This window comes from Cinclus cinclus, chromosome Z (assembly GCF_963662255.1).
Source record: "Cinclus cinclus chromosome Z, bCinCin1.1, whole genome shotgun sequence".
Classification (NCBI taxonomy): Eukaryota; Metazoa; Chordata; class Aves; order Passeriformes; family Cinclidae; genus Cinclus; species Cinclus cinclus.
The window spans coordinates 26,890,344-26,951,291 of NC_085084.1; the positions used below are offsets into that span (position 1 = coordinate 26,890,344).

General features: G+C 41.1%; 2 protein-coding genes across 2 annotated transcripts; both read left to right on the top strand.

Moving 5' to 3' along the window:
• The first annotated feature begins 6,859 nt into the window (after window positions 1-6,859).
• LVRN (laeverin) lies at window positions 6,860-40,776 on the top strand. Its single transcript, XM_062513417.1, has 20 exons — window positions 6,860-7,452; window positions 12,449-12,591; window positions 13,806-13,945; window positions 16,008-16,134; window positions 18,629-18,783; window positions 20,134-20,247; window positions 22,294-22,434; window positions 23,095-23,160; window positions 23,293-23,358; window positions 24,408-24,577; window positions 26,000-26,076; window positions 27,873-28,012; window positions 30,157-30,212; window positions 31,458-31,611; window positions 32,479-32,573; window positions 33,195-33,302; window positions 37,018-37,188; window positions 38,692-38,832; window positions 39,885-39,960; window positions 40,630-40,776. The coding sequence occupies exons 1-20, from the start codon at window positions 6,860-6,862 to the stop codon at window positions 40,774-40,776; spliced, it is 2,880 nt and encodes a 959-aa protein (XP_062369401.1).
• Window positions 40,777-48,538: 7,762 nt separating this feature from the next.
• Window positions 48,539-50,744, top strand: ARL14EPL (ADP ribosylation factor like GTPase 14 effector protein like). The gene is made up of 3 exons (XM_062512952.1): window positions 48,539-48,649; window positions 50,030-50,169; window positions 50,522-50,744. The coding sequence occupies exons 1-3, from the start codon at window positions 48,539-48,541 to the stop codon at window positions 50,742-50,744; spliced, it is 474 nt and encodes a 157-aa protein (XP_062368936.1).
• The last annotated feature ends 10,204 nt before the right edge of the window (window positions 50,745-60,948 follow it).

Here is a 60,948-nt window from a genome sequence, read left to right on the forward strand (position 1 = left end):
CCACACCTACACAGTTTGATATTCCAGTGAATCAAAGGGCAGAAAGATTCACTCTTAATCATAGAGTGGGTCTTCCTCTCCCATCAAAGATCCAAGACTATCGCAAAGCACAAGAACTGATAGCTCAGATGATTCAAAAAGCAAGGGTAAGACTGCGTGAGCTGGCTGGTTGTGACTTTGCATGTATTCACCTCCCAGTCAGACTTTCAAAGAGGGGAAAGAACTCTCCCTAGAAACAGACCAAAGAAATGTTTGAGCTCCTGCTCCAGAGCAGTGCCAACCTGCAGTTATCTCTGGACAGCTACAGTGGACGAGTATCAGTCCGCACTCCATCTCACAGACTGTTTAATGAGGAATTCCACCTCATTCCTTGTGAGAAAAGGATCTGTAGGCTGCTCAAAACTCTCACAGTGTTCACTGATGCATCTAGAACATCCCACAAGTTGTTGATGACTTGGAGAAATCTACAAACTCAAAATTGGGAAGCTGATGTTGAATTTGTGGAAGAGTCACCCCAGATAGCTGAACTGGCCACAGTTGTGAGAGCTTTTGAGAAATTCTTGGAGCCAATTAACTTGGTAACCAACTCAGCCAATGTAGCTGGGGTGGTATCCAGAGCAGAGCAGGCAGTTCTCAAGGACATCAAGAACGAGCAGCTCTTCAGGTTGCTCTCCAGACTAATCTATTTAGTTTTGCATAGAGAACACCCGTTCTATGTGATGCATGTAAGGTCACACACTGATCTACCAGGCGAAATCGCAGAAGGGAATCATAAGGCAGACTCCCTTGCAGCCCCAGCTGAAAAAGCACGCCTCCCTGACATCTTCCAACAGGCAAAGCTGAGCCACCAGCAATTCCATCAAAACGTGCCAGGTCTGATCCATCAGTTCCAGGTAACACGTAGCCAGGCTCGAGCCATTGTGGCCACCTGTCCCAGCTGCCAGCTCCAGGCAATGCCATCACTGGGTATGGGGGTTAACCCCCGAGGTCTTGGCAGCTGTGAGGGGTGGCAGGCAGACATCACACACATTCCCAGTTTTGGTCGCCTCAAATATGTACATGTGAGCATTGACACATATTTGGGTGCAGTTTATGCCTCTGCCCATGCAGGAGAAAGGGCTGTGCATGCCAAACAACACCTAGTGCAAGCCTTTTCAGTGCTGGGAACCCCTAGGGAAATCAAAACAGATAATGGCCCAGCGTACACATCCAAGGAGTTCCTAGAGTTTGTTCAGCAGTGGGGAGTGGAACATAGAACTGGCATCCCCCACTCCTCCACAGGCCAAGGTGTGATCAAATGTGCCCACCAGACACTCAAACAGGTCCTGGCTAGACAGAGCAATTCAACTGTGTGGATGTTTCCACAGCAGAAGATCTGTAAAGCCATGTTTACTACCAATTTTCTGAATTGTTCCTTTGAAAATATGAGTCCACCTGTGGTTCGTCACTTTAACAGTGGCAGTCAATTCAAACTGTCCCAGCATCCACCAGTCTTGATTAGGGACCCAGAAACTTGGGAAACCAAAGGTCCCTATGATCTTGTTACCTGGGGTCATGGCTATGTATGTGTATCCACCCCCTTGGGCCCTTGGTGGATTCCCCAGAAGTGAAACCTTTTGTCCCCAAACATCCAGCTCCAGCAGAAGGAGACAAGAAGCAAGTTTCAGTCACTTCAAAAAAAAGATGCTGCCGGGAAGAAAACATCTTGAAATTTGGTTTACCTCTGGCAGACACACTAACTTTTAATATGCTTTAATTTTTTTTCCTTTTAGAGAAAACCTACCTCCCACTCATCCCAGTGATGAACCTCATCCAATATTGCCATATTCTGAACCAAAATTAACCCGATGCCTTTGTTTTAACTTATTAAACAAAAAAGGGGTAGATGTTGTAATGCACCTTCACGGTTTACATTGCACTGGAAATGGTTTGTTCTGTTTCCCCCCCCTCGGTTTGTAACGTGGTTCTTCCCTCCCCTTAGCCCCGCCCCTTCCCCCCCTGGCCAGCCCTGATTGGCTGTGACCCGGGGTTCCTCCGCCCCTCACCGAGGTTTGGAAATGTCCCGCGTTTCCCACGATAGCTCTCTCTATCCCTGGAACCCTTCAGGATAATAAACTTGGAAAATCCCAGGAAGGAGAGCCTCCTCTGGTCTTTTGCCTTTGTCCGTGACAGAAAACCCCTGTTCTCTGACCCAGACCTAGCCGAGGCAGGTCAGAAAGACCTGGGGGATTCTGTCACTTCCCTGCATACAAGTTTTTAAATAGATATATAACTTGTGGTAGAAGAACTGGATTTGCTCATAATAGTGACCAGTGCACAAGAACACCTCACTCAAAATCATTAACCTGAATTTTCAATTTCATGCTTTTTGATGACATTGCAATGCTTGGTCAAATTGTCGCCCTTTTAAATTTGAAATCTCCACGTTGCCTTTCTGTATTGCCCTGTACTGGCCAATTAAGACAGTCTTGTCAACACAAATACAGATCTCTGTTCAGTTGCTACTGTGACTACTGCTGTGACAACTTTTAAACTTTATATCCGCTGACAGTTCTGTACCAGGAGTGTACAATATCTCTTGAGGGCAGACATAGTGAAACAGAGTCTGATGATAAGTTTTGTTTCTGCTTGTTTGGATTGCTTGCTTGTTTGCTTTTTTTTTTGTGTTTGTGTGTTTTTGTTGACTTGGTTAGGGTTTTTGTTTTTCTTATTAGGGAAAGAAGCATCATTATTTTAAGTCTAGTTATTCTAGTTATTTGGTAACAAGTTTCACCTTGATACTGAAGATACATAGTCCATACAGAATGACATAAAGTGTTCATCCTGAGTCCATAGAAAAGCTGAGAACTTCTTACGTGTCCAGAAGAAGATAAAGTCCTCACCTGCTCATGCTTTATTCATCTGTATAAAACTTATTTGCAGCTATGATAACTGTACATGGTCAGCTGTAGCTCACACTTCCTGCTTCAGGTGATTGTGAAACTTCCTGAAGTATCCACTTATCTGGACCTTCAGAGCAATGGTAAAAGTGCAACTTTTGCATGGCAGCTTCAGCATCTTCCATGGCATAGTTCCTGCAACAGATGCTCCCAGGCATTACAACGTTTTTGGCTGTGATACATTATTGTTAAAGAAGGACAATAACTGATGCAGAGCAAATTACACTTTGTGAAATGAGCAGACCAAGTTTTAAAAAGGGATGAGAGGGGAATTTTACTGTGTACATGGACTCCTCATGCCTAGAAGTTCTGATCTTGTAAATACAGAAGAAATCAGACATTTCCCCAAAGCCTGAAGAAGAAACAGGATCAGATCTATTAAAAAAAAAGTTTCAGGAGTGCTGATCACCCTCAACTAAATGCTGAAATTGCCATATAAGCGATCACTCATTCTCAAATTAGAATGAACAAACCACTAAGAATGTGATTGAGGGGATCATCTTTCAGCATAAAATTATTTCACGTTGCTTAAACATGTGTTTGTCCTTTTTCTTGGCTTTCAATAGATGTGATTTATGATGACATTACAATATTTCTCATGAAAGCAGTACTATTAACCTTAAAATCTTGAAAAACTTTAGGAGAGGGTCACTGTAACACTTTGCTACTTGAAATACATCAAATTTCCTGGCCAGCTGCCACAGGAAGTGTTGTTTACCTTACTGCACCTTAATAGACAGTAGATCCCATGCTGTCAGATGTGACCTTTCTCTGTTGTTCAAAATTTAGGAGACACCAATAGTACTTTGAACAACTGGTGAGCATGGCACAGACCCATAATCTGAAACAAGATAGTGAAGTTTGTCAGATGCTTTGGTGCTCTTCAAAGCAACAGAACTGTCTGACTTCTGCTATAACAGGTGATTTGTTTCTACCTTCAGATATGTATTAAAAGTTTCTTCTGATTTAAATATAAGCTTCCTGTTTCTGTCCAAGTTCAGGATTTGATCCATTCTACGACCTGAATAAAAAAACTCTACCTTGCTTGCCAGGTCAGAGTGCATGGGTCAGAGTGTCTAGGACCTCCTGCATCTTCAGCACCAGGAGTATGTCATTCAAATGGCTTAACTTCGCAGAAGGGATAAACTGTAATATTTGCACCAAAAGCTCCTCACATGTTTTGTACTGCATGCAAACTATTTTCCCACTTCTAACGTTCCCTGGTATGTGTTCCCAGCAGGAGGGGAATGTCAAGTTGTGGCCTTCACCCATCAGTCACTTTGTGAGATTATAAATTATTTGAGAGGAAATGGTAGTTAAACAACACTTTTCAAAACATTTATTCAAAGTCATAACTATTGTGGGTTTATTATGTGTTAATAGAGGAAAGTAGTATGTTTGAATTCTCCATTGAAAATAAGAGAAAATAGTGTTTCACAGACATGAACTATAAGCTTTGAAACATAGCTCCACACTGTTAATAAGGGCAACCTTCCCGTGGGGTCTGCACTACTTATCACTTAGAAGTTCTGCTTCTTTTCACAGATGTGGAATTAAAGGCCTTGGTTTTAATTTTGCCTGTGCATTGTTTTGAGGCATTGAGTGGATGAGAATGGCTTTACTAAACAGTGTTGAGGATGAATAAAAAAAAATTTTGGAAAATAGGATGTGGAAATCCTCCTTAATTTTCTACATCTGTGCTCCACTTCTCATTATGTCCTTCTCTACAGTGCTGTCTTTTCTATTCTGATCTTTCTGGGAGCACATTCTCCTTACCTAGTCTACCTAGTGTGTCAGCACTTCTTCTGTGGGATGGACCAGCTCTTTGGACTGGCACAACAAAGCTGTCCAAAGCTTTGGCTGTTTCCCAAGCTTACAATCTCAACAAGAAAGAAAAGATACTTCCCTAAACACTTGAATACATTTTTGGTGAAATATTTAAGTGACATGCAGCAGGTCATACTTGTTGGAGGGCAGTTAGTTCAGGGCTGCAGATCTGGCAACCTCCAAGTAGATGGCTGGAGATTATTGTAAAGTTTAATAGGAGAGCAATAAGATGCATGTTGCAAAATATGCCAGGAGAAAAGGGAGAGGCTGCCGATGTGCAAGATGAAAAGTAAAATTGTGTGAGGCATGTGCAAGGATGGTGGGTTAAGTGGAAGGAGTGCAAAGGCCTGAACTAGGGAAACAGAAAAAGTCACAGGGTGTGGGTGGGGAGCACTAGGGTAAATGAAAACCAAATAAGAAAAGAAGCATGGAAGCAGAAACATACAAGTCAAACTGTGTGAAAAATAAAAGGGAGGGGGTGAGACAGCACCAGAAGAAAACTTGTGAACCTAATGGGCAACAGCAGCAAAGCCATTGGCTCAGGCAGCAGATGAGGCAAGGAGAGTGGGAGAGATGCAACCAGTGGAGCAGGCTATCAGAGGGTATTCCCCCATCCCTAAAGCAACAGGAAAACAGATTATAGTCTTCTGCTGGAATATGAAATTTTCACAGTACAGTGGCTCATAGCTGTTACCTAGATTTGGAGTCCAGCTGTACCCAGCATGAGGAAAGCAATACCTGTATTCTGTATAGGACAACAGGAAAAATTACTTTTCTCAATTAACAACTAAACTAGAAGGCGATACAACCTTTAGAGTGGGGACATTGAGGTGAATTTGCTTTAACTCTGGTGACCAAACAGACTGTAATACCTAATCCAGTGCCTCAGTTTTGCGAAGAGATGTTTGGTGTTGGAGGTGGCTCATGTGCAAACTTCAAGCCCAGGAAACTATCTCGAGTTCAAGACAATGGGGTGGGGGGGCCGGGGGCTGGAGGGATTTACAAAGTGTCCGAGGCAATGGCACCCAAGAGCCACTGTTCCTGTCTTCTGCTCCTGTTAACGCACGGCTCGTCATGATTTTAAAAAGGAGCTGCAAGTGGGAAAAAACACCAGGAAATTTAACAAGGTTTCATTTTTCAATCTTGCTGGCAATCCAGTCCCAACTGGCAAAGCCTGGAAGTATGTGTTTAAATGGGAACACGGGATTAATCCTATTGATTGTAATGGGGTTAACTATGTATGGAAGCACAATGATGCCTATAGCCTCAACCAAACCACGCAGGAAATTAGACTCTAAACTATTTATTAAAAACTCACTTTGGTTGCGCCTTTATGTACCAGAGATTTTTCAGACTCGATCATCTAACATGTACATTTCCCTTGAGAACAGGTAACGCTCCAACCACAGCACTTGCGCTCCTCAAATGGTGACCGTCCCATTTTCTCATCTTTTCTCCTGCCAGTGTGGTAAAAGACGTAGGAATATTTGTCCGGTATTGGTTATATTGTTTGTTTTTTGTTTTTTGATTGTTTGCTTTTTCTTTCCCACACCCCCACACCCCCCCCCCCTTTTTCTGGCCCGTGCATGGGGAGCCCCCATCACCGGGCCGACGGTCGCCTCTGGTACCAGAGTTTTCTGCAGCCCCGAGCCGCCGCCCTGCGCTGAGACACGGCGGGACCACCGGGGTCCGTTCCGTCTGTCCGAGCAGCGTCGTTATCCCTCATTCCCGGGGGCTCCTCGGCATCCAGCATCTCCCGCCCACCCCCGCCGCCCTACGGCCACCCTCACGGACATAAGGAGCCGCTGCTCGGCGATTCCCCTGCAGGCTGACGAGGCGGACGGGACGGAGGCAGCACACACCTTCCCCCGACTAAGGCTGACGCTCCTCCTCTGCCCGCCGCGCCCCGCTCCCCGCACGGAGCCGGCGTCCCCGGGCCTCCCGCCCCGCCGGAGCAGCCCTGGCCGGACAGGCTTCCCTGGGACGGGGGGTAACACGACTCCCGTGGCCCGGCCGGGCCCGCCCTCGGGCGCCCTTACTCCCCCGCCCCGTAAGTAGCGGCGGCCGCGGCGTCGGGGCTCAGAGCGGCGGGGATGGGGCCCCGCGGCGGGGGGCTCTACTTGGGGCGGCGGGCGGCGACGGCCGGGGCCGCGCTGCTGCTGGCGCTGCTGGCCGCGCTCCTGGCGCTCGCCGCTCTCTACGGGCGCTGCCTGCAGGAGGCGGCGCCACCGCCGTCCTTGCCTCGCGCCCCCGGCCCCGCCGCGCCTCCGCCGCCCGCTCCAGCTGCCGGCTCCGTTCGCCGTCTGCCCCGCCACCTCCTGCCGCTCCACTACGACCTGGAGCTGTGGCCGCGGGTGCGGCCGAGCCAGGCGGGGCCCTTCGTCTTCACCGGGCAGGTGAACATCACGGTGCGCTGCCTGCGGGATACGAGCGCGGTGGTGCTGCACAGCGCGGGGCTGCGGAGCCTCGCGGCCGCCGCCGTGCGCGGTCCCCTGTCCGAGCCGGGCGCCGCCGTGGAGGTGGCGGGGCTGCGGCAGGAGAAGGCGGGAGAGGTGGCGGTGCTGGAGCTCCGCGGGCGGCTCCGGGCCGGGAGCCGCTACGTGTTGCAGCTGGGCTTCCAGGGCCGGCTGGAGGAGGACCTCGACGGACTCTTTCTCACTCGCTACACCGACCGGGGACAGAGCAGGTAGGCGGCGGCGACCGCCGCGGGATCCCGAGCTCCTGCGCCGGCGGCAGCGGGGCGGCCGCGGGAGCTGGAGCCGCGCCGGGCGCGGGAGAGGAGGCGGCTCCGCACGGCGTGAGCTCTTCCCAGTGACTGCACCTAGAGGGAGAGAACTCCGGGCTGTGCCCGGGCCGGCCGCTCTGCTCTCCGGAGAGCATCGGCCGGCCTGCCCTGGCTCCCCGGCGGCAGGTGAGTTCACCTGCAGCACCGGCTGGACAAGTCCAGTCTCTCAGTGCCTTTGACTGCAGCGAGGGCGTCAGACAGTGCCTGTGCCCAGTGCCTGGGAGATTCAGCCCATCTCGGAATCTTCATCCCGGCCCCACGCGTGTCCGTGTAGCGCTGACAACTCCCCACTTCCTCAACCTGCATCTGTTGGGAGCGTGTCTTTATCAGGAACGCGGGATTCCGGCTGTGTGTTTGAGCATGAGTTTAGAGACGCTGACAACGTGCAGTTTCAGAAGCGTGGTGGAATAGGATGGGTGGCTGCTTTAAACAGCTATGCCTTGTAGATGCTATTGCACATGAACTTGTTCAGCCGTCGTCGGACAACCCGTGATTTGCATTGTGGGTGCTGTTAGGATGCTTTCCTTCTCTTTTGAACTGCAAAACCAGTGCTGGGGCAGTGTGAACTTATCAAGTAGTCAGTCATCCAAAACATTTTCAAATATAATATTTTCAAAATAATCTTTTACTTTCCCTCTTTAACTTTTCCTCCTTTCCTTTTCCCCTTTCCCCCTTTTTCTGGATGTGGAACTTTTCTAAAGAGAAGTGAAATTTAATATTAGAATTTAAGTACTTCCACTGGAAGACAAGTTTCTCAAAATACGGGTTTGAAGAAGAGGCAGATTAATTGCTTGCTTTAAAGTTACTGCTTTAAAGATGCTGTGATTTGCTGAGCAAACACCAAGTCAAAAGGAAACCTGGATTTAAAATTCAAGTATTCCTGGCTCTTGTCTATCAATGACCTCATTAAAATAAATTCTATCTCAGCAGTTCATAATCTTCCTGTTTGAGCAGGTAAAATGCAGTCACAAGACCCAGACATTCAAGCCTCTGTAGCAGTCGCATAAAATCACAAAATGAAGTTAATAGTTTTGGTTTTTTTTAATAGGGGAGGATTGTGTGGCTCTTCTAAACAAGCTAGACGTTCAGCTGCCTGCTCTTGTCTGTATCTTGATGCCATTGTCTGCCTTACACACCTGAAGATTTTTACTTTTTAAGTATTTTTCATATATTTGTAGCTTTTTAGACCATTTATACATGGTTATACAGATACTGGTATTTTTCCTACCCTTTCTCTTACATTATAGATGAATAAGCTAACCTTCTAACACATTTCTGAAATACTGTTCAATCTTATTTTCAAGTAGTGGACCTACAAGAAGAACATTTTTTATTTTGCAATCAGAATCTGAGAAGATGTAACAAGAAGTGGGCAAAGAAGCCCTGGACCAATTCCGATGGGACAGTACCCAGGGGAAAAATCACCTAATCAACTGCTCTTCTAATTGGACAATGTTTGTTAGACATGATAATCAGATAAATTTATAAAAATCATAGAAATCCATTACAGCCTGTAACTGTGGAGGCACCTGGAAGCTTCCAGTACAGAGCTGTTTTTCTTTATCATACCATTTTAATGCTGTTGTAAGGGATTTGTCTTTTGATATCAGGCAATGTAAGAAACACTGAATTAGATGCTGACTTTTTTTTATTCAGACTGTATAAAATTCAGAGTGTCTGGGGGAAAAAAATTGTCATCAGCCTTGCTGCAGCAGTAGAAAATAAGAAAAAAAAGTTTAAAAATCATTCAAATAATGTGTATAACTGAATATTTAGTTGTTTAGAGGGTTTATGACAAATGTTCCTTTTCATTCGTAGCTCATCACAAAGTACTAATGAAATTTGAGATTGCAGGGTGGTTAGAAAGATGACAGTAGTATTTAGACAATGGAATAAATCCAAGAAAATTCACTGAGTGCAGATGTTATGTGTTGTTTTCTTATTTGTTCCTGCACACATAACTGATACTAGTGAATGATTTTGCATATTTTTTCTGCTTTAAAAAAGTTTTTTTCTGAATCAAGAGTATGTAATAGTATCTTGTTATTTTTCCTTCACTAAGATTTAGGTCATCACTTTACCAGCCATTTCCTATCCTGATGGGTTCCCATAATACTGAAAGGGTTTTGCATTCTTTTTTTGGTGGAGATAAATTTTGAATGATTTTTGAGGTCTTTCAAGGTATTAATGATGGAAAAGGTTGAATTCTAATGGATTACATAGATGAGAAGTGATAGAAAAACTTTAAGTGCCCTTCAGCTGTCAGTACAAAGCCAGTTACTGTTCTGCAAGGAAAGTTCCACCTCCAGCAGACTGTCCTGTAATTTTTCTAAAGTGGCTCAATACAAGTCTTCAGCACACTCTTGGGTCAATGTCCTGCAGAGGCTTTCTGACCTCAGCACCTGACTGAAACCAGCAGCCGTAGTAGACCATGTGACATCTATCTATGGTCATGCAGTCCTGTATTTCTTGCATGTGCTAGAAGCCTTAGTGGTTCTTGTGATTTCTGCTTGAGGAGCCACTGAAGACCTCTAATTTCAGAAGAATCTGAGCAAGGCAAGCTTTGAGAAGTGAAGTGCCTGAAATGTTTGTTCCATCTGGATTTTCTGTTCTATTGGTCATGTTTCTTGGTTAGCTAACATCACTGCTGTTGCACTGGGTAGGAAAGCTGTTCAGAGTGACAGGTATTTACAGAAGTCATAACCTTACCTCTGTGAAAAAAGAATAAACCAAAACTCCAACTTCACTGAATATTCAACACGGAAATGTTTCATTATCAGCTTGACCATTGATGACTGTATGTGCCTTTACTGTTGCTGACAATTCCTACTACCCACCTGATCACGTCTTAGACATAAAAACAAACACTGAAAAATGGTAGTGCTTGTTATGGACCAAGGATAGCCCATGTCTGCAGTGCTTGCAGGAGCAAAAGAAGTGAAAGGGAATAAGCTCACACTTCTCCATCTTTAAGTGTCTCAAGGGTTTCATCTTGAAATGGGGAATCAATATTCTGCACGTAGCTGTGGTGCTCCATACCAGGACCTGGGCAAGCAGAAAGATACAGAAACCAGTTTTGCTCCTTTCCTCTAGCACTGCTGGCTCAAATATATACATGGCAGGAGTTTTGTTGTCCATCATTCTGCACAGAGATCTTCTCGCACTGCCATGAATGAGCTCGTGTATGCCGCTTCAGGGTTAGAGGATCTGTTCTATGAAGTGCAGGGTTTATCGTGTCACTGTTCCCATCAATATTTCAAAATCCTTTTGGAATTTTGCTTGGAAGCCTCTCCGTACATAAAATACTTGACTGGATAGGGCTGAACAGGCATTCCAGAATGTAACTGAACACAGTATTTGCACTGATTTTTATTAGTTGCTTCTGCACTAACTACTAGAACGTAGTGCAAATCTGAGTTGTTACACACTGGAGGTATGGATACTGATGGCTTCTGGCTTCTTTGGGATGCCTCAGTGCTAAGAATAAGTGTTTCTGACCCTGGTGTGAATAGACTGTTGGGGAACACCTCAACTACAACAGAAAAAATATTTGTCCTGTAGTAGTGAGGTCACAGAAGCAGAAGATTATGCTGTTCTTGTGTGCCCAGATGGTGATACTGCTTGGCTGACAGGTATGGAGCTTTGAGGAGCATTGTTTGTGTATTTTTTGTAATTCTTGGGACAGATGCCCTCATGTGAACAGCTCAGATGTAGAGCTTTTTGAGAGTTCTGCCACAAGGCATTGATTTACCTTTTGCTTCCAGCAAGTGTGTGTTGCAGGAGAAGAGTCAGTGATCAATCCAACAGTAAATTTAGGTATTTAATATGTATTAAGTACAAATAGATATTTTAGTATTTGGTAAGTACAGATGGGTTAGAAGTCAATGCTCCACAGTTAAAATTATGATGGGATATAAGGATTATTGACGAAGTTTCCTATAAAAAATTCTTAAGGGTTGCGTGCAGGTAAAATTGTCACCAGCTCATCCATGTCTGGTGCCAGGTAAACAACTTCAAGGGCTACCTTGAGAGGTGTACCTCCTTGAGGGGAGATCACTGCCCTGCAGCCAACTGCTGTGGAGAGAGAGCTCAACAGACTGATAGCTGCAGATATTAAGGTGTAAAGTGATTAATTTGTAGTCAGCTTTGCTGCTATTAATGCAGGTCTTGCCATTTACCAGTCCAGTCTCCAGTCTTGGTTTGCTGCTGAATTCTCACTGACAGTCTCACACAGTAGGATTAACCTTGGCTGGACCTGCTTGCTGAGCATCTGAGTGGAGTAAAGCTCACTTGGAACAGGAGTGCAGTGTGCCACAGAGATCTGGCTCAAGTGAAGTGTAGCTCCTTGGCATAAAGGATGCTTTTGAATATTATTTTGGGCTTGCCAGTGCCCTGTATTCCAAGGTGTTGTATGGTGCTGTATTCCCAGGGGGTCTTCTCTATGGCATTTGTCAGAGTTGTGCAAGTGCATGCATATGCAGCTAGTTAACAGCTATCACAATGTTTTATTAAAATGTATGATTAATTAAGAAGCGTGCATGCATTAGAGAGACGAGCAGGTGTAAAGAGATATGGCCTGCTGTGTGCAAAACTTTAATTGACTCTGTTTTAGCAAACAAAATACAAATGCCCAAATATTTAGTCTGGAGAAAGCCCGTGAGGAAAAACTACAAATGCAATTTAAAAAGTCTGCTTTTCTCTACAAACTTTCAAACTGAACTTGCTATCGGGTATGGGGATTTGGTCATGACTTTAAATAATAGCTGAATCTTTTCCAAATCTGCATATCTACATGCTTCACTTGCTGTTTTTTCTTATTTGTTGTGTCTATGTATTATATATGGATTTTGATCAGCTGTAGCATGCTGGATTAATGTTATTTGCATTTTTAACACAGTATGCTCATTGCCTCCCAAATGGAACCAACGTATGCCAGGAGAGTTTACCCATGTTTTGATGAACCTGCCATGAAGGCCACATTTAATATCAGAATTATCCATGACCCAAGCTATGTGGCTCTTTCCAACATGCCTGCTATTGGTAGGTAAACAACAAGCTGATGTATGTTTTTTCTCCCCCTGCAATACATTTAAAGAGGGTGCAATTCGTCTGAGAAGTTTATGTCATCCAAAAAAGTGTTCTGTTGTCCATCTGCTAATGTCTTCAAAAGGCACAGAAAATCTGTGTCTATGAGCTTAAAAACTTTGGCATTGTTATTCATAATTAACATCTCTGATGGTAACCATTGTAACCATTCTGTCAAACAATTTTATGAGTTGTGGTGTGCTCTCCTCTGCCTGCTGGAGGCTGCACAGAGTTTGATTTCTTGTATTTGCTGCTTAGTTAGTGTGTCTGTCTTACTGTGTAACATAATTTTAAAGCAAAAGGGCAGTCCCAAGAATGCAAAGCCTGCATTTGTGACATCACCTTTAATTCTCAATAGATGTTAAGATATTTCCACAAACAAACGTTTGTTTTTTTTCCAGGCAGAGACATTCTAGCCTCCTCTGTATGTGCAGAATAAGAACAGAAGGACTTTAAGGCTCTGGAGATGCTCCTTCTGTCCCTTGATGGGATCTCATGTGGGGCATTTGTGGGGTATAAGATCCCTAACAAATTTTTAAATTAATAATCCTAGGGAAATCCACTGGGTCTCTTGCCTCCTTAAAAAATCTTTTTTTGCAGTTCAATGCCATGAATCTTTATTTTTCAACTAAATAATTGTCAGCCAAAAAAAGTAAGTTTTATGAGATTTGCATGGAAACTAAGTCACTTGGGAATTAAAGTAAGTGGGATTGCTATGAGAATCCCTGGAAGCATTTTCTACCCCAAAGAATCTTGCCTATGTCCTCCTTACTTAGAGGGAAGGTATCTGATTAAGTGTTTAACAATTCTTAAGCAGACCTGACCAATATTTTGATCATAACAGGTTGTATGTTTTGGATAGGTAGCATGGGATAAATTGTGCTCAGCTTGGCCACAACTTAAAACTGATGGAGTTTGACATCCTTCCAAGACTTCAGTTAAGAAGCTCAAGAGTGAATTTTTGCTGTTTGCATGGAAGGTCACGACTCTGATATGTGTCAGTAGCAACAAATCTGGCTGCTTTTCTTCTACCAGAAATAGAGTTAGTGCAGGAATACACCATATTGAAGAAAGGCTTAAAAAAAACCCCAAAACATGCAAAAAGCACAAAATTCATTGCTTATTATGGAAGAGCTTTGGTTTGAATATTTCTTTGACTTTTTTTCTAGATGTATCTGAAGTGAAGGATGAAAATGGAAGCCTGTGGACAGTTACCACATTTAACACTTCACTGAAAATGTCAACTTACTTGACTGCTTTTGTGATTTGTGATTTCGATTATGTCACCAGAACTGAGCGGGGAAATGAGGTAGATACGAGGCTGCCTAGCACATTACAGGAATTTACAACAGAACTTGGCCCTCTGGTGCATCATGTGGTTTGAAGACATCACAGACATTAACTGTGCTAAATACCGTTCCCAAACTATCTGCTTATGTTGCAAAGCTGCTAACATTTGTCCCATAGATATTTCTGCAGAAAGCTTTCCTTTGGGACAATTAGTTTATTGTCTCATCCTGTTAATTTCATACAACTGCACAAGTAGATGTGGCCTATGCATGTTAAAATCTAGGAGCAGCTACTCTGCAGAAAGTACTGGTTTTAATTCACAGTCTTCTTACTTTCTTAGGTGACTTAGTTGGAAAACATACCCATTTCCACTGCTGTGACAAACCAGTGATGTTCAGTGCCTTGTTCCTCAAGGTCCTTTGAGGAGCCACATGGTGACATCAGTAGGAGTAACACAGCTCCAAACATTTTGTATACTAGTATATTTATCTTCTATTCTACAGCGTGCACAGTTTTTAGCCTCCAAAAGTGACTGTTTTGGGTTTGAAGTTTCTTAATCTGTGAGTACTGCTTTGCTCTTAGACTCAGATGGTCAAGGCTTGTTGAGAGAATGCATGGGCAGCAGCTGCTTCACTTTCTTGCCTTTGCTCAAAGTCAGAAGGGAAAAGATGTATTGAATTTTTCCAAAATAAATAGTAAGTTCAAGCATACAGCTATTAAAGATAGAATTTACTTTATTTCCTTATTAAATGAGAGCACTTCATAGTTAGTTCACTCTCACCCTACTGGGGAAAGGTGGGACAGTGTAAGTGAGCAGTGCAGAGATTGTCTCAGAAGCAGAGTATTGGATCTTTTTTAAAGGGAAGATTGGATTTGGTATGTCAGACCTGCCATCTCCTATGTTGAACTTGTTGGTTACTTACAGCTGTGGCTGTGGTGGCTTCTTCCTGTGTCTAGTTCTTGGACTGACAGAACTCAGCAGAGCTGAGTATTCAAATGAGCTGTTTTTCAGAGGAGAAAGGCACCACCTGTGTTTGTGAGATTGAGTGGGGAGCATATTTCACCCCTTGGTTTTGGACAGAGATGGTCAGTTTATGCCTCCACAGTATTTGTGTGAGCATGCTATTGTGCCTGTTTTGATGTTTCTGGTAACCTGTAACACTTGAATCTTATATTAGGATTAGGATTTTAAGATGGTAGTTGTGTTTAGGTTTTGCAAAATGAAGTGATCAAGTCTTTGAATCCCTTCTGAAGCCTTGGGTGAAAAGAGGGCCTCTGATGACTGAATATGCTTAAGTTTGTTCTTTTTTTCATTGTGAATTAAATACTGATGCCTCCCAATTATGCACTTAGGGTTGGTGCTGCAGTTCTTTGTGAGATCATGCATTGCAAGAAATGTGAATGTTTTGAGCTGCTGGGGTTTCTTGTTCAGAGATACATGATGGAAATATAAACCTTTTCTCAGGCTACTCCATCACTTTTGGGCAAGCAGCTGCTCTTTTCAGTAGTGGGACAAAGTTAATGGGCACAGGAGAGGAAAGATTTCTTGCTGCTGTGGCTTTCATTACTCAGAGGTATAGATGTCATCTGCTCAGATGTCAGCTTCACTCTCCAGCAAAGGGGAGTCCTGTGGTCTAGGAGAAAGTTCAGAGGAGAGATGTGCATGTTGGGCCTGCAAAAGCTCTCTGGACATCCATTTTTCTCTCTTCAGGTGGGCTAAATGCAAGCTTGCCACTCAGACACACTCATGGAATACACTGGTTTAAGAGATGTAATTATAAATGGTTTTACAACGTTTTTCACTTAAGAAAATAAAAGCCATGAATTCATTTGCTCCTGCAATGTATAGTTGTATTCAAATCTTTGTCCTTTTGAATTACTGGAACTCACCTAGATTTTAGCAGGATCAGGGCCTGTGCCACATTTGTTAGTAAAACTTCTGGACTTTTTTTAAATTAAAGACTTCATTGCATGGTCTGGTGTGGAAAGACAGCATTTTCCCAACAATGACTCACAGAGAAAAAGCAAAGAAAATGAAATGTGAAGGTTGTTTAAAATAACTCTTCCTTCTTTTATTGCAGATACGTATTTGGGCCCGGAAAGAGGCAATTAAAAATGGGTATGTTGACTATGCTTTAAATATCACGGGCCCAATATTTTCATTTCTGGAAGACATACTGAATGTCAGCTACCCTCTGCCAAAGACAGGTGAGATGACCTGCTTTCTGAAATGGATTAGAAATGGCTGCTGATGGTGTAATGTTCATAGAAGCTATGTTTTTTTTCCCCTAGGATTCCCCTTCTGCAACTTATCACATTCATGGAATAAAATCTCTAAACTTTAAATCACTGAATTCTCCTTTCTGTCTTGTGGCTTTTATTAACCTGTAATTCCACACTCTTACCTTCACATTCCACTCATTCTTTTAAAGCCTATTTTCCTAATAAAAGGAGCAGGTGTGACAAAAACGTGGATAGAAAGGATGAGTTCAGTCATGTGGCTATCTTTGGGATCATAGACCACAACATGCAAGGATGTTACAGCTCCTGTATCCTCCTAGTAAATCCATGCTGCCTGTATGTAGCCTGTGTCCCCGCAAAACATTCCTTGCTTTCTTCGGCATCGTCCTATCTTGCCTTGGGTGTATTTTCCTGCACATTCCTCCCCAGAAAAACAGGGAGGGCTGCCCTGCAAGAAAACATTATTTCTACTTCAAATGGGCCTTAGGTAAGTTGGTTCAGTCGAACTTCAGTTAAGAAAAATGATAACACCATGTATTTTCACTGTACAGTTTTTTGCTACTTGTACTTGTATTCCCAAGGGCATGAATATTATGGGAAGATGGGTAGAATACTGAGAAGACAGAAAGCAGTTCTTATCTATGATTAATTTTGGAGCTGCCAATGATTTTAGCAGATTGCAGGACTGAGGGAAAGGAATTTTCCTCTTTTCTTGACTGTATAGTTTGTTGATTTGTCAAATCTGTAATTTGGCACTTGAAAGAAATGTTAATCTGTATAAATTTATTATCTCCTAGTATATTTCTAGTAACTTGCAGAATTACTCATTAGACTTCTTTTGGAAAATGCAATATATGCGGTCTTCACTCTTCAAATTTTCTTGTCTTAGAAACCTTACAAGCTAGTCAAGGGCTGTAGATTATTCATGCTTGTGTTCTTCTGTTTAGCAGCAATGTCAATACACTTGTTCATTAACATAAAATTATTGCACAACAGAAGTAGAGGAATGGTGTTGCAGACTTCCTGTTAGGTAGGATTTCAGTTTCAGAGAAGGCTGTAATACCATTACAATCCCCCCTGTAATGCAGTACCTACTGGATTTCCCAGTGTCTTTCTTTGAAGTTTCACTTCAAAAATAGTAAAATTAGACCAGTCAAGAGTGCCTCCTTGTAAATGCAAGAGATTTCTATTGCAAACTCAAAATATTTAATTCAGAATAAACACATTGAAACCCAGGGATCTTAAAGCATTTGTCTACACCTGATTTTAATACAGTTGTAAGTGAGGTCTCTTCCCCCAAGGCTGGATAAGGGCTACCTCACCAAAAGTGAAATGCCTCTGCTGTAAGATGGAGACAATAGTACCAGTTGAGATGCAGCCTGCCTGTGCTGGGATTCAGCACCATGCTTGCATTAATTGCCTTGCTTTTGGACTGCAGCTTTCTTGTGGTCAACTGCTTCTAAATGTTCTGCATATCTTTTCCAAATTTTGATCTTTTCTGCTGAGTTTAAACAGTGTATCTTTCCTTGAGACCCTCATGTTTTGTCCAGCTCTCATGTTTGAACTGGAAAACTAATGCCTGTGCATAAGGCAGAAGGGGCAGCACAGAGGTAACAGTCTTAGTGTGTAAATAAAGAGATAATCTTTCTAAGGCATCTTTCAAACAGGAGTGGAAAAGATACCTCTGTGTTGCATCTGTTTGTTGTTTGGGGTGATAGCAATAAAGGAAGCAGGAAGAGCCTTTTGCATGGGTTTTACAGAGATGTTTATTTTAGTCACGCGTGTGCACCACCCATGGTTCAGAGAACTAAAGGCAAAGAGGGGCTGAGAGGGTCCAGGTTAAGAAGCTTTACAGACCAATTACCAGGGGACATGGGGGTGTCACAAGGGTGGGATTAGAGCAAGGACCAACAGGAAAACTGGGTGGGAGTGACCAAAAGGCTGACAGGGAGAGGGCACAGGGCTGGGGTCCTCTCATTTTCCTTAATTGGGAATGCCTTTCTGGGTCTGTACACCTCTACTCATGCAGCTGAAAGAGGAAGAGTTGCTTTTTAGCAGTTGCTAGGCTGAAGAAAGAGGTAATTATTATCTTAACCTAAACATAGGAGAAGCTCACAGAGGAAGATTTCTGACAGACAGCAGTGAATATATAATGTTCTAACCTCTTTTCATTCAGAACATTTGTATGTAGAAGATGCAGTACAGATCTGGGCTTTGTGGGAATTAATTCTGTGTCTTCCTGAAAGAATGGTGTCTTGGGAGGAAAGCTTGACAAGCAATGATCATTTGCATTCAGTGATCATTTGCAAGTGTTGATATAATACCATAAAGAAGCACTACAATATAGTATCCTTCAAAGGGGTGCTGAGCCAGTGTGAGCGTTAAAATCATCTGAGCATTTTATTTACGAAAATGTTTAAGATAACTTTGTGTGTTTGTGTGTCTGTTTGAATCAATTTAGATCTGGTTGCACTGCCTGATTTTGGAGCAGGTGGTATGGAAAACTGGGGGCTAATGATTTTCCAAGAAGCATCATTGATGAGCCTCCCAAGTGATGAATTCACAAGCAGGAAGGCAATGATTGCCTTAATTGTGTCACATGAACTAGGACACCAGGCATGTGGTAAAAATTCTGAACATGTATTTGCCTATGACATGGTTTCCTCACGGTTGCTGATGATGCAGTTACTGATTAGTACGAGCAAAATAATCACAAGTAGAGGGTGTGAGAACTAGAGCACTGAGAGCCTATTTGATCATATGTTCTGTTGATAAAGCAATGTTAAAAGTAGGTTCTATCATCTTACAGACTGCATACTGATTGTACAGGACTCATTAATACAAAACTGTTAATGGGATACTAGTTTTTTTTTTCACACACAGTACTTGGATGCCATGAAGAAAGATACTCTAGGGATGTAGGGATGACAGTACTCTCTATACAATAAACTTAGTACTTTGTTAGGACACTCATACTGATTTAATCAGGATTCTTTCGTAGTGGCAGTGCATTTACATAGTGCCAAAGGTATTTGCTTTTCTGTACACGCAGTACAATGGAACAAAATTAACGTGAACATACTTTGTGCTATAATGGATCTTTCCCCAGCTTTTATAGAGATTTCTGAATTCTTTCTTACTTGATTTGGAATGATAATACAGTTGCACTTCCTTGTTGACAATGTTTAATTTTCTGTTACTCACCAGGGCAACAACTATTTGCACTTAGTAAAGTTAGCATAAAAGCTTAACTTGGCTAGTGCATTTTTATTCCTTTCTGACAAGGTCTGTAACTTCACAGACCTTCAGATGAGCAGAGTGCTTTTACTGCAGGCCAGTGAAATAAATGTGAGTGGTTAACTAAAATCTATTTTAAAATAAACTTGCAGTTCTGTTTTATAATAATTAGCAAATAAAATATAAATCCAGAAATGATCAGTATTTTGTTAAGTATTAAATGCCAGATATGAGTGTGCAGCAGCTGTTCTGGAAGGGATTTGCCACAAAAGGGATTTGCTGGTTTTGGAAATGGTTATTTCCCCAGTTTTGTGTATCATTCCTCTGACAATCTCACTTTGTTAAGAGCATGGAAAGATGAATTCTTAATTTTTTTATAAATGCCCCACTTTTTAGCCTTGTAGGATATTTTAGAAATTTAACTTATACTGGGAAATGTTTTAAATTAACTATTCTCTAAAAATGACATAATACACTGAGATTGACACTCATGGTATGAAATTCTAGATGAAGCAATTTAAAAATTACTGCCCAGAACCTCTGACTTTTTCTAAAGTATGTATTTTTCTACTGACTTTTCTCTATCTGAAGGAGCATTCAGCATTTTATCTGATTTACACGTGGATGTTAAGTAAAGTTACTTCAGCCTGTGTATGTGTGTTTCACCTGCAAAAAATGTGAAAACAGCACTCCAAGGAGATTTTGAGATATTTTTTCTTTCAATTTAAGTGGTTTGGAAATCTGGTTACAATGAACTGGTGGAATGATCTGTGGCTTAACGAGGGCCTGGCATCTTACTTTGAATACCTGGGAGCTACCTTTGTGGAGCCCAAGCTTTCACTGGTAAGTACCAACCCTTACTAGCAAAGTTCCATCATGTACAAGGGAAAGGAAGATGCAGGAGATGGAAGTTAATTAAGCATTGCTGTTACAAACTTCACTCCTGGGAGAAAGATCTGTAGGTCTTGGTTCTTTTCTTGTAGGCCTCCATTTGGGGGGTACTGTGATCATATCCAGCTCTCTCTACAGCTGGGATTCTGCAGTGGCAAGGAGTGGATGTTTTGTCCTAGATTTGTCATGTAGCAAACCTAGATTTCTGTCCTGGATCCTGTTCAGCTGATGGTTTTCCTCTTCACCTGCCAAGCTCTTTTCTAATTATCCCAGTCCTCAGGTATCTTTACCAGGCAGAGTTTAGGTCATTTTGAGTCTGCTTACCCCACTGTGTCCCTGGATATCTGGTGTACATAAGACAAATATGCACATAACTAATTCAGCAGCAGGGTAAAATTCCTTCCCATTCTGCCCAAATGGGAATAAGCATAAACCCTTCAGCATATCAGAAGACTCCATCCATTGTTAAACTCAGAGACAGGTGGATAGTTGCAGCCTTGAGATGAGGTGCACTTGCCTTTTGCAGTCTTAAGTATCTGTTTGTGGTGCCATCGGTTTCTGAAGGAAGGAAAGGCCTTAAGTCTGGGCAGTGCTTTTTATTTGGCTAAGCTGAAACACCATTTGTCAATTTCCTTTTCACTTTCACCAAAGATCTTAATTACATGTTTGAATGGAAACGAATAAAGGCATGCCAAACAAATTCTGTCAGGAGGATTTTTGGGTCATGGGATATGATTACTTTTGTCTTTGAACTTCAACAACAGCTCACTTAATTCTCTGCAATGCAGCATCTTAATACCCCTGGAAAGTGTAAAGGCCTCCAAATTTTAAATTGGAAATAAATTATTGAGTTCTTTCTAATTTAAAAAATTAATTTAGAAGCTTACCTTTCTGAAAAACAGCAGCTGTCATTTGTGTCCATAAAGCAAATTTTAATACTGGGCAATAATTCTGTTTGATACATTGCAGTTAGGTAATGTGCCTTGGGAATTCAGATATTTGATGACACAGGTGTAATATAGGTCTTTCTTGCACAGTTTTGTGGGTCATAAATGTTAACAGCATCACAAAATGGCTGAAGTTAGAAGGCACATGTGGGGGTCATCTTGTCCAGCCTCCCTGCACCAGCAGGGCCACACAAGAGCCAGTTGCCCAAGACTGTGTCCAGACAGCTTTCAAATGTCTCCAAGGATACAGGTTCCATAAGCTCTTGGAGCAACCTGGGGAAATGCTCAGTCATCTTCACAGTGAAAAAGGTTTTCCTGGTGTTCAGAGAGAACCTCCTGTGTCTCAGTTTGTGCCCATTGCCTCTGATCCTGTCACTTGGCACCACTGGAAAAGCCTGTCTCTGTCCTCTGCTCAGCTTTCCTTCAGCAATACACACTGATGAGGTCCCTCTGAGCCCTCTCTTCCCCAGGCTGAGCTGTTCCAGCTCTCTTAGCCTATTCTTACAGGAGAGGTTCTCCAGTCCCTTCTCTGTGCTGTTGACCATGGAAGGTGACATTTACTCATGAGACATTTTTTGAGGAGCTATTTTCCTTCCATATTTCTCACTGGGTGACAGCAGCAATGCCACATAGCTAAACCCTGGTACCTTCAGTAGTTTAGGTTTTAGGTTATTGCTCAGGGTTGCAGCAGAAGAAATGGAGAATTTAGGAGGAAAATGCTGCCATACTCATGATAGAAGTAAATGAAATACAGGCTTTCAGTATTTATTAATTTGCTGTTTAATACAGCTGACTTATTTTTGCTTGAGGATTACAATGTAACAGTCAGACCCAAGCCCACAGTACATTGAAGATGTAATATTTTCATTGGTCACTGATGCTACATGTAGAAAATGTTAGGATCAGGTACCTTGTGTGTCATGAGAAAGTTGCGGTGTGGGGGAGTTTGCTTATAGACAAATGATTCATAATAGTGCTGATTCCACACTCATTTTCTCCAGATCATTAGTATCTTCTGCTCAGCTCACTTAGATTTGTCTTCTTCTTGCAGGATAAAATCTTTTATGCTCATGTTGTACAACCTGTCTTAAGGGAGGACAGTGAAATAGTTCGATCACTGTCAGAGAGTGAAGAAAAGATCAAAGGATCATTTTCTTTAATGTCTCTGTTTGACAACATCACATACAGCAAGGTAAAAAAATAGAAAATTCTTCCCATTACTTGCAGATTCTAAGCTAGTGGTACAAGTTAGATTTGGGTGGGACTGTTGAACAAAACTGTTTTGTCATTCAGAGCTTGTTTCTGCTGCACACACAAATTAATTGAGTGTTGCAAATCTACTTGGCTGTGAAGGAAGTGGTGAAAACATGTTTAATCTTTGTGAAATATGAAGTGTGGGTGTATGTGACAGCTATAGCTGGTCCATAGCTGCACAGGTAATTTAGCTGAACAGACACCAGCTCGACCAGCCTAGTTCATTAGTAGTTTGTTAGATAATAGAAGTAAACCCATCCCCAGGTATGAAATGGTAGGCTGAATTCAAGCTCAAACAAGGGGACCCCAGCCAATCCCCTGGAACCATGGAAGCACCCTTATCATTGGAGCTGTGTGGAGTTAAGAGCCCAACCAGTCACGCCATCACAGTGAAAAGTTTGGAGCCCCCATAGAAGGGGGTGCACATCAATAGACATAGCTGCTGCTGCTTGAACTTGGTGTGTGCATGACACATTCCTGTCTCCAACATCAGCAACAGGTGTAGGCCAACTAGCATCTCTGGAATATTTGAAAAAATATTGTAACGGTAATTGCAACAACAGTTCATTTTTTCTTGGACTCTTTTTTTGTATCCCAGGGGGCTTCTATAACCTGGATGCTTTCTGGTTTCCTGACTGAAAAGTTGTTCATCAGAGCACTTACAGTAAGTTTGAAAAAACAACCCCCTTCATCTTCATTTATAAGCTTGAAAATGTCAGTTGTACAAATGGCCTGCCTTGCTAATGGTTTTCATTGAATCTCCATGAATTCTGATGAATTCCTTGTTTCCTCACAGTCATATCTGAAAGAATTTTCCTTCTCAAATGCTAATCAAGATGATCTCTGGACCCACATCCAAATGGTACTCATTTTATGTCTCTAGTATACTTTCTCTTGTGTTTGGCACAGTCCAAATTTAAGGCGTAAAGTAATTGTAGGAGACTCCATTGGAACATGGCTATCTGTAGTGCTTAAAATTTGCTTTGATAGTTATTTCAGCTGATGTCTTCTCAAGTAGTTATTTGGCTGCTTTGCTGCACCTAAGATCAATGGGACTGAGTACAAGGAGTAGAGAGATGAGACAGGAAATCAGGACTAGGCAAAGTTTTTGGTTTCATGGTAATTACATAGGCCTACATGAAATTGCGTAGCCTATTGTTCTGGAGCTTAGGTTTTGCTAGGTCGGTGTGTGTGATGCCTTGGGCTTGATGATTAAAGATGCTGGTGTGTCACAGATCCAGCAAAGTCTATACCCAGGGCAGTAGCTCAGCATTTCACCCTTCTATGGTTTTGGCAGAGATCTGACTAAGAAAACAGATGCCTATATTAGGTTATTTTTTAAAAAAATCCACCTTCCTGGTTGTCCAAAGAAGGCTTCTGTTGTGTTGCAGACTCTATCTTAAGAATGGGAATGCTAGAATTCCAGATATGCAAGGTTGTCACATGTTTTAAGCCAGTGAAGACTACCAATTCACACTAGCTGGGACTTCAACTTCAGCTTAATGTCTTTTTCAGTTTGTCTTCACTAATTCAGTTTGTTTATTAAGTCACTTAAAAATATTTGTGTTGCATCAGTTTTATTTGAATGAAATTAACTAATCAAGTCTGTCACAGCCAAAGGGATGTGTAAGTATATTAACACTAAAAAGGGAAAGGTTAGCAGCAGGTTGTAGAATGAAAAATGTCATCTCAGTTTTTCAGAATTCCTGAAAAAAGCTTATGCCTGTCTTATGTCTTCGTTAGAATGTCGAAAAAGTTCCTTGAACTTTGCTACATCGATTTTTTTTCATGAGTCAAAGACCACCAAGCTGCTAAGATTTATTTTCTCTGTTACATTAGAAATACAGAGATTCACAAAAGCAGTAAGTACCTGTTCATCACAAATGTTTCTAATTTCTCTTTCTCTTTCAGGTCATAGATAAACAGGATGAAGTTCAGTTGCCAGCATCTGTAAAGCAAATTATGGATTCCTGGACGTGCCAAAATGGGTTTCCAGTTTTAACATTAAATCTAACTACTGGAACAGTCAGACAGGAACAATTTTTTAATAAAAACAATAGAAAGAGTACTGATTCTTACAAGTATGTTTAGCTTGTGTTTTTATTGCATGTTTTTTTTTGCATTTTATTTTATATATACACATATATTTTACATTTTATTGTATGTTTTATTCCTGTTTTTTACAGGAAATGCTTGTTACAGCAAGATATGTTTTGACAATCTGATTTTTTAACTTGTTTTTTCTTGTGATGAGCAGTCGAGTCAAATCTGTTTGAGATTTTGCTGGAGTTTGCAATAGTTCTGCAAATTCTGCTTGTTTTGCCAAAAAGTTGCTTTCCTCTGGAATAGTGACTTTTCTAGCCACGAAATAATAAAGACAGCTGTAGATGATGAATGTGTCACAGGGAAGATTTTTGCCTGGAATTTTTTTCTTTCCTCATCCCTTAGGTCTACAGACTGGAGACTTGGATGAACCATGCTTATCTTCTTTTCAGTGCACATATTCCAGTCTCTTCTGCCTGACAAGGATAAAAGGGTTGCATTTAAATACTTAAATAAATGACCCCTTTCTCAGAGCAAAATTTGTTTTTGTCAGCGAGCATTGCTAAGTGCCCAGGGCTTTTGAAAACTTATTTATATGTCTGAAAATGATGATAGAAATAGCTGCCTTTTGTCACCCACTTTGAAAACTCCTGGCTAGGGTGTGAACATTTATGAAGGAGCAGTTGATACGAGTTTTGGGGTGCATGGATGGAGCCCATGAGATGAGTTGTCATGTGAGGAAAAAGTGTAAAGAAAAGCAAAATCCATAGCAGTTTTTTCTTGGAAATTATTGGTGGTAATACAAACAGACAAAAGGAATTTTGACAGGAGCCACAGAGTTTCCTTTGCTCCTGATGTTCAGGAACTGCAAAGCGTTAATGCATTCAATATTCTTGGTAGCTCAGGTAAGGAATTCCAAGTCACAAGTGTGAAGTCCTTCAGAGTTAGCAAGTGCAAATACCATGTGGATGTAAGAAAGCTCAGGACCCATATTACAGAATTGTTCAGGCATTTGAAGCTTTCATCTCTTTTACCAGAAAGGAGTTTTACATTCCCTCATAAAAGAAATGACAGTTGTTGGAATGACAGATGTATTGCTTTCCTGGGACCTTTTTTGGGTAGATGTGAATAACTTTAATGTCTCCAGAAGCAGGGTGAAGTGCAGTAAGTGAGGAGAATAAAATTACTGCCTGGAGGAGAAAAGCACAGAAAGACAATGAAATTGAAATACTTAGTACTGAACAATAATCTTGATATGAGGGCCTTTTTAAAGCCATGCTAAAACTCCCTTTTAGAAAATGTAAATCTGATCCAGCAGAAGTACCATTATCTGATGAGGTTGCATGCATCAGGGAGGACAGAAGGTTATTCTTGTAAGATGGAGCTAATCTGCACTGTAGTTCAGCAAGCGAGGGATTTTAAAATATAAGACCTTAAATTATATCCTTTCGTTTGTTAAGTAACACCTGGATTATTCCTATTTCTTGGATGAGAAATGGATCGTCACAACCGTTAACCTGGCTAGATGAAAGCAGCAGTAAGTAATGTATTTGTTTGTACATTCTAAAACCAAACTAATGAGAACACTCCAAAGTCTTAAAAAGAGATGATATATTTGAATTGAGTAGGGAGATAAAACTTCAATATAGAAATGTCTCTGTTTATCCATTGCAATGATTTTGTGTTACAAGTGGTAGATTTTCACTTTGGTCAATGTAATGTTCTTTTCTATGTGGCATCAAACTTCAGTGTTAAGCTTGAGTTTTTAGTAATATGGTACAACACATATTGTGAGTAGAGAAATTTCCACAGAATTTTTTTTTTAATTTTTTACACAAATCCAAATTAGGTCCTCATGCTTCTGTAATATTCTTCCCCCGACAGATCTTATTGATGTTAATACTAGCTCTTGAGTATGGACAAGATCTCAGCTGTGAAGTACCAAAAAATTACCAGCTCATGTAGTAGATAGAAGACTGAAGTGACCCAAATATTGTAACACATTAATGTCTGTAATAACAGAAAATTAATATTTTTAGCAGCATTTAATTTAATTTGTTTATACAAATTAAATTTTTAAATTATCAAAATCATAGCCTTTGTAAAGTCTTAAAATATAAAGTGATTTTGTGGGCATCTCCAACCAAATAAAAAATCCAGTTCTTTCTAAAGTCAGTGCTTTCCAATAGATATGGGGTTTTGTTGAGAAAGAAGTATTGTCATTAGAATGGGGTAATTATTTTGCTTTGGCAAGTCAGCCATGCATCAGGTTTTACATGAGTCAGATGAAGATACAGAAGCTAATGCAGTGGAATGCTTAAGAGCATATCTTCAATGTGCTGTGCATACAGGAGCTCTCCATCCTCTGTTTGCAGTGGTTAAAAGTTACTTCCTCTCTTTCAGTAAGATAGCTTGAGTGGTCATTTATTTGACTGTATACAGGCAGGCAAATAAGAAAAAATACATTAATACTCCTTTGAATACAGGTTGAATCTTGCAGTACTTGCTCTGTCTAAACATTGGAGTCTCAGTTCTCTGCTCGGAGTAAAGCTACACTGATGGGTGTAGACTACTCATCAGTATTGGCTGACTGTCTTAACTGAGTCTGCCTTCTCAAATCAGGACATGAAAGCAGAATATTCTTCTGATGTAGCAGCTTAGAGTCTTCAAGGCTGTATTGGCCCCTTCAATGCATAGCAGACTCTCAGGAGCAGTCAATCAGGCAAAAACATATGAATAAGTGAGATGAACTGCAGGAGAAAGCTGTTCTGTTAATGAGTGATGTAAATCAAAAGGACTATGGGACTGTCTTCCTTAAGTATTTTCAATTACTTGTCTCTTGGTTAAACTTGGCAGTTGCGGTTTGGTTTTTTTAGTTTTTCTTGATCTGCATTTATCTGAATACTGCTAGGTGGTCAGTTCTGTGATGTGCTGAGCACTGTGTTTTGGAGCTGGGAGCAGCAGGTGTACTGTGGATCCATGCAATACAACAGACATGGGAGGGTATTGCTCCTCATCCTGACAGTTTACTCTTGGGTAAACTTTCTGAACTCTCACAGCTGCCTTTGAGCTAAAGGGCAGGAGCAAAGTGGGTCTTCAGTCTACCCCTTAGAATCTCAAGATGCTCAGTACCTGAGAAATCATTGGCCTGTTGAAGCCATTCTGCTGTGCAGTGCAGAGATCTCAAATCCATTGAGCTTTTGGGGAGTTCTTTTTGAGTCCAGCCTCGAACTTGTGTCTCATATCTCAGAGGAATACCAAGTCCATTGTTCGTAAATGCAAAGGAAGCAGTGCATGGAAAACAAAATGATACCTTCTAATGTCACTTTACAGAAATGTTTCCTGAAATGCAAGTGTCAGAGTCAGAATATGACTGGATCTTGCTAAATGTAAATTTAAGTGGATACTACAGAGTAAACTATGACCAAATAAACTTGAAGAGATTAGCACGCTTGCTTGAAAATGATCCAAAGGTAAGATTGTGTTTGTTTTCTCAAGCTTATGGACAGACTCTTTCCATATATTTTTTTTTCATGCCATTTTTACCTGGAATCTCATTGTTGGAAACCTGGAATAATGACAGGCTCACCATTGCGCCACTAAAGTCACTGGCTTTTTGTAGTGGAAGATGACAGGCCTGAAGAGTCTCATATAACCATGAAAAACAACTTTACATGACATTTTGTCTTCAAATTTGTGTTAATAGCTTGTAGTGGTTCTGCTCTCCTTAAATCTGTCTCAAGGAGCTTTCAGTATGAATGTGGGACTGAACTTTAGCTAGTGTAAAGTAACCATGAAGAAGGAAAACTGTGAGAGTTTGTTATTTCTGTGTTTTGTCAGCCCACAATGTTTCTTCGTGTGGAATTAAAAAAAGAAACAACCTGATGGCTTTTAGGTGGGCTTTTTGGCTGGTTGGTTGGCTGGTTGGGGTTTCGTGGATTTTTTTGTTTGTTTGTTTTGGATTTTTGTGGATAATTTTCCTAGCAGTTCCAATCAATTCTATTTGAGCTCTTTCAGTCCTGTGTAGACACTGACTTAGAATAGATTTCATCCCACCTTTGACTTGCCATAGCTTGACCTGAAGGTGAAAGTGGCACAGAACAAATGTGACTCTATATGGGATTGCATGGTTTCAATGTTGCCTAATCCTACAGTGAGTCAGAGGCTGAATTAGTAGTGTCAGCTCATTGGTTCTGGTAGCAAAAGGGAGAAAATTTTACCTTTCAATCTAGTAGTAATCAGTACAATCTTTCTCTAGAGAGTCTGGATGCAAGGCTGATCAGAGCATATTAAACCTTCCTATAGCACAGTGGCTTCGTTTCTTCTAGGCTTCTTTCTTTCACAGCAAATGTATATCACCAGGACATTGGGTGTGTGCTGACTTGGGGCCATTTTTTGGCACCTTACAGTATTGCAAAAACCAAACTGTGGGCTGTACAGGAGGTGCAGGGATAGTCAACTATGGCTTTGGTCAAACTCAAACAAGGCAGGTTCAGGAGTAGCATGTTATGTTATAAAGAAAACAAATTAGTTATTTTGGATTGACTGTGGTGAGTGCATTAACTACAGAAGAGTTATGGGTAGTACTAACAATGGGACTGCAATCACAAATGTAATTTCTTGAGTGGGAACATTCAGCATGGCCAAGGACACAAGCTTTACCGTAAGGCATCCCTTCTGGGAATGGTGAGAAGGACAGGAACATCGATCTGTGCCTACAATTTTGTGTCAAAATCTCACAAATCCCCAGTCACGTACAAAAGCAGAGTGTATCAGATACCTTATTAACCACAATTGTGCAAAGTGCCATGGGTGGCACAGTGGTCAAAATGTCCTTCGTGGTAATGCTTCCTGTTAGGAAGTGCTCTTGGTAGCAGTTGTGCAAAACCATCTGTTCCTTGTGGCCATGCTGTATGTAATATTTCTTGGTATCAAGAGGCAGAATAAGAACATGCAGCATCCACTCAGCTTCACATTCCTCCCTGGTGGGTGTCAGCCCAAACCACCTATCTGCTTTCAGCATCATATTCTGAGGGTTTTTTTGCCCTTTCTGCCCTGCTTTATGCTTCCAGCTGTCAGGGGGACTGTTTGCCTGAGCAGTGACCAAGCTGCAGGGGTGTGGAACAGGGAGGAGGCAAGGAGGACAGCAGGCCTGCCACAAGAGCATGAGCTGTAGGCAGAGGTACACCCATGGCTGTACCTCGGTCTTTTATTTCATGGTAGTGCTAGACACACTGCTCTGCACTGACCACAGATTCTGTACATAAACCTCAAAAGGAAAAAATGTACCAAAATTGTGTAACCAGGATATTTTAGAAAATGTGGCATTTCCATGTTTTAATTTTAATTTTAGCATGCGAGTAAGAGGGGGTCTTGAAATTCTCTGGTTAATGTACTCTTGTTATATGTTTATATACAACATAATATATACTATATTATGTAGATCTATATATAGATATATAAAAACATCTCTCAATAAATAATTTCAGGATCCATTTTGCAATATTTTGTAGGCTGTTTTGATATAGAAAATATGTTAGGGATTCTTCTGAAACATTAAAAAGCTTTTTGTAAACTCTTAATGACACAACTAACACTACACAAATGCTTTCTGCAGGGTATTCCCGCTGTCAGCAGGTTCCAGCTGATAGATGATGTTTTTGCATTGACAGAGTAAGTATGTTTCCAGTATGTTACAGATACTGCTTAAGCAATATGATTGCACTCAAGATTTTTACTTCTGCTTCTGTCACTCCTACCCATGTGTAGCCTCCTAAGAACTACTGCTCTGACAAAATTCTGGGGTTGTTATTTAACCCCTTCTTTTGTCAGTGCTGAGTGATTTACTTTAAAATTTCTTTTGTTACTGCTCCAAGGAAAATATTTTAAACAGTGGCACTGCCATGAGTTGTTTAAGGATTAACTTGCATTTGTTTTAATGGAAAAAAGTAGTCCAAATGGCCAAATGTATTCAATTTTTCTTGCTGAATCATGACTTGGTTGTTCAGGTCTGTGGTGCTAAAGAGGTCAGCAGTGTTATAGGGAGCTGAGAGGCATTAAGTGTGTCTGTGCCTCACATGCACCAGGGGTACCAAAAGCATCAGACACCTGTGATGAGGATGTCCCTATAATGAGGGACCACAGGGACGAGGTGGCCAAAGCACACTGCCCTGCTTCAGGGCCTGTGGAAGTACCTCTGAGAGGAGGAAGTAAAAATTCCTATTCCCTTTCCCATAAAAAATGTCCTTTTTCATAAGAGAGCTCAAACTAGCTGACAAGGAATGTAACTGTGAAGTACAGAACAGTGCTGCTATGTAAGTGCACCAAAATTTCTTTATCTGGAGGAGAGGGTCTTGAATTTGAATTTTGTTGTGGAAAAATTAATTCCATGGTTATTCCACACTGAAGGACAGAAATGCCATGCTGAAGTAGTTACTTCCACAAATAGTGTGCATATGAATTAAACAGTTTGACTTTTACAATATTCCACAAAAGAAACGTAATGAAAATAAGTTGTTTCACAATAAAAAAAAGAGTTGTATTATAACTAAAACATGTTTTTCTTCTTAATTTTGTTCCAGTGGAACAGACACATGGTGTTAATGTGTTTGTACCATATCCTGCAGCCACCAGCAGACACAGTGTGCATACTGCATGCTTACTGCCCTGACTGGCCTATTGCTTTGATAGTGGCACAGTGCTCCTTAATAGGTGTTTTGAGAGTTCAGCTTCCAAAATCGCCATTCATTTATATTTCTTTTATTTTTTCCAGGGCCTTTTCTAGGTCACTTTCCAGACAGTATCCTCATATTTTATTCCCTATTTCATAAATAAGCAGATATGTGTGGTGGTAATTAATGTGAATAAGTATGCTAAAATGTGTGGGGTTTTTTGTTTTGCTTTGTTGTTTTTACATAGCTTTGGATATGTTCCAATTGAAACAGCACTTGAGCTGACGAAATACCTTGCCAGAGAGGATGAACTCTTCATATGGAATGTAGTATTGTTAAATCTAATACCTGAGAATTTGGAAAATACACTGAAGAACCATGAAGTATATCCACTTTTAAAGGTATGACCATTTTATTAGTTACCAAAGATATTAGACCATGCAAATACATTAGTCTAAAGTAATGCTTTTTAAATTCTCAAGAATGTAGTGGTGATTATGATGACTCAAGAGAGCTTGTGATTCCTTTTGCGTGACTTTTATCGAGTTGTTGTTTTGTTTTAAATAGGAGGTACTTAATTATACGTATTAGTCAATGATAAGTCTCATTGAATTTTGAGTTGATTCTTACTGAAAAGCAGAAATACATTCTTTACATTAAGCTTCATCCTTGGTTTTTTGAAACTGAAAATCTGGAAAACAGGACTATCAGTCAGTAGTAAGTGAAAAGACCAACACTGCTATGTATAAAAGGCATGTAATATATTTGTGCTCTGTGCTTTGTACTGCTTTCCATTCATCTACATGAGTGAAAGAAGGAGTTGTGTTTAGACACTAAATGAAATCATTCTTTCCCATGTTTGACTCACTTGAGGTAGTACTGTCACATTTATTTCCTTGAGTCCTGTTTGAAGATTTCACTTATGTTTGAAGTACAACCCCACAGTTTTAGTTCTCTCAAGTTCTAAAAAATAAAGGTATGTTAAAATAAGCAAGAACAAAGCATTTCCTATTGAAAAGGGTTTTTCCTGTTTCTTTGAGAATTTTTTGTCTTTCATAATAAGTTCAGAGGTCCTCGTGATGTGAAATGGTAATGTGTCAGTTTGAAGTACAGGTATATTGCATTTTAGACCCAGTTTATATTTGATTTAATGTTCTGTGTTTTCAAGAAATTAATAGGCGTAACTTTTCAGGATAAATCTGAGTAAATAAGGAAAATAAAAACTTGTATCTAAATGAAAGTAATTTTTCTTTCCCTTCTTTTAAAAGAAATACCTTTTAAAGAGAATGTTGCCAACATACCATTATTATGCAGGTTTCATTCGTCAAAATGTTGATGCTTTGGAAAATGACTATTTTGCTCAGTAAGTATTCTGCTTTTCTTAAGAGTTTTTCCTGGTGTATAATTCTCTAACTAGTGTGAATGTAACAGAATTGTTATTTTACTGTCCTGTAATTGTGTATTCTTTATGAGGACACCTCCAGTGAAACTGCAATGTCAGGATAGGAGCATAAGCGATTGTAGTTTAAGGATTTTACTGGTAGCTCTTGTTTGTCCAAGAACAGGCTGCTTCTAGATGAAAAAAAAAACTGACAGCAAATGAACTTATGATACGATTTTTGGATCAATTACTAAAATTTTACAATACTTCATTTTGCAAGGCCACTGAAGCCACAGGCTTAAACATCAGAGTGATTTGGACTAGATGCAGCCAGTATCTTAAAACTTCAAAGAGGCATATAAACCACACAAAAAACTTGCAAAAAATAGAGTACATTGGTTGCCTCACTAATATCCACTTATATTAATGTCTGAAGACCATTACTGTTTGTTTAATCATTTTCTTAAAACTCAGTTGTTCATAGTAGAAGTTTGTGTGGGTTAATGGTGTCATGTTCTGAAACTGTGGTGGTCAGGCACAGTTCAAGTACTCCAAATGTGGTATGTATGTCTTTTATTGTTACTGTTTTAACTTCTCTTCAAGAGTGTATTTGGAAAAATTCCTGGCAACAGCATGCTGGTTGGGCCTCCAAGACTGTTTGGACCTGTCATCTGAAATGTTTGCTAAGTGGAGGGACGACCCTGCGTACAAGTAAGAGAGGTGATCTGCTCTTAGAATGTGCATGTCTAAGGGAGCTGGAATGTTAAAAGGCTGTTACAAGGGAGAGGAAGAATGAGAAATGTCTCTGTAGACTGCTCTTATTTCTTGACAGAATGACAGAATTTAAGATAACTCTGTCTGCCCAACCTCCTCCTCTTCCCCGAATCCCAGCTTTATGATGATTTCATAATTGCTGCTTTTTGCATAGACTTCACAGGCTGAAGGATGCAGATTTTGCCATGAAGACCAAAACCTGGTTAGCCATGTAACAGGTGAACCTCCTATTGGAGGTAATATCCCATGTCACCCAGTCCCTTTGCTGTAGCCTTGGGGTTGTCATGTACACCAACTCAGCTTTTAAGCTTTTCTTAACAATACTGAGTGAGGTTTGCATGATACAGCCCTCTGCCCACAGTGAGCCCCTCAAAGTGCCTTGCATGTTCTGTGTTCACATAAAGAGGTGTTGGGAAGAGTTGTCAGTCCTTTTGCTGGTACTGGAGACTAGTGGTCAGGGGTCTAGTCTGTGAGAATGGACTCTGGATTCCCCCAGGAAGAGGCTTTCTGTGCTCAAGTATTTAATAATTAAAAAAAAATAATTTACAATGTATTGAAATACTTAATCTTTTTTCCTCCCTCTTTCTTTTGATGTCTTTCTATGCAATAGTCAAATAGTGTTGGCATCGGTGAGTGAATATTTAAAGTTTATTTTTATTTGTTGTAGTTGTGATAAAGATTTGGGGTTTTATTTGATATATGTTGATACATGTAGTTGGCTAAGGAAACTGAACTTGTACTGTTATATTTGAGTTTTCTAAAATAGCTTCATAGTGATTATCCTCATAAAAGCCAAACTGAGTCTTGTAGTTAGACTGAAAAGTTTAAATAGCCTACATATATATACATTTTGTTCCATTCTAGAGAGAATATTCTTGTAACTCCACACTAAAAGCAGTAATGCTGTGCTGAATTGTCAGTATGTTTTCAAAATAGCCATCTTTCTCTACTAATAACATTTGAGGTTATGGAATACTAAAAACCTTGTTTGACTTGAAAAGTCAAAGCTGAAAAGTCAGTGAAATATAGTAGCTGATTTGGTTTAGAATTTGATGAAGAATATTAATTTTGCTGTCCTTCTTGGCCCTGAGAAAAGTTCAAATGGATTTTACTGGGCTATATGTGTGGAAAAAATGAAACTGAATTTGTTTAAGTGAAAATATGATCATGTTTTAAGGAGAAAACCCCATAGAAGATAGGACACTTCTTGGGTTCCAAGTGACAGATCACTGTTCCCATGCAGTTAATGAAGAAACTTTGCATGTGCTGGGTGGGAAGGGAAACAGGCACAATACACTTTTGACCTGTATTTCACAGACAAATTCCTTTAGATGCTCTTATGTTCTTCATGCTGAGAGCAAATTCATAACAGCACACGACAGCTGTTTTGCCACAGGTGGAACTCAGAAGGATTCTCTGTGGAATGAAGTAATGCATTTCTGTTTCAGATTGGGTGATCAACTTTCAGCTGAACATTTCCAAACTGTTCCTGGCAGAACATAACTAGACTTGATACAGTGCATTTTTATCTGTTTCATGGAAATAACTAGGGCTGTAACCCCCAGCCAGTTTCTCAGTTTTACTATTTTTTCATTTTAGGAGTGTAGTGAAGCTTGCTAAATTCATGTGTTCTCTTAGGTGCAGTTACCGGCTTGCCTTTTGAAAGAAGGAAAATAGCCTAGGGGGAGGGACAGCATTTCTGACCATTTTACTTTTTTACTAAAAGTTTACATATACTGCTGCTACTCCCAAAAGTTAAGAAATCACCATTTCATTTCTGGATTGGTTCCAAAAAACAATATAAAATAACCTGCCCTGCTTTCCAGCAGCTTTTTGCATCTTCCCCAGGATGCAGAAATGAGGGATCCTGGCAGGCGGGTAAGGTCAGATCACACAACCACTCCCAGAAAGAACATCAAGATGAGCAAGTCACACCCCTCATATAATATAACCTCAAGCTCCAAAGTCCTTCTGGACTATACTGAACACCCTCTGGGAACTACACAACATAAACCACATCAGGGCCACCCCAGATGTTACCAGCCAGCAAACCATTGCCCCAGAGTAGGCTGCCTGTCCAGCCTGCTTCGAATGTTACACATCAGAGCTGCAGCCAAATGTTACACAGAACTTGTTTATTTGCACACAACAACTTCACAGTTATTAATGAACATTTTCTTGCAACTACTGGAACAGCTTCAGTAGCAAAATAAATAGGTGTACTTTGACCAAAATAGCTTTGCCTTGTTATCATGTCACCATGACCTCTTACTGCAACATTATGAAAAGATTATTAAACAAACTCTGTAACTCAGATCTGTTAGAGATTGATTCCTCACAGGGCAGTACTTCTGCCTGTCATAACTACTCTACATGTCATTCTTGATGGCAAATCCCTTATATCCCAGCAAATACCTAGGTAAATGAATCCAAACTACTTTTTAAAGTAAGTATAGCACATGCCCACATTTTCTGTTAGTATGACAGTGAAATCTCCCACCTGCAAGAAGAACTACCAAAATCCCTGCATCTTGCCTTTTCACTAAGAAGTGGTGTCTGTCATGTAAAACACCAAACTGTCTCCCTCTTTCCTACTAGTCCTTTGTTTCCAAAATTTATAACTTCCTTTTCTCTACCTTGTACTCTAAAGATTGATTTCATAAATCCTTCCTACTGACTGAAGAACTCTGTTGGCATCATCCTCACTTTCTCTAGGACAGTCTGCTGAAACTCACGAATTTTTCTCAAATTGCACTTAAATTTGAATTTGCTGTTTCCAGTTTTGGGCTTGAAGTTTTGGGCTTTTCTGACCAGAGACTTATCTGTTTTTCCAAGTGTATCCCCTGATCAAAGGGAGGATAATTTTTACACCTCTACTTACAATCTTGGCTAAATGTAATAATAAGCAGACTAACAGTATGACATAGGGAAGTCAAATGTTTTGCTTGTAGCAATGGCACCCATTCTTCTATAGGGAATTAGTCCAAAATACTATTAGTTGAAACTGTTTTCAGATAGCCTGCAAGGTAGAATACTGCTATCACTGGAAAGTGTTGACAATGTCATAATATCAGGGACACATCATTGCTACAGAAGAAATTTCCTGTGCAGCCTTTGCATATGGAGCATTATATTGCTAATGTTTACATTTAGTTTCTGTTATGAAATTCATTGCCAAGTTGAGGACTCTTCCCAGGGCTGGGAGTAATAGGAAGTTGCCAATTTCATGGAAAAATGTCCCTTCTGCTTCCCTCTGTGCTGCATGTGCCTTTTCCTAGTGGGTGCATTCACTGAAGAAGCTTGGAAAAGGCTTGTGTGGGATGATGCATATATGCATTACTACACTTTTTAATGGTGTGATCCATTTCCTAGGTTGTGGTGGGGAACAGTGGCATTGACACTGTATGTACACAAAATAGTCTGGCCCAACTGCTCTAAAAATGCTGGGGTTTATGGTTTCCTTTAAATTTCATGCTTTTTCAATGCTTAAATCATAACTAAAACAATCAGATTTCCTATCCTTATTTGCACTACTATTTTATATTTGCATTTTTGTGTATCTTTTAACTGTAAATAAACATCAGTTATGCACTAACAACAGGGTTTGCCTCCACAACAGTACAGTACCTTTAAATAGTATTTTACCTTGCAGAATTCCCTTTTTAATTAGAAGAACAGTCTGCTGCTACGGCATTGCAGTGGGAGGTGATAAAGAATGGAATTTTGCATGGGAAATGTACAAGCATACCGAATCCATTGAGGAAGATGGAGACTTTCTGCTCTATGCCATGAGCTGTGCCAAAGAGTCATGGTTACTTCACAGGTGACCTTGATAAAAGTTTATCTTTGTGCAGGCAGAACTAAAGAATAAGAACAAAAATAGTTTACTGTGCAAAGCTGGTGAAGGTTTTCCTGCCACAGAGGCATGTGTTTTGTCAGCCACTGGTAAAGTTTTAAAGAGTTTTGTTAGGGAACAGGTATGAAAAATGGAACAAACACAAATAAACAATCCTTCTGCGAATATAACTTGTGGGTCATCAAGTCTTAAGTCCCGACTCCATGTCAGCTAAACAAAAAGTTAAGATATATATCAAAGAGTCCTGTCCAAATATTTTCAGAACATAGTTTGGAACATTGTGTTTATTTTCTTTTACTGGCATTTGTATCTTTGTCAGTGAAAAGATGTTGAATTCTCTAATGTGTCATGTTTGTATTACCTAAAACATTTGTTAAGGGATGGAATTTTAGCAGTGATGGTCTAAAGAATTATCATCCAAACATTCTCCATGGGTCTAAAGGTGTGGAAGTAGCATTTCAGTCCTTCCAGCCACCTACTCAAGTGTGGTGGTCATTTGGAAAGACGGGAAAATAAGACTGAGAGTAAGACAACAAATGGTGCAAAGAGATGTGCAACCGCCTATACTAATTTCCCCCTTAACCTATGATCCTTTATTGGATCACTGGATCATCCTTTTTATTGGAACAGACTAGCACCATTTCATGATAAATCAGGGAATTGTGATGAGCTTCTTCCTCCATGTACTTTAGTAGCTGATAAGCCAATCTGTTTTTTGAAATGCCATCCAGGGAGCACTTTAGGGTGAAGAACATTAAGAAGTGCTTTTCCTGGCCCTCACAATTCTTTGTCCATGATGTTATGCATAGTGGTGGCATGCAGAGGAGAGAAACCCAACTCCACTACTTCTACCCATAAAGCAGCTCCCTGCAAGGCTCTGTAAGAAAGTAACTCTAAAATGGTTCATTTGGACATAGGAGAATGCAAGGTAAAACACTGAAGCAACAAAGAGAATAATTACTTATCAAGATGCTCAGGCGTTCTCTGCCAGTGACATCATTAGAAGACACTTCCTGAAATACTTCTGAAATCCTGCCTTAGTCCTCAGGAAAATCTTCTTATTGAGTCCTGTTATAGGGAACCCTATAAATAGGTTGTTTTTGTGTAAAAATGTCTCAGTACTGGCATACTTTGTAGGCTCCATCTGAAGTGCCTGAAGGTGAGGAGCAGTCCGCCCTTCCACAACCTTCTCTGGTTAGAGCAGTGTCTTTCGGGTGCAAAGATAAGAAACCTATCCATGTCCATTTGATATTTTACACACTCACTTTACTAAGAAGTGAAGAGTCTGTGTGCAATAACAAATTTTAAGGACAAAACCCAAGCTGAATACACAGTTCAGAGTGACACATGCTGATATTTGTTGAGATAGGAATTTTTGTGAACTGCATTATATTTCCAGATTGCAATATTGTATATTTCCATTGTAAAACAGCAAGTGACAGATTTATTTCTTTCCTGCTTTTCTAACAGATACTTGCAATATGGACTCAGTGACATGTTATTTTCTTCCAATTGTACTTCAGTCATCATCTCACATGTAGTGACTAATGATATTGGGCACCGCATAGCCTGGGAATTTGTTACAGAAAATTGGCCACTTTTAAGTCAAGGGTAAGCAACAAGTTTTGGCTTCCTCTAATTTCTGTGGCTCTTTGGCTTCTTCCTCTATGTTTGAGCTGCAAAATTCAGGTGCAGATTTTCCTTCCAGAGATGGCTATTTGTAATGATTGATTCAATTAAGTATGCAGAGCAAAGTTTTCAGAGGATTCAGTTCTGGTCAGGGTTTAATGCCAAAGAATGGCTCATCAAACAGAAGACTTTAAAAAGTTAGTCTGTTCATGACTGTTTCTGTGCTTTTAAGTATTCCAGGGAATTCTGACTCTAGAAGTAGGTTATCCACTAGGATTTTACAAGTCGGTGTAAATGCTGTAAATTTTGAGTGTAGCAAAGGAAGTATTTTGATGTCTTTTGGAAGACTCCCTCTCTCCTTGGCAATTTTGAAAAGCAGCAGGGCTGTGACAGAGTACATTCCAGCTGCTTTTGATGGCAGAGGAGACCACTCTGATCCTATTAGTGGCAGCATAACCAAAATCAGGTTTTTAGGAGCATTCAAAATGTGTAAATTATTGTTAATGCTAGAAAAGGCAAGTTGTAGCAGATTCGTGTTATATCAACTTGTTCCCTTACAGAGCTTTTCTGTGTTCTAAATTGATGATAAATTAACTGGAAAATTACTCCCTTATTTTCAAACTAAAAGAATAGTGCAAGTGTTTATTTATATGCCACCCTCAAGATAGCAACAGGAACACCAGCTTGTTGGACACATTACTGGTTTGCCTTTTTAGCTCGGTTTGGCTGTATGGGCTCAGAGAGATTATCTGTTTTGTGCAAAGAATTCACATTGCCCAAGTACAAATATCAGCTCGTACTGGGAAACTAAAATGGAAGGTAATTATTGTATTTAATGTGGCTCAAATGTCTAAATTGAATATTAATGGTACTTCTTTAAAAGAGGGAAAATAGTCCATAGTTGCAAACTTCAGCTTAGTTGGTATTTGCAGCATAGTAAATAATCACTAAATTATATAATTATTTTCAAATGAGATGAACTTTAGTGTATTTGCTAATGTGCTATTTGAAGGACCTTTATCTCAATTTTACAGATATGGGCATGAATTATTGCATGATGTACTAAAAGTCATGGGAAGATTTGTCAAAACAGATGTACAGATCCAAGAGGTAAACCAGAGAAGCATTTAGTCTCAACATCATTGCTAGTTTTAAATGCAAGTTTTTGTTCTTTAAAGAAATTATTGAACATCATGTTGATGTCTTCTAAATCTTCAGGTTTGGAGTAGAGTCCCCACAAATTCTTTCATGACTGTCTCATTTTCCTCCATAAAATCTTTCTGTAGAGGCAATCTTTGCTTTGATATCTACTGAAAATGTACCAACATTTGGACTGCTGGCCTGTTATGTTGTCACATCTATTCAATTTCTCATATTGTTCAATCACTGCTTCCCCCCAATATTTATTTACTATTCTTCAGTCCTCTCTTCTCTTTTGACTATTAGACTGATGAGAAAGTTGTCTTGTTCTGGGATTGTAGAACAGGCAGCACAAGAGGATTCTTCCACCCAGCTAGTCCTAGACATTGTGGCACCACCAGTACCAGTGAAGTTGTTGCATTTGAAAGGATTTGTAAAGGAACAGCAAAAGGGCACATTCTTGATATGTAAGGAGCTTTCCCCTGTTAGTGTAAATCAGTAACCTTGCCCCACCCCCTCTTCAGTCTCTGTCATCTGCCCATTTTTTGCACACTTCTGTCTGAAGCATCTGTCAGGCACACAGTTGCTTGCTGCAAATGAAGTTAAGTGTGTACTGCGCTCATGTGTTTATTTCTTCAGCTGCAGGTTTTTTATAATGCTACTTTGGAAGAGGATGAGAGAGGGGCTATTACTATGCTACTGGAATCTGCAAAACTAGAAAATATTGAAAGGAGAAAACTACTAATCAAAGTTGCCAACTGGTTAGAGAAAAATGTAGATGATTGACTTGGAAAACTATTTCCAGTATGTTACATGTGATTCACTATCATATTGGTATTCATTATAAGCTGTAATTAAAGGTAAAGCACATACTTATGAGTCCTGTGGTTGCCTTCCCACTGGAAATTATGGATAAAATAATCACAAAGAAATAAAGGATTTAGGAAAAGAAGTTATATACATATTTGCATTTTGTATCTAAAATAATTTCCTCCTGAATGATGTCTTAGGGATGCATTGCTAAACATAACATCACATATAGATACAGTCCTGAATCCTTTGGGGGTTTTCTTCTGAAAATCCAAATTAAAAGTGTACTGCATGTTTGTGGCAAAACCATGTAAGGAAATTGAAAAAAGTTTATGCTTTGTTTCATTTGTACAGTGATCTATAGCCAGTCCAGCAGGGTGCTTAGTTTCACATCAGCCTCATTAATAGACTGCTGATGTAGGAGCCGCCTGGCCGGGCCCAAGCTCCTGCTTTATTCCGGGGATATTCCACCTCCCATATTTTCCCCCACGGGTCTACTAATCTCCTAGGTAAGGTGCACACACTTTAAATTCCTGAGTTTCTTCCTGAACTCTCCCCGGATCCTTCCCTGGATCCTTTTCCCAGACTCTTCCCAGTCAGTTCCTTGACCGAGTGGGAGTAGCTACCAGAGCAGTCTGCACACCTTGCACTGTCTTGTAGGTCCCAGTTTGGGCCAGCCATTTGTAGCAATGGGCAACTGTGATGAACAAAACAGAGAGTACAGTGGATCTGATAAATGGGCCTGATATCTTAGGCCTTACCGAGCAGAAACCATGGGAGAGACAGACACAGGGTAAGGTCTCCCTGGGCAAGAAGTGACTAAGAAGTGTGAGAAACTTTGTGATATGATAATGTTACCAGGTGATGTGATGTCATGAAGAATGTGTAACCAATGGGAAATTGTTACCAAAATCAGAACCCCTGTATAAATGCCATACAAGTAAAACTCTATAAAAGCCCCTGTATACTCAATAAATTTGACTTCTGATCACAACTCGGAATGTCCCTGTCTCTCCATCGCCAATAGTGAACTCAGTGACATGATACATCCAAAGGAGATAACTTTATTGTAGAAATCTCACCCTTTTTATGTCTTTAATCTCCACCTGACATAACTGGAAAGAACGCGATGCCTAACAGAATTTAACAGGAGGGCACCCATTGGCTGGCTCAGCTGCCATGCTGCTGTCCATGCGGCCTTCCACCCAATCAGCTTCCTGCTCATTTGCCGTCCACACGGCCTTCCACCCAATCAGCTTCCTGCTCGTTCACTGTCCACACGTTCCTCCAGCCAATCACAATCTCGCTCCCAGGTGTCCCTCAGCTGACTCTCAGCTCACTCACCCAATGTCTTGCTTTGGAAGACAGGTGTCTGCTAGGGAAGGCAGGAGCCTCCCCTGGGTTGGAGAATGTAAACCCCCTCCTTCCGATTATTAAAATATTGAAATTAAGGGGCTCTCAGGCAAAGATGTGGGGACAGGAATAACAGTTCTTCACTAGTATGTATAACAAGGCAAACAAAGCAACTAAGGAGTTAATAACAAATAGAACCAGGACCCAGTAACAATACTCTTGGCCTCGAGCACTTTTCCTTCAGTGAAGTTACCTTCACAGCCGGCAGGAATGAGCAAGAAATCCTGGGCTGGTGGACAGCAGTAGCTACAGAACGTCCTGGGAAGGCAGAAGGGTGCAGGTACTGCGTGGAGAAACCCAGAGCAAGAGCAAACCAACAGCGGTGCTGGGCCAGCCGTGCCCGGCTCTGAGTAGGGCAGGGAGAGGTGAAGTTCAGGATTCCTGGGGTATATGAGCAGATGGTGATAGGTCCCTAAGGCGCCAGGAATTTCTCACCCCACTAAGCGAAAGCCTGGCCGTCCTTCTCTGATACCAAAGACCAAGAACAAAAAGATCTGCAACTGCTGCAGCTCCCCTCCAGTGTATCTGTGCCTCTGAGAGAAAAACTCCCCCCAAAAAACAGAGGAGCTCCCCCTACCCCGTCTCAAGTACTTAGCCATTCAGCAAGTCAACAGGAAAAATTCCACAGGTAATGAGAAGAAAACCGAACCCCCAACAGCCAACGTCCAATTATGCAGCCTGCAGCTGTGTCTATCCCACTGGGTCTTCTGGTGAGCACAAGCCTGCACCACAGTAACAATTATAACCCCATATCCTACACCAGTGCCGCTCTCACAAGGGGGGAGCAATGGAGGTGGCAGGATAGGAATGCTAGGCAGGAGAGTGTGGGAACAACTGGGAGGGAGCAGGGGCAGGTCCTGGGTCAGCCCTGCGCCGTGGGGCTCAGGGAAATGGGAATGTGCCCCCAATGCCGAGGAAGCTCTGTGGACACAGGTCATGGAGGTGATACGGTCACATCTCTGTTTTGGGCACAGCATGGGTTGGTTTGCCTGTGGGAGATGGAGCCATGAGGGGTCTGTCCTCAGTTGCAGAGCTGGGCCCATCGGCAAGGAGGATTTTCAGCCTTCACTGGGCAAGGGGAGTTTGCTCTCCCCTTGTGTCGCACACAAGCCTTGCACATTCTCTTCTGGCCACTAAACTCAGCTACTAAAATAATCTGCTGGACTGCTGTGTGATTCCCTCTTGTCTGTTCCATCCCTTCCAGCCCACTCCATCTTTCCCAATGACTGTGGCAAATTCGAACGTGCAGGAAGAGGCAGAAATACAGGTTGTTTGGGGGAAAATGAGGGTAAAGGGAGAGCAGGAGGAAGAAGAGGAGGGGGAAATTAATTATAAAATGGGATGAACAGCACTCTGTCAAGTGCTGTCAAGAGTTTTTTTCCTCTTCAGCTGCCCCATTTGTCTTGCTGTAAGTGCTACTGAGCACATTGCAGGCAGAGTATGTTGGGGTGTTGGAGGAGCAATCAGCCTGACCAGGAAGCTCAAGAGAAATGTGATACATGTGCTCCCCTGCACCTCCCTAGCCCCAGGAAGGGACATTTGTACTGTCAATCTACCCAGGTGTCTTTACATGCTCATGGTGGGGCACACATGTCCCTGTAGGAGCCCCTAGGAGTTTCATCTCTGAAATCAATCTCTCTCAATGTCACCTAAGATTTTAATCCTCCCATGTTTACATCCTTGTAGCCTGACACTCACCCAGTAGAAGTTTTTCTGAGCAGATTGCAGGCTATGTGTTATCACATATGCCATGATAAACAAATACAACTCCTGCACAAGCAATTCAGAAAACGTTCAGGTATATGAGTATAATTAGCAAAGTGGAAAGAGATATTTAGCGTAAGATGGTTTAATTGCAATTTTTATACTGATAGAGTTAATTTCTGTTTTCTTCACCAAGTAGAATATGGAGAAAGAAGAACATTGAAAAAAAATAGGTTGTAGGTTTTTTGGTTTTGGCTTGTTGTTATATAAATACCCAGGAGACTGTGATTATATTTTCCCCTTGAGTGATTTCTGGTTTATTTTTCACAACAGAACCCCAAAGACCTCTCTGTGAGGCAAAAAGAGGGTGTGAAGCAGCATTTGCATCACCCAACTAAGGTCTGCTGCTTGAATGATGTATCAGCTTCTGGGTTTAAAAGGGAGGTTTGGAGGGAAAGAAAAGTAGGATAAATAAAAAATCTTCTTGCCTCTGTCTAGGTTATAAAATACGTCAGAGAATGAGTGGATACAGCTGATTAAGATAAAAAGACATGTTGGGTTATTTTTCTGAGCCACAAAAGGAGAATTTGTAAGACTTGACAGTTTCAGATGCTTGTTAGGATTTTGCTGTGTTCTAGAGAAGAACAATGAAAGCTATTAATGATTATAGCATGTTGAAAATTTGCGTCTGGCAGTATCAAGAGAAGGCTGAGTTGTCTGCACTAGTGCAACAAATGAACTTGAAAGGCAACAAGCTGAAACATGAGGTTGCACTTTCAGTAACTGGGGAGCATATTTATTTTTGACTTCTGGAAACAGTGAATAGAATCAAAAACATTTTGTCTAAAATGGTAAAATATTTCTTTAATACATCCATGCCCTAAAAATATATATCACTTTTTAAATAAAAAATGCAGTAGTTTATTACAGGGTATTTTTCTTTAATTACCTTTATATATTAAAAAAGGCTCTAAGAAATACATTAGCCCTGTTTATCACAGATACAAATGAGAAATTAGAACTATTAGAACTCTCATCCCCATTTATCCAATTTCTTTATCCCCACTGTTTGTGCTAAATACTATATAAAAGCCATAGTTAATGAGAAAGGAAGTGCGAGGTCTTTGAAGATAGTTCACCTGGCACTGTCTTCAGCCTGCTTCTCTGAGGAGCACTATTTTGATTATTCGTCTTCTGTTTCAGTCTCTCGGGGCTGATGTCATACTTAAAGTATCAAAGGAATTGTGCAGCTATAAATCCAGGGCTGTGTCATTCTCCTCCTCTTTTTGGTAAGTACAGTTTAAGGTTACAGAGACTGTCCTTGCTCTGTTCCTGTCTGCTCTGAACTGAACACACACATTTCAGAACCACAGGTTTTCAGAAGGTGGGTAAGTACCTGGCAGATTTTTTCTGCCTATGGCATGACAACCAGAAGTTGCACATGATTTTATAATTGTTTAACTTCAGCTACAGGAACCCTCACTTCCAGATACAGCAGAAAGTGTCTGTGTTTTGGAGGGAGAACTTTGAAATTGTGTTATTTTACTTGCAGAGGGATGTATTTGCTCCTCCAGACCCCTGTTAAAGAATGGTCCACTGTGCTGTCACCATGTTTGTCAGGGTTCTGGTAAACCAGCTGAGTTAGAAGAGATGAGATCTATTTCTTCATCTGGTCTGTGTTCCCTACCTGGCTTCGAGGCTGTCCTCTGAACACACATTAACATTTCTGGCTGTGTGAGAAGGTACAGAATAGATGCCAAGTGGTCTTTCCACAGCTTTATAGTTCAGTCCATAGTTGATCTGAGAAAGATTAATTTATTCCCATTTTTAACTTGGCTGGCATCAGATGTCCTATAGAAATTCCAAGATGTGTACTTGAATGTTCCACAGAACTGACTGCTGGTTCCTGAGCCCACAGACATCTCTGCAGAGCTAGGCTGTGAAGAATGTGGGATTATTGCAATAGGTCTGTCTAATCTGTGTGTGCATAGGGGCACTAAAGCCATAGGGGCAGCATCTCATGTTTCCCTGATGAAGGTGATGAACATGCTCACATATCTCAGCCAAAACGTCTCCAATGGCACAAACAAATAGAACTTGAAAACAATGTGGACTCACTCTAGCAAACCCTGCAGAGACACTAGCTTTAGGCTTCTTAGATCAAACAGCCTGAAGTATCTGGAATGCTGGTCACCACATTTCACACCAGCTGAAACATTTAGTTCTGTAATCTGCAGGGATCAGAAATATTAAATTCTTGGAAAAACAGATATAGGAGAATATTTCTCTTATGAAAATCATAAACAAATGTAATTGCTTCCAAATCCCAACAACTCCTGAAACTATTCTCTGAGCAGAAACATCTGTGTCATGTATAAGACTCAATATAACACAGATTCTGAATTTCTTTCTCCCTTACTCTGCTTTTAGCCTGGTCCACTGTTTCAAGGCTCTGTGCTGAAATTGCCAGTTCTTAGCCATGCACTGTAGCCACAATGGGATGTTCAGCTGTGAGTGATCACCTCCAGTATTTGCTGTATTCAAAAAGCATGGGAGAACACAGGTTTTGGTGGAGGAAGAGTGCAATTGGTGGTTATCCTCAAAGTTGAAATTTTTATGGAAGAGACCAGTGTTCAACGGATTACCCCAGGATTATCACTACAGCCAGACTAAAAATAGTAAAAAAAAAAAAAATCCTTTTCAGGACCAAGAATAGTTTCCTTTTTATAATTAGGTTCTGCAGACTTCATAGTGGATGTCTGTCTCCCTCATTTCCATCTCTCCTCAGAACACATGGAAGATAATCAGTCCTGGTCACTTTCCTAGTCACATTCTGATTCATTTTTTGTTATCTCTCCTGGACATTAAAATTCAACATTATATACTTAGAGTGTATGTATGTGGAGATAGAAATCTGCTACAATTCTCTGCATAAGATATTTTTGCTGAGGTGCAAGGGCATTTGAAGCCCATCTGTGGAACAAGATGTTTGTTCTTTTCTGTTAGTATTTAAAATGAGATTTCTGATTTTGTGTGTTTGGTTCGAGATAACTGTTAGGACCTAGTTGTCAAAGCAGTCAAATTTTTATACTACCACAGGACACATGGAAACTCTGCGTGCTTACACTGGTAGCTGCAGATGGCTTTTCTGCTCCTGAACCTGGCATAATGTGAAAAAACACTCACAGATGATGGTCATGCATACTCATAAAGTGCTTTAATGATGCTAGATATATGGTTGGACTCAGAAGGAAATGTAGGAAGCAAATCCTTACCAGGACTTGAGTGTGAATGAAGAGCAGTACTCACCCTTTTTAGAATGCTGCCTTTCATTCTTTATTCACTTGTGGAACCCAAATGAATTTTCAGTAGGAAAGCGCCCCCATCCAGCAAATATTAATTGCCTGGTAATAGAATTCCTTTTCTAACCCTAAAATGATACTCAAATCCCAGAACTAAAACAGTTGCTGTCGAGCCTCCCATTGTGAACAGTGTCACATCTGTCATTCTTCAGGTTACTGAAGACAGCAGGAAACCCCCCCTGAAACAGGCTGAAGGCTGTTTCACGTCTCTAAAAGACATCCCCTCCAGGTAATACAAAGTCACTTCCTTGTGGTTCCTATTCTGACCTTGACTGTCACCCTTCAGGAAGTAAGAGAGGAAACCTAAGGCTTGAACTTCTACTTGTCTTAGAGAGGTGCTGGTCCTTCAGCCAGGGTGAAATGAAGATTTTTCACTGGGACAGGGTTGGGGCAACAGTCCTGAAGTACAGGGTAAACTGACAGAGGCCACTGTGCTACCTTTCAGAGGTGATGTGAGAGACTAGGCAGCACGTGGGAAAGGATTGGAGGAACTCCAGAAATCTGAAATTATTTCTGGTTGTGCTTAGGGTTAAAGTCTGAGGCACTGGTACTGTATATATCACATACAAATTTTAAACTAAGTTGCACAAGGTTGGTTACAAGTAGCTAGTATCCATCCTGAACCTATGCTGATGGCAGAGAGGTGACGGATGGCATTTTTTGGGTAGACTCCCAGAACCCACAGACCTCCCAGGGTACTTTGTTAGCTGAGTGATGCCCTTTTTTCTATTAAACCTAAAAGGTCCAGATTCTATTTTATTAAAGGAATCTTTCGCAAAGGAGAGAGATTCAAAAGCCAAGCAGCTTAGATTTACTCCGCGGGTTGGAATCTCCGGGAAGGGCGCGGTGAAGCCGCAGGGAATGCCGGCGGCCGGAGAAGCGCTCACGGCTGGGGCAGCAGCGCCACCTGTGGGTTGGCGCCGGGACTGCGTGCACGCCGCGCCTCGGAGCCAGGCGTGGCAGCAACCCCCGAGCTCGGTGCCATTTAGGCACCAGGGGCTCTCCGACGGGCGCTTGGCCAGTTGTGCAGTGGCTTTGGTGACACAGCTTTTGTATATTCTTGCGATATTATTTTAATACGGTTTTAAAATCGAGCCTGTTAACCGAGCCACATTTTGTTCTGCATTTGCTGCTGATTAAGAATACATAAAAGCCTTGTGTCGATATCACCTGCTTATCCTTAAAAATTTAAATTACAAGTATGTTTATACCTTTGTATGTGTTTAACAAATATGTGCATATTTCACAAGGGTGGTCAAATGAGTGATCTCGTGGACGAAAACTGCAAGAAAAGCAATTATTCCCAAGAAACATCTACAGAAAACAATGTGTCTCCTGCTAAGGACTGCTCAATAAGACACAAAAAATTGGTATGACTTCTACAGTATTACTTTTTAATCAAGATACTTATAATTGCCTTCAATTTCTTCAGTCATTACAAAAATAAAGAAGTGGAGTCGAGAGAGAAATATCAGTAACAATAGTGAAACAGATCAAGCTTGCAGTGCAGTGATTTAGAGGGCTAAGAGCAATTCTAAGTAAGTAGGGAAATAGAAGAGTAGTCTTAGAGGAAGGACTATACCATACTTTTTTTTTTTCAACTTAAAATTGCATTATTTGTGATCATGAACAGTGATGACGCTGAAAATCTACCCCACAGTCCAAAGCAGACATGTCTGAATAAGGTCCATGAGATTGCCATGTATGTTTTCAGGAGGATGCAGCTGAAGATGCACAGCAACAACCACCTTGTTAAAAAGTGCACTCAAGTGCACGGATATTTTGGAATCTGTATCAGCAGGTTGGGCTGGACTGCCACTGCTTTCCCCTGAGAAACAGTGAAAGCACTCAACTGTTTATGAAAAATCACTGTGGACTCTGAAAGGAATGATACCCTCCAGGGAACCTAAAATATGGCAAGGCAGCTCTATTTACATAACAGGAGAAAAAGATAAATTTGTGTGCATTTTTGTGCCTTTACATAATGAATGACAAGTGTATGGTCAAGGTTCACAGTCATTGTCCAAAGGAGAATTGTTTAACATGATGCTTATGTTTGTTTGCAGTGATATTAGAATTATCTGTCAACATACATGGACTATGTGGAATGGTAATACACAGAGTTAGTGCTTTAGCTTCCAAAAGTATTCAGCAGTTTTAGCTAACTGCAAACATGAATTCCATAAAATTGGCAGAAAAATGCATCCTCCTATTTCTCAGAAAACCATGCGCAGTTGAGTTTGTTTTTGTCTGTGTGTTGTTTTTTTTTTCTTTTCCCTCATACTTCTCACTTGTGCAAATCCTTCTGTACTGTGTTAGTTACTTGCTCCTTCAGACATTTTTCTTGCCCTCAGATTGTTTGGACAAGATAATTCCTTGGCATCTGAGGAAACAGTGAAAATACGAGTTAATCCATTTGAGATTCTTATAATCATAGTACTTGTTTTTACATTTTAGGTGAAGCTAAAGAACAAAACACAATTCTGCCTCTTACATGGCAACTTGCAAACTCCATGCTGCTGTACCAGAGTCATGTGTTCAGAGTCATGACTGTTCCATCTCTGGTCAGGATGAACAGTTGGTAAAAGGAATACTTGATTAGTAATTAGACAAGAAAACATTTTAAACAATCAATAAGTTATCAGGAATATTAATTTTAATTTCATTCAAAAGCCAGTAAGGACACTAGGCATCTAATAAATATATTTTTCAAGTGTACTAATTACAAACTTTCTGTTGTTTATTTATAGCAAAAACTTGAGAAACAGTTAAAATGCTTAGCCTTTCAAAATCCAGGACCTCAGGTAGCTGACTTCAATCCTGAAACTAGACAGCAGAAAAAGAAAGCATGCATGTCACAGATGAAACAAAATTTTTTGTATGAGTCCAAGTAAGACCTCTAATTTATTATCTCATTTAGTTTAAAAAATAGCTGGTAGGCTGTTCACAGAATTGAAATGTAATTAATAAAAGCACTGTATTTTGCAGAGTGATTTCTTATTACCCTTGAAAGCCATGTTGAGAAAACAAGATTTTTCTGTGTGACTTTAAGGGAATTTTGATATAGTATGGCATGCATTTATTTTTCAGTAGCAATGGCTGTTGCAATGAGGATATAATGCTGGTATTTTATTTTTCTGTGAGTTTGTTGAAGACTAAATGCTTGTTGTACAGATGTTTTCCACATGTGTTTGGTTTAGTCTCTGAATGTGTTGAAGCATAATTTTTGTTCTCTTTTGCAGATTTACAAAGAAGTATGACAAACATGGCAGGCTTCTTTGTAATGATATAGACTTATGTGATTGCCTGGAAATGGATTGCCTGGGTTGCTTCTATCCTTGCCCCAAATGCAACTCAAACAAATGTGGATCAGAATGTCGCTGCAATAGAAGATGGGTTTATGATACAATTGAGACTGAAGCTGGAGATGTGATCAGTGTGCTACCATTTTTTGTCCCTGACTGATTACGTTCTGTTAGTTTTTGTGCCTGAACATTGTTCTTTTTTCTTTATGTTTTATTAAAATAAATCTTGGTTTTATAAATGGTGTCTAGTGAAGCACCTGACAGTGTTGCTTGTGCTTTTTTATTGCTGCCTACCTAGCAAACTTTACCATTCCCCATGAAGTAAAAGTGTGTATTTCACTCTTCCTCATCCTTAGGAGTTTTGCTGAGCCACCTAGTCAATCCTTTCTAAATGTTGACTTCCTAAAATTGAAGGTGTCAGAACTGTTATAGGAAGATAATTTTCTTACCATGGGAAGCTGAACTGCATTGCTTGTAAAGAGGGTTATTTGCTCGTTCCTCGGCTTGTTCATTTACTCAGATGTGTGACACTGCTATTTTGTGTTGGCTTGTCCAAGAGCTTTTTCATCCTGATGCATTCATTCCTCATATAGGTGAGGCAGGAGGCATTTGAGATAACACTGTTCTTGAAACTAGGTCACTACTTTCCGTGTTCATCTGTATGTTAAGTAAAGGAGAGTGGAAACAACTCTCTCTCAGCAATTCTTTCTTGCTGCCCAGGTTGTAAAAATTAAACCAACATGTTCAGTCAGGACTATTTTTTTTACATCATGTGGCACATTAAACATCCACTGGTTATTAATTATATGGCTAAACAGAGTGGATATTTTCCCTTCTGTACAGAAAAGTCTCTTTAGTTCCAGAAGTTTCCTCTTCATGTAAGACATAACAGATTTAAAATGCAGTAACTTACATTCAGTCTTCTAATGAGGTCGATGTTCTCATTCATGATAGGTATCCACAACCTTTTTGAGGAGTGAGGGTGCCTCTAGATCTTGAGGGCAAGAAGGCTGCAGATGGTTGCAGGTGATTTCCAGGAGCATGCTGCTAGTGGGGGGATTATTCCTTGGGGCCTAGTGCTTGTTTTTGAGGAGATTCTCCCAACATTGAATGTGGCACCAGTTTTCCTCTTCTCCCTTACTACAGGCCATTCTCTGTGAGAGAGACCTTCTGCTCCAAGACAAAGATGCCTTGCAATACAAGAAATTTGAGAATAGATCCCAAGAATGTCTTAACACCAAGATCTTCTGACTTGCTACCTGTTGGGGGTGGGTTCTTTCCCTTTTCCCTCTGTGGAATTTTCCCCATTGTCACGCTAAGATACCTGTTGACTGGGCCCTAATGACAGGGGGAAGCGGACAGGGAAGAGGGAAACCCCTCGATATCCAAACATCCAGAAGAGCAGACAGAAGGCTCTGGCTCGGCCCATTTCCCCGCGGAGTTCGGACGAGAAGGACGATTGCAGCCTCTGGTTCCATTCCTGCCATCCCAGCGTCGGGAGCCATCCTCACTGCTGTCAGACCCTGCCCTGCTGCCTTCTGGCTGTAACCTGCCACCATCCAGCACTCTGCTGAGCACTGGGACCCACACCGTGAGTGGAGGGCTCTCTCCATCTCTCTCTCTCCCCCTGGGACAGCGCTGCCATCACCCCCAGCCCTCCTGCAGCTCTGCAGGACCTGCCCGCCCCCAGCACCGGGAACTGCAGCTCAGGGAAAAGGTGCCTGCAGCCAGAAAGGGACTGGGACTGAGTTACTGTTCTGTTTGTGGGTAATTTCATAGCTGTTGTTGTTCTTGTTTGTCCTGTTAGATATAGTAGTAAAGAACTGTTATTCCTACCCCCATATCTTTGCCTGAGAGCTCCCTTAATTTCAAAATCATAATAATCTGTAGGAAGGAAGGATCACATTTTTCGTTTTCAAAGGGAGGCTTCTGCTTTTCTTAGCAAACACCTGTCTTTCAGACTAGGACACTACCTTGGAAAGATTTTTTTTTCCTCTCAACTAATGACATCTTAATCTTGTATCATGCAGGCAGCATGGGCAACTGTCGTGATTGTTATGGGTTTATATCTTCAAAAGACCAGAGCAATTGTTAGTTGCTGTAAACTTGTTTAGTGTAAAGGCACAGCAGTCTCAAAAGACAGAGTCCCAAATGTTAAAGCGGTGCTAAAAACTTTCTGGCATAGAGTCCCAAATAGAAGCAGCTTCCTGGTTGTCTTGGTTTTGAAAGGACAGGTGTGTGCTAGGGAAGAACAGGGCCTTCCCTCTGAATTATAATTCTGGAATTAAGGGGGCTCTCAGGCAGAGATATGGGGATAGGAATAACAGCTCTTTACTGACATATATAACATGCCTTGTATATATAACACTGCAAACAAAAACCCAACAACTATGAAATTAACAACAAACAGAAGAGGACCCCAGTAAGAGCTCTTTTGGTTGTGGACACCTTTCCCCCGTGGTGCAGTTCCCATCCCAGCTGGCAGTCCGTGCCAGCCAGCTCCCGGTGGGCAGGGGCAGATGTGGCGATCCCGCGTCTCTGCAGTAGTGCTGGGGATGATGGCTGCTGTGTCTCGGATAGGAAGGGTAGAGTAGATGCTCTGCTCACGGATCCTTGGGGGCAGGGTCGGTCCCGGTGCTCCAACGGGATGCTTGCAGGTGGCAGGCTGCAGGTGGCAGACTGAAACTGGAGAAGCGACCGAGCACGGGGGAGCGGGGTCCTACGGCCGAGGAAGGCCGTTAGGATGGCAGGACGAGGTTTTCCAGCGACTGTCCTTCTCCGAGTCAAACAAGCGAGAGAGCGAACAGCTGCCCACGCTCTCCTTTACCTGCCCCCACTGATCTCACGGCGTTTCCTCTCCTCCACCCCCCCCACACCCTGAGAGAGAAACTCCTAAAAGGGACAGGGAGCCTCCCCCTATCACTAGCCATCTCTCTTAGCATGTCAGTGGTGTTATAAATGAGAAACAAAAAGTCTCGATATTTAGCAAAATTTAGATTGCTTTATTTGATATAGACGGAGCAAGCAGCGCTGGGGAACATGAAGGGTCAACGCCCACTCCACGCTCCATCGAACCTTATTTTGTAGCCTCCTTTTATAGCATGGTCTCTCATTGTAATTTTAACTTTGCCAGATAAGCAGTGGTGGTCAAATAAACATCCGTAAAGTCTTTTGGTGACAGTCAGTCTCATAGATAAACATCTGGTCTTGGTAGATAAAAACCTAAAAACCGGCAAAAGTCGGGAAGTCTGGTCTGTGTAGATAGGCAGCATTGATCAAACGAAGACAGGAAGTCTGATTTTGCAAACTGGTAGTAGATAGAACTTATTTAGAAAACATAATATTCATAACAGAAAGATTTAAAACAGAATTATTTAATAATATATTTTCCTCTATCTAGTGTCCATGCTTCACTTCAGACCTTAGTATTCTTGTTCGTTCAAACCCCAATACTTTTATGATTAACACGAATATTTTATCAATTATCACAATTTGAAAAAATTCCAGACAGAGAGGAGAGGGGAAAAAAAAAAGAAAAAGTCAAACCCCAACACTGGTAGAAAATCCTGCGCAGAGGCAGGAGCAGCAGCCCAGCACAGAGCCCTGAGCAGAAGTGGAAGCTGTGGCCTGGTACAGAGCCTTGAGAGGCAGAGGTTACAGCCTAGTACAAAGTCCTGAGGCAAAGACAGATGCTCCCTGGTCTTTCTTCTTCTGTTCTTTTCTTCTTAGTCCTCTTCTTTCATGTGGTGGTAATGATGATAATGATGGTGGAAGAAGAGAGAGAATGGGAGAGAGCTCTCATTCTAGTTACCCAATGAGCAAAAAGCAAGAACCTGAAGCATTTCTTCTAAACCTATTAGAATTCTAGTTCTAGAATATGAAAGTTTACACATAATTTGTGCATATAACCTATTTATTCTACCTGAAGAATGTAAGCGATATTCTTACTATATTTTTATTATGTCTAGAACTATGTTTCTGAGCTCTCACTGAAGCTTGTTTTTGAAGCTTGTTTCTTACCCAGATTCTAAGGTTTTTGCTCTTTAAGGCACTTAAAACATATTTTTACTTACTTAAAACTTAAGCTTGCACTTCTATTTCATGTCTGTGTGGGTTTATATTTTGATTTCTCTAAAAACTTTAATTCAATTCTTGCATACTGTTCTCTCTCTGAGGAGCGCAGAGAGGCCTCTGTTTTCACACCCCAACAAGCAACAAACTGGAGGAGCTTGAAGCCATTATGTAGTGGGAATGCTGTGACACAGTCACCATCAGTGAAACATGGTGGGCCAACTTGCACAACTGGAATCCTGTGGTAGATGGCTGTAAACTTTTCAGAAGGGAAAGGACAGGAAGGAGAAGTGGGGAGGTAGCCATGTATGTTAGGAAGAGTTTGGGTTGTCTCAAGCTCAATAATTGTGACAATAGGGTTGACTGTTTCTGGGCAAGAATCAGAGTGAAGGACAAGGAAGATATCCTGGTAAGAATCTGTTGTAGACCACCAACCAGCGCGGAGAGGCAGATGAAATATTCTATAAGCAGTCTCACAACGCTTCTTCTCTTGGGAGACTTCAGCTTTCCAGGTCCCTACAGTATATACAACATAGCAGAGAGGGGAAACAGTCCAGGAAGTTCCCGGAGTATGTATGAGACCATTTTCTGACGCAGCAAGTCAGCCAAGGAGAGGTACCTGTCGGACCTGTTCTTTGTGAACAGAAAAGAACTAGAGGGTGATATGATGGTCTGAGGCAATCTTGGGCATAGTGATAATGAAATGATAGAATTTTCAATTCTCAGACAAAAAAGGAAGGGGGTCAGTATAACTGCTATCTTGGATTTAGGAAGGTCTGTCAAGGGGCCTGGCTGTCAAAATATGTTAGGAGGCAAAGGAGTCCAGGTTTTTCAAGAAGGAAATCTTCAGGGTGCAGGCTATCCTCATGTGCCAAAATACAAGCAGATGTGGAAGAAAGCCATCCTAGCTGAACAGAGAATTTTGGCTGGAATTCTGGGTAAAAAACAAGAATGTATCACCTTTGGAGGAAGGGGAGGCAGCTTAGGAGGACTACAGTGGTGTTGTGAGGTTATTCAGGGCAAGAGATAGAAGGGACAAATCCCAGAAGTTAATCTGGCTACTGCTGTAAAAGACAACAAACATTTTTATGAATGCACTAAATGTTTTCAAAAATACACAGAGAAGTGTTTGGACAATCTTCTCAAGAACATTGTATAGATCTTGGGATGTCCTGTGCAGGACTAAAAGTTAGAATTCATGAGCCTTGTAGGTTCCTTCTGACTCAGCACATTCTGTGATTCTGTGACCATGAAAAAAAGGAGGGCTAAGGATGATCTCCTTACCTCATGGATGTGGGGAATGCATTATGACAAAGGATGAGGAAAAGACAGAGGTACTTAGTGCCACCTTTACCTCTGTCGTTAATGGAAAGACAGGTTGTTCTTTGGGTACCTAGCCTCATGAACTAGAAGACAGGGATGGGGATCAGAATGAAGCCTGCATATTGAGGCCATGACCACTGACCTGTTACACCACTTAGACACACACAGGTTCATGGGCCTGGATGGGATCCACTGAAAATCACATTGTTGAATTCATTTGTCTTGCTCTGTGGTTTTTAAAATGGGCTGTGACTCAGTTACAATCATAGCTAAATGCAGTCTTAGAGAACCCCACCACACACTTATTGCAGCCTTGGAAGTAGAGCACAAATTCCGCCTCCCCACCCCAAAAAAAAAAAAAAAAAAAAAAAAAAAAAAAAAAAAAAAAAGAGCCAATATAAAGAAATAACTTGGCATATGCAGTTCTGCTGTGGTTTGAAAATTACTCCACCATTGCAATCATCCTGCTAACTTTCCCCTAAATTCCAAATGAGCAGTTAATTTTGCACAAGTACAGTTTTATTAGGTCAAATGTACATGGGGAAGAAGCAAATATGTTCTAGATATTTTTGTATGGATTGTGAAAGTTAGTGGTAGATACAAATACCACACCGTGCCCATATCTGATAGATTTCTTAGTGTCTTGGTTTGAAAGACAGGTATTTGCTAGGGAAGGCAGAGCCTCCCTTTGGAATGGAGAATTCAAAATCTCCTCCCTTCAAATTATTATTATAATTTAGAAAAAAAAAATTAAAGGGGCTTTCTGGCAGAGGTCTGGGAATAGGAATAACAGTTCTTTACTAGTATGTATAGCAAGAGAAACAAACGACAATAATAACTACAGCATTAAAAGTAAACAGAACTAGGGACCTTGAGGGGCTTTGTTTACAACACCCGGGGCAGTCTGATTCTAGTGCGGAACTCCGAGAGCACGAAGCTGGAGCAGTGGAAAATCCTGGGCTGGTGGTAACAGTCCAGATTAAGCAGTCTAGTTGAAGCAGTGATCTCGTAGAGACGGTCTGGTCCTCTGTGAGACCTTTGTCCCCTGCAAAAGATCTAGTGGGTAAGGGCCCAAATCCCACATTATATCCAGGTGAGGATCCTTGGCTCCTCCCTCTGGGCGGAGCATATCACAATGGGATGCAGTAGGTCCGTGATTGCCCATTAACAGAGATGGCTCCTGGAGGGAGTTATCTATGAGTCATGGCAAGGCATTGATGGGCCCTTTAACAGTTCATGAAGGTGGTGATAGAATAGATTTTGGGCACATCCTGGACTGTAACCTAGGACACTTAGGCAATTACATAATACCACACTGCATGAGATTATGGTTTTAATTCCCATAAAAGAAATGGCAAAGAACATTTTATAGGCTCTTGTGAGACTGGTTATGCTCCAGAGGACATCAGATCATTTTGCACTTTATAAATCAATCTAAACACAAAATTATTTTCCCTATTGAGTAAGTTTGTTCTAGAATATGTTTAAAATATGTTTCAAATAAGCAAATGTTTAAATGTTTAAAATAAGTGAAAGGAGCTCAATGAACTCTTCTTCAAGGTCTGTGTGTCCTCCTCTCTCTTCCTAATTCCTCCACTCCTCTCCAGATTATGCAGTTTAAACAATTTGTGACTCTGTGAATTTACTTTTCTTGTCTTTTCCTTGTCCATATGGCTGCTTCACTCATGGCTACCAGTGATCCCATTGTGGAAAGAGAAGAGTACAGATAGATACACGTTAAACTACACCCTAAACTGAGATACCATCTCTCAATCCCTTGCCTAAAAATGGATTCAGTTTGTTTAATTTGAAATTATTGTGTCTTCCTCTGTATTTCCCTTGCTTACAATAATTATTATCTGGAAGGAGATACTCACCCTCTGCTTTATTAGATGTTATTGTTACAAAGAAGCCAGTCTCAGGGAAATGAGTAGTGTGCTCCCATATGATTTTTGCATAAAGATGCTTCTTTTCCTTCTAGCCTCCTATGCACTTGGGCAATGTCTTACTGGAGTTATTTTAATTCCCAAGACTGTACCTACCTTTTACAAACTTGAAAACTAAGAAAATAAAAGACCTATGCATAGCATCTAGTTGTTTGCCTTTATTGGATTGATTTAGACAACAAGCTAGAAATTTATCCACCAAAGACAGTCTCTATTTAACAAAGTGTCTACTTCTCTACATCTGAGGTTGTCATAGTTCTGAGGAAAAAAAGCCAAAAGAGCTGTCCTTTTGTATTGCATTGGAAATTTACAGCTGATTCTACAACTGTTGGGGGTTGGTTCTTTCCCTTTTCCCTCTGTGGAATTTTCCCCATTGTCACGCTAAGATACCTGTTGACTGGGCCCTAATGACAGGGGGAAGCGGACAGGGAAGAGGGAAACCCCTCGATATCCAAACATCCAGAAGAGCAGACAGAAGGCTCTGGCTCGGCCCATTTCCCCGCGGAGTTCGGACGAGAAGGACGATCGCAGCCTCTGGTTCCATTCCTGCCATCCCAGCGTCGGGAGCCATCCTCACTGCTGTCAGACCCTGCCCTGCTGCCTTCTGGCTGTAACCTGCCACCATCCAGCACTCTGCTGAGCACTGGGACCCACACCGTGAGCGGAGAGCTCTCTCTCCATCTCTCTCTCCCCCTGGGACAGCGCTGCCATCACCCCCAGCCCTCCTGCAGCTCTGCGGGACCTGCCTGCCCCCAGCACCGGGAACTGCAGCTCAGGGAAAAGGTGCCTGCAGCCAGGAAGGGACTGGGACTGAGTTACTGTTCTGTTTGTGGGTAATTTCATAGCTGTTGTTGTTCTTGTTTGTCCTGTTAGATATAGTAGTAAAGAACTGTTATTCCTACCCCCATATCTTTGCCTGAGAGCTCCCTTAATTTCAAAATCATAATAATTGGAAGGATCACATTTTTTCAGTCCAAAAGGAAGCTTCTGCTTTCCCTAGCAAACACCTGTCTTTCAAACCAGGACAACAACAAAGGCCAATAAAAAATAAATATTAATTGAATTATTACCATGTGGCCTAGAAGAGGCAAAGGCAAGAGCCATTAAATATTATGACTTTTAAGACGTGAAGGTACACTAAAGACCATTAACATCTGAGGTCTTATCAGGTGAATTAAGAGATACAAGTTTTGAATGTGGCAGACCAGAGCTGTATTGGGACACAAGGCTGACTAGCTAGCCAGCTGACAGGGGACTAGCTGTAGCAGGACCACCACTCTCTTGTCTACCTCTATCTGTCTACTACTAAAAGGGACACATGATGCTGATTTTTCCCTTCCACACTATTTGCAAATCCTTCATGCAATGTTCCACAGCAAAAAAATTGTATAACATAGCACTTCTGAAACACAGACTAAGAATACAATAGATTATAGTACTGTAAAACAACAGGCAGAAAACTGAGATCTTCTTTCCCAAAGTAAGCTCCTGTTTTTTATGTAAAAATTGGCATGGGATTCCTGTCCAAGTGGGAACTTAACATTAGGTGACTTAAGTAAACCACAAGGGATTCAGTTTACCTTCAGTGCTTTAAAAACAATGAAGAACAATCACTCCTGGGAAAAGTCAGACCTGTGGCTCCAGAAGGTCTACATATTTCAGTTATAAGACCACTAAACTGTTCCTCCTGGCTTAAAATGAATTCCTGCATATGGCAAAGTGCCATTCAACTGGCCTGCATCATTAAAGCATTAAAAAAAATACATTTAAAATTCTTTCCCAGAGAGTTTTCATTATCCTTTAAAATACCTCCTATAAGAGCACAATTGAACTTTGTCTGTATCCATCCATGTTATGGAAAAATACAAATTTGATTCACTTTAGGCCAAAACCCAGAAGAGATCAACTAAAGAAATACAGACTGATACTTTCTGAATAAATATTCAAATATCTTTAAATACATATTTGCACCAAATGCATCACAGTTGCTACAGCTCTGTTAGCATGGCAGGATGGGTCAATGAGGGGAGAGTAGTGGTTGCTATCTACCTCAGCATCAGCAGGGTTTTTCACACTGTTTCCCATAGAATCCTTGTAGGTAAGTGTCCTGGTTTATGGCAAATTTGGGAGAAAACCTCCACAGCCTCCCCTCTCCCCGCCACAGGAAGCAAGCCCAAGTGGTCCCTCCCCCACATGGTTTGGGAAGAAATTTGCTCGGGGAGAAGTGGAAAAAAACTATTTATCCAACAGGCTGCCCAGCACACACACAAAAAAAAAACCAACAAAAAACCAAAAAAAAAAACCAAAACAAAAAAAAAAACAAACAACAAAACCTCTTGCCACTCTGAGGAGATGACAAATTCAGGAAGTTTCTCTCCTGTGGGCGCTGGCTCGGCTCAGTCTGTTTTCCGGTGCTGGAAAATGCTGCTGCCCAGGCCAGGCCCCAGTGGGCCATGGATGGAAGCTTCTGGTGCTGCTCCCCCTGGGTCTCCAGTCCAGAGCAGGTTCAAATAATTCCAGGAAAAAAAGAAAAAAATCTTTCCAAGGAACTTCTCTGCTTCAGTTAGTTAAAAACTAGCTAAAAGCAAAAGAGAGGTCTCTCCTGCTGTCTACCACAGTGACACAGTCCTGGAGATGAAGTGATGGAACTTCTGCTTTTATGTTTTGAAAACAGCTGTCTCAGACATTCCACCACTCCTCCTTCATTATTTATTGTTTCCAATCAGGTGTTCTCTTTCCAGAAGCACAGAATCATACAGGGTAGAAGAAGCTGCTGGGGCCTACAAGTCAAACCTTTATTTTTTTCAGTGTGAAGCAAAACACTCATTTTTATTTTCCAAACAAGTAAATTTCTGGCAAGGATATTTTTTCTTGTGTTTTATAAGAGCACAGAAAAACACATAAAATAGTTGAATATAATTGTATTCCATCCCAGAAAGCTTGAAAAATGTAATGGCCACTCATAACAGTGACTATGGGTCCAACTTCTGGTAAAAGTTTGTCTTGGTTTAAGACAATTTAAAA

Bases quoted from the DNA above. Each gene is read 5' to 3' on its own strand.
- ARL14EPL (XM_062512952.1), top strand. From the start codon at position 48,539: ATGAGTGATCTCGTGGACGAAAACTGCAAGAAAAGCAATTATTCCCAA. The intron at 48,650-50,029 runs GTATGACTTCTA...GTTTATTTATAG, and splicing joins CAATAAGACACAAAAAATTG to CAAAAACTTGAGAAACAGTT. The intron at 50,170-50,521 runs GTAAGACCTCTA...TCTCTTTTGCAG, and splicing joins AATTTTTTGTATGAGTCCAA to ATTTACAAAGAAGTATGACA.
- LVRN (XM_062513417.1), top strand. From the start codon at position 6,860: ATGGGGCCCCGCGGCGGGGGGCTCTACTTGGGGCGGCGGGCGGCGACG. The intron at 23,161-23,292 runs GTAAGTTTGAAA...GTTTCCTCACAG, and splicing joins TGTTCATCAGAGCACTTACA to TCATATCTGAAAGAATTTTC. The intron at 37,189-38,691 runs GTGACCTTGATA...CTTTTCTAACAG, and splicing joins GAGTCATGGTTACTTCACAG to ATACTTGCAATATGGACTCA.